The 72,089-nt window shown below is 37.6% G+C and overlaps 1 protein-coding gene across 3 annotated transcripts; it reads right to left on the bottom strand.

The window, feature by feature from the left end:
- Positions 1-28,558: 28,558 nt before the first annotated feature.
- HNRNPR (heterogeneous nuclear ribonucleoprotein R) lies at positions 28,559-60,275 on the bottom strand. 3 transcript variants are annotated; one of them, XM_025856205.2, is made up of 11 exons: positions 60,119-60,271; positions 56,744-56,912; positions 54,350-54,468; positions 53,608-53,715; positions 50,998-51,111; positions 41,392-41,568; positions 39,688-39,823; positions 36,793-36,998; positions 32,235-32,384; positions 29,968-30,089; positions 28,559-29,846 (listed from the first exon to the last, which is right to left on the bottom strand). In XM_025856205.2, exons 2-11 carry the CDS (start codon positions 56,898-56,900, stop codon positions 29,234-29,236), a joined length of 1,902 nt encoding a protein of 633 aa, XP_025711990.1. In that variant the 5' UTR covers positions 56,901-56,912; positions 60,119-60,271; the 3' UTR covers positions 28,559-29,233. The 3 variants fall into 3 exon arrangements, with proteins under 3 accessions (XP_025711990.1, XP_073759295.1, XP_025711993.1); XM_073903194.1 differs by having other exon boundaries at positions 56,744-56,909; XM_025856208.2 differs by lacking the exon at positions 56,744-56,912 and having other exon boundaries at positions 60,119-60,275.
- Between the last annotated feature and the right edge of the window lie 11,814 nt (positions 60,276-72,089).

The raw sequence follows: 72,089 nt of genomic DNA, 5'->3' as shown, positions 1-72,089 counted from the left end.
GGCATGCTCCTGCATTTCCTATCTCAGTAGAGCTATGACCTATCAGATCAGATCACTAGACACCTAGTAGTCACACCTGAGGCCCCCTCACCTCAAATTCCTGCCTTTACCTAATCAAATAAGCCCAAAGGGGAAAGAAAATTCTCATTCTTCTTGTCAGTTCAGATGAGCAAACTTAAGAGGGCCTGAGGTACACTTAGAACGCATCTCAGTGTAGATATTAAGCAGCCTCTAGATCTTAGAAAAATGTCTGCCAACCCAGTTGGTCAAAAATGTTATACACATATTAAACATTTACCTTTAGGTCAAAATACTTTTGGAGAACTCACTGTAGAATATAAAGATGTACTGGGGGCATCATTAACAGACATTTCTAAATTTGCATGTCAAGGGCCAACTTTAGAAACTTGTTTTAATAGAACAGCAAATATCCTCAAATGCATCTCAAGTTGTGGCAACCAGCCCCCAAGATGGCCCCAGTGATTCTCACCTCCTGGTACTCTTGCCTTTCTGTAGTCCCTTCCCACACTGAATGGGGTTGACCTGTGCGATCAATGGGATATTATGAAAGTGAAGGAGGCTTGCTTGGTACATTATTCACTCCAGCGGGGGGGGGGGTGCTAGCTCTGCAGGTCATGAGAACACTCAATCAGTCCAGTGAAGAGGTCCACTTGACTGGGAACTGAGATCTTATGCCAATAACCAGCACTAACTGCCAGGCATGTGTGAGCAAGCCACACTGGAAGCAAAATCTTCAACCCATCAAGCCTTCAGGTGATTGCAACCTCCTGAGACCCAGAGCCAGATCACTCAGCTAAGCCACTCTTGGATTCTTGACCCAGTGTAACTGTATGAAATAGTAAAGTTTGTTTTGAACTAAGTTTGGCACTTATATAAGGAATGGAGAAAACCCTACAGCACAAGCGTTATTACTTGAGCAAATGATGGTAAAATACTCTGAATGTAATAACTGTGGGAAAGTCTTGAATGTTTTCTCAATTTTTAAGAAACATGAGAATTCATTCTGGAGAGCCAGTCCTATTGAATGTCATCAGTATTAGAAAGTCTTCCATTTTCCCACATCCCTTAAACTTGTCAGAGCTCCTGCTGCAAGTTAACTTATGAATATAAAGAATGAGGAAATGCTTTTAATGGTGTCTCTTACATTAGGAAAATTCTCCCTGGATGCAAAACCAATGAGGACATTAATTCTGAAAAATTTTTCAGTGATTCCTGTCTTTACTGACAAGCAAGAACTCATACTGGAGGGAAATCCTAGGAATGTAATAAATAGGAGGATGCTTCAGCTTCAGCTCTGCACTGCATGGCCACAAAATCATTTATATACTGGCATCAAAAAGCATAAATGTTAGGAATATGGGATTACCTTTATCAATACCTCTTCCTTAGATCAGGCCACTAGCTCATTAATTTTAGGTTTAAGTATAAATAAACATTGATGTCTATAGCTATCCCCTAAAATTAACCTGAAATTACATTTCAATAAACAAACAAGCTGCTAAATTTTGGGGGTAGTCTGCAATGCAGCAATACACAAAGAGCCCCCAAGACATAAGAAAACCTATTCAATATAATTCATGATCTACTGGAACGGAGAGAGCAATCAGACTCTTGGTTGTGAACAGCCAAGAGGTTGAAGTATCTGCCAAAGGAACTTTTTTAAGTACCCCATTAATCAATCTTTGTGGGACAATCTCCAATATGGGGTGTAGAAGTTGGATCCTAGGTAATTTATTTATTTTTTCTTAAAAAGTGAGGACCAGACCAAGTTACCCTGCATCTCCACTTAAGCCATCAATTTATGATCATAGTTGAGAGCCACACAGCCACTAAAGGAAAAGAACCCCAAACCCAGACTGCTACTGTCTCCCCTTACTACTAGCCACATACTCAAACTTTTAGACCACTTCTTCAAAGCAGAAGGCAGTAAATAATGTTTTTTTTTTTACATCTGTATTTCCTACTCCTTTCACTTCAGGCACCAGAGTCAAGCTAAACAGAACTAGTGGCCAATCTCAAGAATTATACCTTTCTACAACTACTACTGAAATCTTAACATGATATTTTTATACAGATCACATTGTATTACACCTGAAATCTCCTACTTGATCAATAATTATGAGAGCAGAAGTGTTGTTTTGTTCCTTTATAGTATACCCGAGGCTTAGCACAGCACATGGTTGGGCACATGGCAGATGTTCAGTAAGACAGCTGGTACACAGGCCACTACTGATGACCTCAATAGTTTAGTACCTTCTGCTGTAGCATCTTAGGATACACCTTTCTCACACACCTCTTTCTAAAATCCTGGCTTACTTCAAGTGTCATCTCCAAGAAATCTTTTCTAATTTCTACCATCTCCAAAATCACTCTACTCCATCTGCACTCCTACAGATCTTCAAACTATCCGTGCCTCCCTTTCTGGCATTGTACTTGCCTTTTTTCCCATCTAGTCCTACCTATCAAACTGCAAACCGAAGCCCAGAATCCAGATTTCTCACAATATGTCAAATCTTAGTTGTGTGAATAAAGGTACTGCATTTGGGGAGCTCAACTGGAAGGGAATGTACACACCCTCGCATTCTGTTCATTCATCTCTTTTCCCCCAAATGAAGAGCCACCCAGAAATTTTGTAGATCATCATCAAAGATCTTTATAAATATTCTGGCAACTGTATGGCCATTTTCAACTTAGAGCTGTCTTTAAACTAAAAATGAATATTCTCTTCCCTCTTAAGAGATCAGATGTACCAATTTACATGAAGAGTTCAAAGGCTAGACGAGTAAGCCCAGGTGCAGTGAGACTGATGTCCGAAGAAACGAGGCAGTGAGGCACCAAGGCCTCGTGAAAGCCAAAACACCTTCTTTGCTGCTGGCCAGACATTACCAGTACAACTAAGTTCATGTCCCTAACTGTTTACTTGATAGATGCCCAAACGTGACCTAGAGCTTGCAATTCAGCATCACCTGGAAGCTTACCAGAAATAGACTCTCCAATGGTACAGTCACTTTAGAAAACAGTTTAGCACTTCCTCAAAATTTTAAAGTTAACTTATGACTGAGATCTGTACAACACCGTGCTGAAGTTAACAATACTGCAGTGTGCACTTAAAAATGAAGAGAGTTGGAGCACCTGGTTAGCTGGGTCAGTAAAGTATGCCGACTCTTGATCTCAGGCTTGTGAGTTAAGCCCCACGCTGGGAGTGGAGATTACTTGAAAAAATAAAATAAAATCTTAAAAAAATTTAAGAGGGTAAATCTCGTAAGTGTTCTTACCATAATTCTTAAGTTACCATATGACCCAACAATTCCACTCCTAAGGTCTATTCCTTATAGAAACAAAAACACATGTCCACACAAAATCTTACACACAAATGTTCACAGCAGCAGGGTTCATGATAGCCAAAAGGTAGGAATAACCCAAATGTCCATCAACTGATGAATACACAAAATGTGGTATGTCCATGCAATGGAAAATTATTCAGCCATAAAAGGAATTAAAGACCTGATACGTTGTTACTGGGATGAACCCTAAATATATACTCAATGAAAGAAGCCAGTTACAGAAGTCCACGTTAACATAGGATTCCTTTTATGTGAAATGTAAATAGAGACAGAAAGTAGATCAGTGGTTGCCAGAGATTTTGGCAGCAGATGTGGTGGTGAACAGGGGTAGCTGCTAATGGGTATAGGATCTCTATTTTGGCATGAAGAAAATGTCCTGAAATTAAGACAGTGGTGATAGTTTGCATAACTGCATGCTTTAAGAAAAACAGAAACAAAAAACCCCACCAAATTGTACATTTTTTAAGGAGTGAATTTTGTATGAATTTTATTTCAATAAAACTGGTTTTTGAAAAAAGAAATGCAGATTCTCAGGCTGACCCCAGACCTACCGAATCAAAATCTGCATATTAACAGTATTTACAGGTGATTCACAAACACATTGGGATTGAGAAGCACTGATTTAGAATACGATCAAATTTGTTTCTCCGACTAATCATGGAATAGTTAACTTGATTTCACCAGGATAGATTTTTCTTGTCAAATTGCTTCAGATATTCAACCACTGTTCACATTCATTTTATAACATCTGGTTTCTCCTCTATAAATTTGCCAAGTTTAAGTACTGGGTGGCACTTGCATTGAGCTAAGAGCAAAACCTTGGCATATAGATTTCTTAACTCTCATCAGGACTGGGTATACAGTAGCTCTTACTTTAATTAAACCACCGATTTTGAAATGGGTGGCAATAACATACAGCAGGTGACCAAAGGAGATACACAGCCAAATGGGAAATGAGACCAAAAAAACACTCACTTCAGAAAACACTTTATTCAAGGTCAAATCAGGTTTACAGGAGTATAAAAACAACAGGGGGTAGAGGTGCAGAAGCTTCAAATAAACTGTGCATACAACAGGACGTAAATTACCTACCTGGGGTTCTCAGAGCAGTTTTCTACTTCTGCACTGGAGCCTAATCTCTTTTTTAAAGAATCCTAGGAAAAGTCTCAGCAGTCATATTTTCTCATGATTTAGCAGCTAGAGAAAATGTCCACATTCCAAAAAGAAAGGGGTAAACCCGAGGGAAAACAGGTATTGAATATAAAATAAAACTGAGATAAGCTCTGCTTCTCTGTTCCAGTTCTTTCAATTTTGTGTGTGCACACACTCTGTTGAGGGAGGGGGAAATGCTATTAGAACTTTCCTTTTCAAAAATTTCATGAAGAATTTGGAATGTCTTGGGGTACCTGCCTGCCTCAGTTGGTAGAGCATGCGACTTTTGATCTCAAGGTCATGAGTCTGAGCCCCATGTTGGGTGTAGAGATTACTTAAAAAACAAACAAAAAACAAAACAAAAACCCTGGAATGTTCTATGGGTACTCACAGCCAGCTACTGCATATAAATATCACACCCCAATTAAGAGTGCAAGTTCTGCAATCTGCCAGTATGGGTTCAAATATTGGGTCCTAGATCATAGTTGTGCCAACTTAGACAAGTTAATTAACTTCTCTGCCTTAATGATTTAGAAAATGGGCTTTAGCAGCATTTATCTCATAGGATAGTTGTGAGGATTTAAAAAAATGTATGTGAAGAGCTTAAGAGCAGTCCTTAACACATATGAAGTGTTTTTGCAAATCTCTCTCATACACACACACACACACACACACACACACACACACACACACACACACTCAAGTGCAGGCATGCATAGGATCTTTCAAATACAATCTGTCATATCCAGATTCACAAGCTAGAGTGGACTAGTGAGGATGGGGAAATGGACTGTTGATGGGGAAATGAAATTAGCCTCATTCTGTTAGATTTTTATTTCCTAAACTAGAATTCCATCTCTATCGTATCAGTAAAAAATGAGCTTCTAAAGACATGAACTGTGTAGTCCCTTTTGTATGAACTAGTCCCTTTTGTATTCCAGGGTCTGGCACAATGCCAGACACATAGGTGTGTAATGAATGTGAAATAATTTAATCCTAGTAATTTAAAAAATTACCTACAAAACCAATATAGGCGAATGTTAATGGAGACCTATAAAAACCCATAATTTCACTCTTACTTCACTGCATACGATGCAAATGTAGTTTTCATAGTAACTCTGAAGTACTTAAAATGTTTTCTATAGATACAGTAAGGGATAAAATTAAAACTATGGTACAACAATTCAAGAAGGAATGTGAGCACAGAACAACAAAAAGCACTCTGTACATTTCAATGCCAAGTTCCAGCTTCACTGCTGAGAAGCAGGGGAAAAGCTCCATGTTGGCTGAACAACCCCTCCATCTCCACAATACTGAGAACCAAACCAAGCGGGAGCAAGACTTTCTGAAGCTCGGAATTAAGAAGCTGTCTGTGTTCACTAATATGAAACAATTAGTTTAAAAATACCTAAAGGAATCTTTCTTCAAAACAGACATCTCACTTACCTTTTCAGAATATTTCCTAAAAACATTAAAGGAGATGTAAGGCTTAGCTGGTAATTTCCATGAACTCAGTTCTTTTCCTCTGACTGCAGTGGCGTTGACACGACAAAGCAGGTTTGGGAATGCTAGAAATGAATTCCTACTTCCCTTTGCATTCTTCAGGTTCATTTTCCCCCACATTTCTGCACTGGTTGGCTTCCATTTCAGCATCAGCCACGAAATCTTGAAGGTCAGACACAGTAAACAGGGAAGGACATAAAATTAAGTGATTCGGGCGTAGTTTTGAGTCTCACAACTTCAACAGGGATGAGTCATACCTTATAGTATGTAGAAATGAATTACATGTTCTATTTCTTAATGAAATTCAGCTTAGTCAAGCTAAAAGGAATTAGTTTTCAACAGCCTAAAATTTTGTTTGTTCCTTTAATAAATGTTGAGTGAAAAAAGATGTAACTCCCAAGAAGGGGTGCCTGGCTGGCTCAGTCAGTAAAGCATGCGAGTCTTGATCTCGGGGTCATGGGTTCAAGTACATGTTGGGCACAGAGCATACTTTAAAAACATGAATAAAAAAACCCTAATTCCCATGCAGACCAAATACAAGTTGATCATTTTAGTACGAGTCCGTGTCCTTGATTTATTTTGTAGTATAAATGTAAAGGAAAAACAGTTCTAACAATAGGAATAAAACATAATGCCAAATTGTTCTAAGTGATTTTCTAATTTGCCAGTCAAATTTGAAATTGATATTTACATGCCACTTAAATCAGAAAAAAGGTGAACTTTTTCTATCATTAGTACAAGCTTTAAATTAAAAGGCTTATTCCATTCAATTGCTTTCTTAGTTATAGGAAATTAGCATTAAAATCAACTAGGTAAGAGGAGAAGTTTTGAATAATTCATGTGGAATTAACTAACAACCAAGAAATGTCTTTATGCTTTGCAAAATCATAAACTGAAAATTAAAACTTTCTACGCAAGTAGTTCGCAATCAATTTTATTTGCTTCCTATAAATCATTAAATATGTTTGCTTTACTCACACACTGTCACTTCAACCCCAGAATGACAGAACTAGGTCACTAGTTTGGAAATGGAAACGAGAATAGCTAGATTAGGGGAACTCAGGCCAACAAAACTTGCTTTTAGGGGAATGGAAGAGAAAGCCATCAATATGCCATAGGAGTTTGAGCATTCTGACCATATATCAGGCAGTTATTCTTGCTGAATGGTCCTGGATTCCATATGACACATTCTTCCTCAATGTACTCATTCCATCACTGGCTCAGCAGTCGACACTGGAGACCATTTAAAAACGTGCACTTTGCAATAACCATTATCTATCTTAGCAGCTAGAAAGGTAAAACAAAAGTTAGCATATAAAACTACCTTTGGGGACTAGGGCAGAATACTAATTCACGAATGATAAACATAATAAGCAATTTTTTAAAAAAGAAGTATAATGAACACATCTGGTCCTGAAGAGTCAGGTTTGTTTTTAAGGAAAACAAACAAACCTCAAAATGTCTGTTTATCAGACATGATCAAAGTGCCCTCCTTTCCTGACCACAACTTCCACTTTTGGACTGGCATTCCAGAAGCGTAAGGAATATAAAATGGTTAGGGGTTCACTAGACAGGAAGGAAAGCCAGTTAATTTGCTCATGCTGTCCTATTAAACATTGGATTTGATAGGCTTTCTATCCCAGAAAAATCCATGCATGAAAATCAGACATGGCAACAGGTGCTCCTGATGTCAGATTCTGGTAGAAAAGCACAAGAGGGACTCATGTTTTCACTTTATAAAGAGAAACAAAAAGCAAAAATTAGTTTCAGGAAAAAAAAAAAGGAATCACCATTTCAAATAACCTGCGAAATTAAGTAAAAACAGTTTGAGAACAAGCTATGTTAATGCTTGGCTTAATGCTTCTTAGTTTGCAGTTAAAAAAATATTCAAAGGGAAGACATTCACATGTTAAAAGTTTCTGAAGGAAGACTGTTCAAAGCTATTCAACAGTGGCAAAGCACCAGTGTTAAACTCTCTGGAAATAAGAAAAAATAAAATACTGCTGTTTGCTATAGGGCTAAGATGCACACTGGATTAGATCAGCTAAACCAACAGACGGGAGTCAACAATAGACCTCTGCTCTTAGATATCCTGGTTTCTAGTATTTTGTTATTGTTGTAATAGCCAACAATTCTTAAGTTTCAAGGTTTGTATTTTGAAACTGATCATTCTTCAGTCTTTACGAATTTTCATGGTAAATCTTACCTTCAAGGTCAGTCGTAAATCCTACCCTACTAAACACTTCTGTATTTAAAATCCTCTACTATAACCTAATATACTTAATCAGAGCCTGACTGACCTCTCAACTGTCCCTATAGACTCAAAAGGTGGTTGGGGGTGGGGAGGGAAGACTGAGAAATGTAATTATACCTGTTTCATTCTACTGGTTTTACAGAATAAATCTCGTGATCTGCAGGAGTATTTTTTATTTCTCTTCATGCCTGGTTTATAGAAGTTGACACTGGATAGGAGAAAAAATATAAGTCCTCGTGCCAAGTTTTCACAGGTATTATCATCATTCATTTGAAGTTAAGTGCAAGAATATCAGCTAGCCCTCATAAAAAGATGCATATAATGTCACTTCAAATTACCTTGAGCTATTCGTATTTGTGTTGTCCTCTATCATGTAAATAATCAAGAATCATGTAACAGCCTTATTTCTCTGGCCTGCCACAAATCTAGCTACACTTTAAAGTGTTTGCTTTGAATGGTTCTTTGAAATATTAATCTCAAAATATAAAATGAATAACATTATTTATTTAAACCCAACATTCAGTGTCCCTACCTGAGGTGGGCTCAATAACCTTTCAAAAAAATAAATAAATAACACTTGACTTACATGTATTTTAAGTACAGCTGCTGGCTTTGTCCCAACACTTCCACTTATTTCTCTTGACTTGGTTCTCAATTCAGGCTCACCGCCAAAGAGAAAAATGTAATCTGCAGGCTAAGTTTTGTTGACACTGAGGCAAAACAGCCACCCAGTCTAAAAGAGCCAATCTCTCCCAGTTTGGGGATGCTCTGACCTTAACAGTAAACAAAGTATCACGTAAAACTGTGCCCACAAAATGGGAGATCTCTGTAGCCTTAGCTCATGAAAATGCATTTTAAAAGATTATGCTCAAGTGTTAAGATTATTTTAGTTGTGAAATGTTAACTGTATCAGGAGAATAAGGAGCCAGAAAAAAGGAATCTTGAGCATAATTTCTTTTTCTGTATATACTTTCCTGACAATCTAAAAACCATCAGAATATCCTTCATGAAGCCTTATCCGATCTGTTAGCGGATGATGGTGAAGGTGATCAGACTCGTTATAGATGTTTTCCTTTGGAGAGGCTGTTGCCCTTGGACTGAATGCCACTAGAAGCATTTCTGCTACCTGGGTACAGATTATCTGCTGCAAATCTGTGCCTCCAGGCTGGCTTCCCATTCTTCCCCAACTGCACACTTAGGGAAGGAAACACTCATTTCATGTTAGTTCTAAGTAAACCATACAGAAAGCAAAATCAGACTACAAATTATTTGATACTTATTTGCATCACCCCCTACCTCCCTAATGCTGACTTCACTCCATTCCCTGCAACCTCTTTGGTTTTTTTTTTGAGAAAAATATTTTCCTTGCATAATTATCTTCTAACATCTGTGGGCTTTTCCCCTCCACTTTCTTTGAAAGACATTGAGCTAAGCTCCTGGAAATTTCAGGGAAAAAAAATCAGTGTTGGAACTAGAGGCCTATCTATAGTAAAAGCAAACATTACTTTTCACGTACATCATCCAAAGAGTTAAATTAGAGGCTGCAGTTTATGGGATTAGCACTCTTCCCTTTCTTCTTGCCTTTGGTTCTGAGAATCTTAGAAATCAAGGTCACTGGCAGATTGTAAGGGACAAGGTGAATAGAGGCTACTTTTGGGAGTGACCCTTCCCCCTAAGGTGGAAATGTAGAAGCAGGGACAGAAGCTGCTGCAGTTTCATGAGCCAAAGGCTATAGACTTCTAGCCCAAACTTCAAAGGAAAAGAAATCCTAAATGTATGACTATCTTTTAATCGTTGACAAGTCAGTTATTGCACTGCCTCTTTCATGGAAACACTAACATACTAACACATAGCTCCATTTTTCAAGCCCTCATTTTCCAATTAAATTGAATCTTCAGGTAACTTCAAAAAACAGTGCTAAAGCAAAGATGCAGTTAGAAAATCTGGATTCGAATGAATTTTGCCAACAATTGTTATGTAACCTGGAATGTCACTTTTAGAAATAAAAGGACATAGTATTTCCAAATGTCAATAGCCACACTTGCATTATGAACACTGTTTCTCCTTGCTTTATGAAATAGGCTAATTCTGAAACATCCACTGAACATAAAATTTTTACATACCAGGTGGATTTCATACTGATGACAAACTACCTTCAAAGATGCCTTAACAATCTTTGATTGCTCTCCACTAGTTTTTGTCTTGTTTTGAAGTAAATTCTTCAATGGACTAATGGTTCTACCAGATACTATCAGGTGAATTTCCCAATTTGACTTCGCTAAATCAGATTACTATAAATGAGATGTAGAACATGGTGTATTTTTTATGCATAGTCTTATTCTAAATTTTTTCTAGATTGCCATCAGCCTTGTTCCTAAAAGATTTGATTATCAAGACAAAGTAGGAAAAGAGAGAATATATATTATGCATACGCGGAAACTCATTTTCTCTCTGACTCTGCAGAAGAACCTAGTCCTTTTCAGTCATTCACTACAAAGTTCTACAAATAAATGGAGTTTAAGCAAACCTCAGGTAACTCCAAGTGAAAAAAACACTGCAGGTATCTAGTTTTCAAAGAACATCTGACAGAAAAATTAGTGTGTTAAAATTTTTGGTGTCACTAAATTAACTTTAAAATTTTTAAATTTGGCATATCTTGGTATTAAAACAAAGGATGCTTTAAAACAACTTTATGAAGCCACTTCCAAGGCTTTTTTGGTCTTCTACAACTTCTAGTCCTAGAAAAGAACTTACAAGGATATGCAGGACTCACCTTGGCATAGCTGGCTCAGAAATGTGAGATACGGTATGGGATTTATAATCCAATGAGGGTTCTGGGGATGTAAGAGAGCATTTGGGACAAAGCAGCAGTAAGGCCTGATTCCGATAAATCTAAAATGTGTTTTAATGTTTGCTATTCATTTTGTAAGTAACTGAAGTCCTGCATAAAATTTCACACAAAGGGGAAATACTTCCAAGTGGTAACTATTTCCTAATGTAACACGAGACCACCTTTCTTGACCTTAAGGATTAAGAAAATTGATGTTATGTTTATAAAAACGAATCAAAATACCCATAATCATTTTGGCAAAATCTATACCACTTAAATTGTTTTGTAAATAATTTTCATATTGAATATGGCAGGTATGCAACTAAAGGAGATTTCAAAACCCTAATTTGTAGAAAATGTTCCATATTATACTTTTTACCTATGTCCTTCTTCAAGTCTGAGTGCTCCAATACATGCTAGTGAAAAAAAAGATCAAAATTAGCATTAGCACAAGGATTTTCAGGTAACACTACAAATAGAATCACCAGGGGAAAAAAGGCCAAAATAATGGAAACTCAAGTATGTGACTAAATGAGAAATCCTTGAGACATACAAAATCAAACTGTATTACTTACCAAACCTCTACATCATCTCCTGATAAATATCCAGGAAAAAATGTGGGAGATCTAAAATGTATCATACACGGGCAAAGAGAACACTTTAATAGCCCTCCCCCTAAATAACATAATTCAAAATGAAAAATTTTAAGACAAGACCAAGTCAATTAAGCATAATTACTTTGAAGTCTTTTATAAAATCTCTAAACTTATAAATTCCCAGTTTTCTGAGGATGCTAAAATCCTTTGAAAAAGAATAAAAGCAAAACAAAACAAAAATCACTTAAATAATGGGGGGGGGAATCCAACACAGAACATGGGGTAGAGGGAAGTTGAGGTGAAGAAAGAGAGAAACACCAAACTTAAAATAGAAATAAAACAAAACAGGAGCTCTCTACAATACTCTGGCATTCTAGTTTTGAACAAACCAGTTACTGGGTATCTGAATCATGGCTCTACTACAAAATGTTCAGGCATCCCGGTGTCCTCATCTCTGAAGTTGTGAAGATTAAAGCAGACCACCCAAAAACACTTGGCATAAGTACTTGACATGCAGTAGACACTCAACAAATGCTATTAGCACTAAGCACATATTCATACCTAAGTATTTTTTATTGGCTATTATTTTTAATTTTGCAAGAGCAAAAGCAGGGATCTCCCTGACTGGCTGGAATTTGAGTCCAGATTTTAAGAATTTATCTAATGATACCTAACTTTCAGAACTGCTTTAGGTAAATTCTTTAAAATGCTGTCTTGACATAGAAGTAACAGACCTACATAGACGGTATCACTCCTCTTCTTGCTTGACACCAATTACTGCTATTGATATCAGAAGATGGTAGACAGTGTGCCCTTACATATACAGTGTGTCTGCATGCTAAATGATGAACTGAATGTTCAAGATTGCTCTAGGGATAATCAAAGCGACCAGGCTATACTTGCAAGTACAGAATCAACTTCTTTCCTCCGAAGCTTCTGTATATATACAGAAGCATACATGAATCAATCACAAAATGTGGAAAAGGAAATATTCTATGATGCTGAGGGCAGGGTAAGAGAAGCACACAACAGCAAATTAATTTCTACAAATTTAAACCTTATATTCTAGAATAAACCTTTTGCTCTTTTAAGCCTGTCATTCAACCTCCCCCCACAATAAATCTAACATAAGAAAAGCTTTTGTCTCTAGCTCTAAAGAGCTAAATAAATATGTAGAGAAAGATAAAAATGAAAGGAAGTGTAATTCTCCTACTTGCTTTATCACAAACTAGCTGCACAACCCTGGCTAAGCCTGTTTTCCCATTGGTAAAAGAGGGATACTACTGATACTAACTTAGGAGTTACTGCGAATATTAAATGGAAAGCACCTAGGTTCGTGTGTCTGGTACACAGGAACTCAATGAATGGGAGCTATTCCTTGACTAATGTGAGGGGTGTTGGATTAGGTATCAAGTTGTTGGAATATCAAGAAGCCTTTCTTTTGCACCTTCCCCAGGAAGAGACAGCTGGAGCACAGATGTCATAAGGAGGCAAGTCTAACGGATTTTATCTAAAGTAGTTTATCACCATGACTAGAGAAAAAAACTCTTATAAAAACAATCTCACCTGTAGTTTGGATGACTACTGCAATAACATCACAGTACGTTTACTTTCAGAAAACACAAAAGCATGTGAAAATCTGTGTACTCACCTGTGCAATTTTTAGGCCAGGACTGGCCAACTAGGTTGTTTTTCTGTTTGGTCTATGTACTCTACCAGAGCAGGCAATCCCCTTTGACTCACTAGGTTCACTTCAAAACCTGACAGCAAACTCTCATATCCAAATGATTAATTCTGACCCTTCTGCATTTTCTTGCATATTGTTACCCACAGCACCTAGATAACAAGGTTCAATTCAATGTTGTCAAACTGTCATTTAATTAATTCTTAAATGCTCCTTGGAGTTCTGGTTGGAGTCTAGAAATCATTTAGTATATGGCAATTTTGATAGTTCTACCATGTATTCCTGTTATTTCATGAATGATACCCATTTCAATCCAAGTCTCTTAAAATGGAATAATCTCCAAAATGATTGCTAGGACTAAATTTAAGTGAGGTGGACAAAGGCAGTATAACTTTCCTTAAGCTAACAGTAAAGGTTTAAGTAGAATCACAGTCAGATTAGGAAAGGAATAAAAGGTCTGAAAGGGAAGACAAGAAATATATGAAAGGCCTCAAATTTCAAGATTTTAGATTTGTTACCATGATGTAATGGGGATGCTGGCATTTGTGAAAATTATGGCAATTGTACAGGACAAAGAGAGAAGTGGGAGAGACTGAGTAGGACAATTAGGAAGACGTGAAACAATATAGGACCTGACTTTTAAATCACAGAGCAATGCTTCCTCACCTTTACGTCTTGGACTTGGGGGTCTGTCAAGCAGACTCAACATGAATTTTTCTTCCCTTAATAGAACAGTAGCTCCAAAAGGGGAGAAGACTATCTTACACCCACTGCTGTATTTTTAGGACCTAGAATATTATCTAACATAAAGGTGGCTCTCCCAAATTACCATCTAGATCTGAATGTAAATGCTGTTGTAATTAGTAAAACATAATTCATTTATGAGGTACTGCTGAATTCCTAGAATGTTTTAACTCAAGTTTTCCAATTACCTGAAGTATTACAGTATAACTGTTAGTTGTTAGTATTGGTCTGACACCTTTTCCTACATTGGTTCCAAGTCATTCTCTTAGAAGATTAAGAACTGCCACCCTAGGATAGTAGATTAATGACTAGAGAAATTAAGGAAAAAACATCATAGAAGAATAAGCATGACTTGATTAACAGAAAATCTAATATAAGGAACCATTATGATTGCAACCTGTAAGATCAAGAGGTGCTGCCCGAACACATTAATTCTTCTATGGCTAGGTCTATAAAGCTTTGCTCCCTGTGCCGATGCTCCACCTTTATCCCCAGTGCCAGTACAGGGCAGGAACATATGTACTCATTAAGCATCTATTGAATGAACACAAACTGGTAATTATTTTTCAACATTATCAAGTTTCATGTGATTTGGAGGTACATATGAGAGTGAAAGATTGGGGTGAGAGATATAAAATCCAGTAGTCCTAACAGTGGTTCAAGTTCCTAAAGATGGACAAAAGACACAGGAAGGGGACATTACAGGGGACAAGGAAATTCACGGAAGTGTGGATCCAAACCAAGCCAGCAAAAGCCAGAGAAGTTTTGAGGTCTGTCACAAAAATAACAAGATCAAGGACAGTGATGGCAAGAAAAAAGGCAACTGAAATGACATGAAGGTCACTACTGCCATCCTGGTTTGTACTGAAAAGCAACGAAAATGATCTGTGATTACAAATCTTCTAGGCAGAACATAGGTGGATGGAGCCCCAAAGCAACCAAGGGCGCTTTAGTTCATTAGATGTCTATTTGGAAAGAAGTTGGTCTTGGTGCTAAGTTTAACTAGAGCCAGCATGACTTTGATGACTACCTTCCATGTCATTAAATAAATCCCAGTTCTGAGATATTGCTACACATACATACTACACATATATACTACACATACATATGTAGGCTGTTACTATTAAAGAACAGATTTTTCCAAAGTTAACAGGCAATCAATCAGGATGCCACTGAACTTTGCTTAGGTATACTGACAGGCTTCTTTCTCCAGGAATCAAAGTGAGAGGAAAACTATCAGGACATAAGTTCTGGTTCTGCTCTAGCTTTATTCTATAACCCTAGCGTAGGCAAATCCTGTGAGTTATGAAGTGAAATGGAAACAACAATGCCCCAGTTCTAAAACGTACACACACAAATGGAAGAACAACTGCAAGTAATCAGAAAGGTGTTAAAAAAAAAAAAAAAGGATAATCAACACTACACAAAGCCATGGTTATGTATGCACCCAGCATACTTCATGACCTTCTGGTAGCCACTTCAAAGACATAAAAGAAAGCCAGGGAAGGTACAAAACAGGGCAACTAAGAAGTGTTTACAAAAATAAAGTGGCTTTTACCTTCAAAGAGTAAGAACTCCAATCTGGAAAGAAAGTTAAGACAATAAAATTGAATTCCATGTAAAATCATAATGATTGCAGATAAAAAAACCAACAAGACTGGCTCCATTTTATTAAAAGTAATTTAAAACAAATCCTGAACACTCTAACTAGGAGATGTTTAAAACTGGTAAAAGGAAATTTCAAATCACAAGATGTTTGTGGCTTTTGTCACAAGAAAAAAGAGCAGTTTGAAAAATCATACACAGGTTTAAGAAGCATTGTTCGATTAATGGATGCTACACAGTTAGCATTTATTTCCAAAGGGAAGTTTCACAGCTATTCAGTGGCAATCAGTAGTTTTACTATCACAATACAAAGTAATTCTTATGCTCTTATTCCTAAAACTAGTTTTTGGCCCCATCTTTAGTTCTGAGCTGGGGAAACCACCAGTCTAACAAACTAGTTAGCAGTATCCCATTTATTCTATATTCCAAAGAAGCCTAATGACATTTACCTGTAAGACAACAAACAGCAAGTAAAATCCAGAAGGTAGTACAGAGTGGTGGTTAAAATATAAGCTCTGCTATCAGCCCCATCTGGGTCCAATACCAGATTGACTACTTCTGCTTAGGCGGTCTTAGACCGAACTATCTCTGGACCTCCGTTTCCACACTTACACTTTAAATTCAAATAACTTAAAACAATGACAGCCCACTGGAAATATTCAGTATTAGCTCTTCTGTCAAGTTTCTTTTTGACTGAAATTATGAGACATGTTAACTTCAGTTTTCTTTTGCTGAAGTTCCAGCTGGCAGCTACAGGTCTCAGAGAACTTTGTGAAAAGGAAAAGGTTCATGAGTGAAAAATAAGAGGCTGAAAGCTATAAAGGCTGGTAAGCCGGTGGGTTAAACCATATAGTCTTACGAGACATGGAGTCCGGAGTCTTTTTTGAAAAGGAGCCATCATATCTTTTTTCAAGCACCTCAGCAGTCGCTCCTGTCAAATGTACTGAAGTATAATACTGTGACAAAAATGTATTATCAGACACTAGATTCATCAGTTTCAAAAGACAATAATGAAGTATGAAAACAGCTTGACCTCATAAGGAACTTTATGAGTTACAGGAAATGGAGAAAAGTTATTTTTAGTAAATCTATTCCATTTGCACGAAGCAGTATCTGTATGTCTGTTTATCTTCAGGGAGGGAAGAAATGTTTCAAAGAACTGCTCATTAGTTCAACCATGAGATTTCTCATTTAAAGGTTTAAAGTTTTCAGTGATGGAAAAATAAAAATATAAGGAAACCTACCTTCACATTTGTTCTTTCAAATTCAGAAACAGTCACCTCATCTTTATATATTTATATGTTCTTTAATTAAAAATTGACTGTATAGGTTAAAATTCTTAAAATCAAGTTACTTTGACCATATCCAGTGGGCACTGTATTTTTAGTTAGCTAAACAAACAAAAAAAATGATGACACAATTTACAAACTTTTCTGCTCTCCAGGAATAACAAATCACACACACTATTCACGTATTCCAGTTATGAGCTGAAATAGGAGCACAAAATAGCTTTTAAGTTTTCAGTGGTGTTTCTGGAAGATTTGTTTTGATGACTGTCACTACGATTTATAAATCTACTATTGCCTTCTGTAATCTAATCTGAATTCTTTGAAGATAATGATCACGGATTACTAATACTATAGTCCTAACTCTGAACACACAGAACACTCAATGGTTGTGAAATGAATGGATCATGAATCAACTATCAATGTATAAACTAAACATTTTTAATAAATGGCTGACTTTTAGCCAATTATCTAGATCTGGTCAATGATGTACAAGATTGATCCATTTAATATCCCTTCTTAAGCATTAACAGCTTGATGGAGATGTTACTGTATATTCTGAAAAGAAAAACAAGTTAATTACTTTTATATCATCTTTCAAGGGCAAAATCCAGAATGGAAAATTTTGGTAGTTCCTACTATTATTGAGAGCTCACACTATGGAGAAATAAACTAGCAGCTATTGTACAAATTTTTGCAATCTTCCTTTTAAGGTGAAAAACATGTTACATTAATAAGATTAAAGTTAATTTTCAACACCAGAAGACATAATGACGCCTTAATTTGGGTTTGCTATCTCATTAGAATTATTTTAAGTTTTTTTCAAATGTTTATTGACTGAACAAGATCACATATATTATATACTGAGAATTTATGTTCCGTGTTCATCTGGTAGACTACAGTTACTCAAACTTCTTTCTTCAAGGCTACTACATCCATCTACAGACACTTAAATATATTCTGCCCTAGACAAAATCTTTGGGTAAATTTTAAGAAGCACATAATTATCGTTGCTTTGACCTATTGTCCAGATTAAAATAAAACCACTAAAATTAATACATAAATGTTTTTAAAAAGCAATTAACACTGACTTTTCAGACATTGGCCAGATTATTAATGTAATATAAGGAAACCTACCTTCACATTTGTTCTTTCAAATTCAGAAAGTCACCTCATCTTATATATTTATATGTTCTTTAATTAAAAATTGACTGTATAGGTTAAAATTCTTTCCTTTAAATTTTTTATTATGTTAATCACCATACATTAGTTTTTGATGTGTATAGGTTAAAATTCTTAAAATCAAGTTACTTTGACCATATCCAGTGGGCACTATATTTTTAGTTAGCTAAACAAACAAAAAAAAAGATGACACAATTTACAAACTTTTCTGCTCTCCAGGAATAACTGAAATCATACACACTATTCATGTATTCCAGTTATGAGCTGAAATAGGAGACAAAATAGCTTTTAACTTTCCAGTGGTGTTTCTGGAAGATTTGTTTTGATGACTATAACTACTATTTATAAATCTATTATTGCCTCCTGTAATCTAATCTGAATTCTTGGAAGATAATGATCACGGATTACTAATATTACTAATATTACTAATAACCTCCCTCTGGCAGACATTTAGTCTACACCAAACAAAACTAACCTTGTAAAAATTTTGTTAAGGAGAACTAGTTTTCTTAGAACCAGGCCAACTGATCAGTTATAAACTCAAAGAAATGACTTGAGAACTTAGGCATAGTAAATGAGCTTTTAGGCTCCCCCCCAATATAGTGTCACATGACTATCATGGTGACCCTTAAATTCAGGACTGATGAATAGAGAATCCCTGATTCTATTCTGAAATACCCATTACTTTAAGCAATGGCTCAAATTACACAGAATTCTACAAGCAAGATATTAAAGATTAAGAATTAATAGGCTTAACAAAACTACCAGTATCTACGGACCTATGTATTTTCTATATGGCTCAGATTTTCATGAAAGAGAACAGCAGAAAAGAAAATACCTGGAATAATCTAAAGCCATCATTAATTTACCGAGAAAAATGTTCTAAGGCCACTTTTCTTTCTGTATCCAGGGAGAGAACATTTTCGTTAAAGAGTGTACAAGTAGATTCTTCATACCACCATACTGGCTATTTTTATGCATAATTTTGTATTCTTGTGCATGCATGCACACACACACAGGTCAGGTAAGTGAAGTTGTTTAACCAACTCTTTCACTAAGTCCTTGAAAAATGGAGAAGGGCTGAAATCAAATATTAGATGATGGCTTAATATACCAATACTTTAAAAATGCTTAAATGCTAGTACAGATATGGGGGTGTCTGGCTGGCTCAGTCAGTAGAGCATGTGACTCTTGATCTCAGGGTCGTGAGTTCAAGCCCCACACTGGGCGTGGAGCCTATGAAAGAAAGGAAAAGGGAAAAGGAAAGGAAAGGAAGGAAAAAGAAAGGAAGAAAGAAGGAAAGAAATAGTGCAGACAGAACTCAAGAATAAAAATAAATTTGGATTTTGTGAATAAAATATGTTGAAGTGAAATTTAAAAATTTTAAGTCATTTGGAAAGTGGCACCCCTTTCTAAATCAAGTATAATCTTGCCTAGCTGAAAACTGGCTTTCTCAGAGAGCAACATTCAATGATATTTTGGCCTAAATTTTTATATATGAATGAAGGATGAGAAAACAAATGATGACTGAACTATCAACGTAACACATACATAAAAAGACACTTCAACAATCCACTTTAATCTAGGACAAAATCATTTTAAATTCAAACCAGGGTGCCTTTATTTTAGGCTTAACGGGCTTTAAACATAAACTTTCTTGTAAAAGTAAAAAGTTTAAAGTAAACATAAAATTTAACATTTAATTCTGAACTCACATTATCAGGCCTATTTCTAACCGAGTAGTTAAGTGTACACTTGGAGTCAGGAAGAAAAGGGTTTGAATCCTGGCTTTGCCACTTCACAGATAGGTGAACCACCTGCTATATATAAGAAATTATATAATCTCGATCTCTGAATTCCTCATAAGTAAAGCAGGGACAATACCACCTACCTTAAAGGGTTGTTGCTTACATAATAATACACAATGTAAGGCAATTCTTTAGCACACTGCCTGGTACATAATACACCATGGTATTACTAACCTACCATTAAAAAAAGCTTGGCTAAGGAAAGGAAACAGCAGAGTATTTGTTTTCCATACTTCATCTGTTTTTATTTTTCAAAATAAAGTTTTAGAGTTGAAAATCAGATATTCTGCTACATTTATCAGGGACTACCTATATCCTCTAGCCCCTCTATATAAAAATTTATACATATACCTGCCATTTCTATTCTCCATGGAGCATTTCCCATTTGTTGATCTTAATCCATAGAAGTTGTTTTTAAAGTCACCTTTAGTGATTTTCTTCCTTAATCTGCTTTAGCTTTTCACCACCCACTCAAGGTTTACTTTGATCTAATTAGTGAATGTTAACCATGGTTTTTCTTTCAGAGTTCGAGATTTCAAGAAAAATAAAACCACACAGGTATTTTTTAGTAACCTATCAACTTTCCTTTTCTGAGCTTTCAGAAGTTATTTTATCTTCCATGACTCTTGTAACCTGCTTTCTGATCTAATTCTTAAATAAACATGCCATGACATTTCCTCAGCAACTTGATCTTTTTTGCTTTTTCCTTCCTGTTGCTATTTTCCACCGATTTCCTAAAACTTTAATATTAAAGCCTCTTTTTCTAAACTCATTTCATTTTCTTGAAGATGATACTCCTAACCTTTCTTTTGGATCCTGAAAACTATTAGTATTTGTGGTGGCCTTTGCCTAAGTTTTTAATCTCCAACTAGACCAACCAGATCCCGCAAACCACTGCACACATCTATTGCTGATACCTTTTCTACTAAGGTCTACTCTGAATTCCCCAGGGAGTGTGAGACAATCTATCACTCAAAGTATAGTCAGGGACACTGGCATCACCTAGAAGCATGTTAGAAATGCAAATTTTTGCCCCACCTCAAATCCACTGAATTATAATCTGCATTTTTAAAAAATCCCCAAGGATTTCTACCAACACTGAAGTTTGAAAAATACTGTCAAATGATGAATTATGACCTAAACAGGTTTTAACTAGAAAATTAAAATAATCATCAGAAGGTCTTTCAAAATTATTTTGACAAATGCAACTAATGGTCTCATTTACCTTTTTTTTCACATTTTGGAAAGTCAAACAGAAATGACATTACAACTAACAAACTTGTATTACTCTTCATTATTTAAAAAGAATTTTTAATAACAATATTAATTACTGGTTGTATTTAGACAGATCAAATTTCTCCACACCAACTCTACATAAATACAATTACTCTGGTAAGGTTCTACTTCTTAACAGGAAGCATGGAAAGTTTCAATATGACCAGCCAATGCTAAACATGGACCACCTAACCAAAAATATTTATTGCCAAAAGTATACCGAAGTTGCTCTGACCATACCAATTCAGCAAAAATTATAAACCTCTTTATAATAGGTTCAAATGAAAACAATATTTTGATCAATATAAAGCACAAAAATTTCAATAGTGATTTAGCAGCTAAAAACAGTAATGGCTTTTTTAAAACATATGAACTGCTGTTTGATCTACTTAAAAACCTAGACAACCGATACTTGAGTTTTAAAGGATTCTTAGCTGAAGTACTGAAAGTATAGGCATGCCTTTGTCTCCAAATTCTATTAAAAAGTGCTTGATACAGTATATAAGTTCTTCAATAATGTAGTATTTTCATATTTAAGGAAATATTTTCCCTTTTACATTATCTGAAAACGGAGGTTGAGCTCCTGCCCCCACTCCCAATGTTACTATCCTTGCCAATACTGATCCTCACCCTTTACCCTTGTGGAAAATAATTTTAAAGTGATCAAACCTCATGTTATTTTAAAGGCATGACTTGAGATGTACAATTTTATGACTAATTTAACCTCCTGCTCTCTTAATAAATGGATAGCTGGGCCTAAAAATCACCCTTTGGGAATTTTAAGTAAATAGTTGAATAAAACACTACTCTTGCTTATTAATCTTTTTTGCATATTAGTTTTTGAGGAAATGCCTATACATGATCTTGAGTTCAGCCTCAAATTTCAAGTCTCAGTAAAAAGAAATGTGATTTTTTTTCATAGCTATAGGCAGAAAATATTCTATGTGAATATAATACACTCCACTGAAAATATCTAATAAAATCTAATTGTTTCTAAAAACAAACTAAATAAATTCAGAGCTTCAGGTAGAGCCAAAAGATACCAATAAAGCCTAAGCTTAAAACGATCATCAAAAGCAACCTTCTCTTATTTTCGGAAAAAACACACCATAAATCAGTAAGCTGCCCCACCCCATCCCCAGCTCTGTCAACACCTAAGGGGCCCAAGTTCAGATATTTTTTCGGTTAGAACATTCCTTCTTGTCTCTGTGAATGATCTGTTGATTTTGGACAAAAGGAAAACAACAAATAAAAATCTTTCTGGAAAATACTAACCCAGAGGAATTATTTTGTCTACTCCTTATCTTAAAACAGTAGGGAAAAAAAAACCCCAAAATAGTAGGGTAATCCCTTTTTCTTCCCAATAAGCTCACATTTATTTAATAGTCTTCATTCAAAAGAGACAAGGCAGACTATATTGCTATTCCTTCTGAAGAGTTTCTTACTCAATTTGTTTATAGATCATTAGGTCCCTATCACATTCCTCCTAGATCTTTTTTGCTATTAATGGTACAGTTTACAGACAAATGAGCAAATTTCTTCAGGTAAATTTCCATTCTGAGTTGCAGAACTTCTACCTCTTTGATAAAGAACTAAGTACACCCTCAAGGGAAAGAACTCACAAGAAAAAGTATTGTATTAGAGCTCTCCTCAGGAGAATGGGATCAATAATGAAAACAGAAACGCTTATAGTTTTAAGAAATCACTCTCAATATGGTACTTCTTGTATACTGGAGACATTTCCCAATGATACATCTAAACCCTCCAACACAGCCTTCCTCAAATATTCCCCTCACCACTTCTTCACTTGCTGGCATTTATGTCAAGGAGTCAAGAACACGGGGAATAAAATGCCTACTGAAAGCACTGTACAAGTGTTTCCCTTTGCCCACCTCTGCATGTTTTCTAGGATCATTTCCAAATGGATATGCCACAATTTCATCAGAAAAACTTTACTGGCAACCTTTTATGCCAAAAGCCAACATTCCCATCTTAAACCTGAAGACCCAGCTTTAACCCCCAGTAAAGCTACTTCCTGACACTTTAATAAACCCCCTCAAGTTCAGCTCTTTTATTTTTACTCCTTCCCACTCCTTCACTGTCTTCCTTCAAATCGGTACCCGATACCTAGTACTGAATTTGAAGACAGGAACTCCATTTGACCACAAAAGTCTCAATTACAGAACTACTGAATCTGTTTTGCACAATTGAAACCATCACACCCCACCCAAAATCACCAACACAACATTTTGAACATGTTAGATTTTATTAAAAATATTTAACATTGTACAAATATTCCAATACAGTTATGGTACCTGAACACTGTACCAAAAGCACGATTTTTATTAAACTGCCGATTAAGTGGTCTTGCAAATGTACCTACTTTAATATTCTCATATTACTGTATGCATATAGCAATGTTAATGTTCACAGGAGCTTTCAGCTCAATTATAGAAATAGTCTTACAACATAGTACTAAAAATCTAGGTAGGATTTGTTAAAGTACAATTCTACCTATGTTCCTGAACAGGCTAGAGAAGTTCCTTTTGTCCAACCATTATAAATGAGAAATCAAGAAAAGCAATGTTCATGGGATCCTGACAAAATTACCACATAAAATGAAAGCCCCTGTTTGTATTTGAGGAATTTAAGCTGTCCCCCCACCCCGCAATGTCTCCCTTCCTGATCCCATGAAATGCATTTTGTTGTTAGTATATCAAAGCCAGTAACTAGACTTTGTGCTGCAAAGATGAACCCATAAGAATTACTTGAGTGTTCCTACTGCTTACTATCAAGCTTTCCAAAGAGCACATTATTAGTGCAATCTTCATAATCTTTTCTATCACTGGTACAGCATAAAATGTGTCAGAAGAGAAACAAGTACCTCAACAAAATGATGCAATCACTGCAATTCTTAAAGTATAATTTCATTGTAACGACTTACAAGTAGTCTACAACAAGCTTACAGACAAGATTTCAGGATACTGACTAGCACGTTTAACACCTAAGAGATTCTTCCTAGACTGATACGTTCAACCAACAAAGGAGGTATAAGAATATTTAGGAGGTTCTTCAGGCATGAATACTCACAATTACTTTTAATCAGTGATTAAGTCATATTACAATTATTTTTTTATATGTTATGGTCAGAAATGCTCAGTTATTAAATTTAATTTCCTTGATTTATACTTTACTATTACGGAATCCTCTACTGTGAGAGATTTTCTTTTAAAATATCATCTAAAAATTGACTGATTCAACCAATACCCACTAATCCCAACAGCTGTCCTGGGTTTCAAACAAAACACAAGTTGTTGATAGATTTATGGTTTTGCTATGTTCAAGGTTCTAATATCAAATGTATTTTTAAAACAAGTCCTCTCCTGTTTGTGAAATTGCTCTTTTAAGTTCCATTTTACACTGTTAAAATTTTTTGGAAGATTTAAAAAATAATTTCTCCTAGTGTTTAAATCCTCCATCCTATCAACACCTTCTAGTTTTACTATCAGCGTGCAATAAACATCTCTTAAGATGCATTATGTGCTAATCTACCCAATAAAAATGCAAACATAAAGATGTTAGAGGGATTGAAACCACAGTAAAATAAAGCAAATTTATTGTCTAAAAGACTTTAGAATCTATCTTGTAAAGTGTCTACTTCAATCACCTAAAATATACCGAGTATTTTATTACTTCATACTTGCAGACCTTTCCTGCTAAACTATAATTTGAGAATAAAAAGTATGAAGTAGTTATTATATGTTCCTATTAAGAACTAAATTATTTAATATTAAAGTCTTGTCTACAAGGCCAACATAAATGCCCACTTATAAAATATGGGCATTCTCCCACACTTAATGCCCCACTACTGATAAAAAAAAAAATAGGAAAAAAAAATTTCTTACCAACAATTCCACTGGTTATCGTCCCCAGCGAACCCCACCTAGCAAGTCGACATCATGACATGTCAGGTCAGGGCAGCCTCAACCTCGCTTCCCTGATAGTCAGGTGATAAAAGGAAGGAGTTAAAACAGGAAAAGTACACTTGCAGATTTCTGGATAACATCTGAAAATGGTTAAAAAACAAAAACAAAACAAAACAAAAAACCCAGAGCTTCTGGTAACCTCTAAATAAAAAATACGTAAGTATATATATTTAAAAAGAAAAAAACTATTCTAGAAAGATTAACAGTAACTATTTCCAATTAAGTATTTATTATTAATTACTGACCAATACATTAAATATGCAGTATTTTTAAGGCTTGGTGTTTGCATTTCAAAATTCAGAACTAATTCACAAACTTCTAGTGCAAAAGTAAACATGCTTGGTTAGTGGATTTGTCATTCTGAATTCTCTAATCAGTCACCCAATTCACGGGCTTACTGAGAACTAAGTTAACAGAAGCTCCCATTCTTAGAGAAACATAAACACACTTATAAATCCAGTGCACTCTTTCTATAAGGCTTTTTCTTAGCTGCTCACTTAAGAGATGCTACACAATAAGGGACAACACTAACATTATCATTTCTTCCACATACTTCGCTGGTTTTAAGAATACCAGATAATTCAGTGTAACAAAATTCTCTTTGGAAAAATCGAAACTGCAAATTTTAACATATGTAGAAGTCTTTGTAACTGACAAATAATAGCCTTATAGCAAGTATTTACTGGAAGGGTTTTGGATTTTACAAATAATACACAATTAATAAAACGTAGGTATGATTATCCAAATGGGCAGGAGGCAAATGATGTAATGAGTTTCCAGAATATTATGTGGCTTTATGCTAGGAATGGAATTTTATGTCCCTTCTTTTGGAATTTAAAATAGAATTTATTTTGATGCATGCTGATCTTTTTAAAAAGAGGGTTCACCTCCTAAGTCAGATTCCAAATGAGAGAAAAATTGTCTACTAACAGAAAGCATTGGGCTTTCTTATGCAGAATAACCCTAGTAACTAAGAAAACTGAAAAACAATTATGCTGAACTCTGCTTAAAAAAACTAACTACAGAACCATAGTAACTCAATTTCCATATCAATTGATCAAATAAACTTGATTTATTAGAAATCTGGCAACTTATTAGAAGTTTTTTGCTTTTAAAAAATTAAAACACCGTCATTTAAATACATACATTTAAGCAACTGCTATAAATGAGTGATCAAATAAAAATTAGCATTCCATTATGGGAAAGGGGTGTACTTAGGTCAGTCTTAGGAGGGTTCCTACAAAGAAGAGGTTGGCCTCAATATAATGTAAATATATTTCCCAACACACATTACTGTAGCAGGCTCATAAGTAAAAGCAAATGAATTAGGTTGGGGAACAAAAAAGATGGCATAAGAGCAGGAAATGAAATTTCCCAGAACTCATTAAAAAAAATTCATTAAAATAAAACAGCTAATGAAAATCTAAAATAAAGACATCCTGAATGCACATTTTTCAGGTTTATGTATTAGACTGTTAGATTTATTTCTGTGAAAAGTTAAGCTCTGAATCTCTTTTCTCTGAATGCTGCTACAGCAAGAGTTTACAAGGTATCAACAAGGGAGAAAGCTCTAAAGTGAGACAATGTTCAAAAAGTTGTGTTTTTCTGTGAAATAAAATAGCTACAAAAAAACCTATAAAGCAATATTAGAGGGCCATCTCTTAGACATATTTTAATAGGTGAGAGTAAAATATTATTTGCAATTAAAGGAAAGGATTTTGATGTGGAACCAAAGTTTTAGTCTTACGTTTTTGCTAGGGTTTATATTTTAGGATGGGTAGGGGAAGCACAATCAGTTACTTTTTCAGAATCACTTCTTTATCCATTCCTAATTTTCTCCATTAACTTTGTATCTGGTAACATCTAATTTTAAGAAATACAAATAAATCAAATTTTACTTGTAGATGCTTTCTTCTTTCCAAGAAAAATCAGGATTTTATTTAAGTCTAAGTAAGGCTTATAGTTATAGTAACTACAAATTGTATTTTCAAAGTTTAAAAGCAGCATTTAAAGAATGTTTGGTGTCTTTACTTACATACATGGGCATAAGAAAAACAACTGGATCTAAGCTTTACCAAATAGATACCCATGTTAATTTGGAACTACTATACAACAGACTATATAATTCCTTTTTGAGTTTCCAAAACACAAGAGGAATATTAATAAGGCCTGTTAACTTACTGAACTATATAATAAAGTGTACTTTTAAAGAGAAATGAAATATAGACTTTCATCAGTAAATATTAATTTTCTTACTTGAAATCAAAAGACAAGCCATGAAACCCAAAATATGATCTAAGCACGCTCATAAGGAATTAACTGGCTTATGATCCTGAGATCTCCTACTGCTGTCATAAAAGACACCAAACAGGAACAAAACACAAAATAATGGTGTGCCCATTTTAATTATTCCCTAAGTGGCTTATTTTTATAATTTAAAAACATTTTAGACCCACCTAGGAGTAAAACGGAAGGGAAAATTTTATGGTAATTTGAATGTGATCCAGACTTTTCTGCATTGTAAAGTTTGGATTCTTTTGTTCCTCTTATTCGCAAGCAAAACTGTCATTACAATAATTCAGAATTTCTAAAGGAAACAGGGAAATAGACGTTATAACTCGGCCAACAAAAACTTTAGCCAGGAGGGCAGTAAAAAAATAAAAGGTATTAACAGAAAGTTAGAAGTATAACTAGTGGACATTTTTAAGCCTCTCTTATAAGGCATGAGTGCTTCTCAAAGCAAATTTATGTAGCAATAGGAAATTATATTCCTAAACCAGTAACTGAAGTGGTAGCCATGATCACGTATACTACAACGGAAGTTTAGTCCGCAGTGCAATTGACGCCACAGTATTAACGTTTTTTCCTGTTATACATTCACTTATCCAGCAAATAAGGTCTTCAGTCAACAAATTATCCTTTATAGAAAGAATGTGGGTCAAAAATAAATTGCAGTCTGCTTCCCCAACCCCATTTTATTTAACGCAAATTATCCAATGCCTGCAAGAATGTTCAAAAGCCTTTGAACCTGTTTTTATAAAAATAAAGGACAAATTTTCAAAATCAGAAGAGACTATGAGAGAACACCAATCAATAAAGTGCTATTTGGAATAAATACTAGAATTTAGACTAATCCTCAGTCTGATAGCCACAATACATATTGGAATAGACAAGAAATTTTGCATGAATTTGATCACTCACATAGGCAGTTATAATTTGAAAACAATATTCCTTGCAAAGGATTACGAATAAAATAATGTTTTAGGACACAATTGAATTTGAAATAGGTAATGTTTTGAATAGATTTTTTAGTTTTATTGAAATCTTACATGAACAAGAAATTGGAAATACAATCACATCAAAGAACAAATTGTCACGGCTTTGACGTTTAAGCCAAACAAATTTTGTAGGGCAGATTTCAAAAAGGTGTGAAGTTATAACAATTTAAAAACACAGTTAACCTACTTCTAGGAATGCAAAACATACAATCATAGGTTATTTTCAATACAAGAAAACTTAAATTTGTTTGCTTTAATTTCTTAAAACTACTAAGACAAAGCACTAGCTTGTATTTTTATTTACAGCATACTCCATACTCCTGTGTAATCTATCCCAAATCCAAAAAAATGAAACTGTCCAAAACCAAAGGTTCTGCAAAATCATGATTTAACAGTGTGCTCAGCTTGTTTTTGAAGCTAAAATGAAGCCTGAAACGATAAAAGCATTGTAACCCCCAGAATAAGGGAACTCTGCAAGCCCAATAATGTCCAAGAGCATTTATGAAAAGAGGAAAAAAAAAATAAAAAGACTTGAGTATATATACAATAGTGATTTCTTCAGCCCAATACAAATGGCAGCAAACTGCTACTTAAAGATGAAACAGTTAAGCCAATTTTTTTTTTGAAGAATGTAGATCTAGAGCCAATCGGATCTTGCCAATATCATTTTCAAGCCCTCACTTGTCTATTTCCACTGTTGCCCATAAGTATCCTGATAAAATTCCTGGTTGTCATTATTGTAACCATAGTTACCAGAATAGTCACCACCTTGCTGAAGCGGCTGCTGAGCGATGGGTTGGGAACCCCAGTTCTGTTGGTTGTTGGTCTGACGGCGCTTGGAATCAGGCTGGTTGTACCCATCTGCCTTTCTCTTGCCTCCTACATTGCCCCCACGATTGCCCCGAGATCCACGGGAACCACGGCCTCTCTGCTGTTGTGCAGGACCCCCTCTGCCACCCCTAGAGCCTCTTGGTGGTCCCAAAGGTGCCCCCCTCTGTGAATAGCCAGCTCTACCTCTTGGAGGTGGTGCTCCCCGCCCCCTTGGTGGTGGTGGAGCACCTCGCCCTCCCCTTCCTCCTCCTCTTCCTCTTACTGCATAGCCATCATCATAGCCGTAGTAGGGATCTTCATAGCCTCCACGATAGTCGTGATAATCATAACCATAGTAATCATCATAGTAATCTTCATAGCCATAGTAATCTGGAGGGTAGCCATATCCACCTCTCCCCCCACCACGACCCCGACCTCTAATTGGAGGTGGCATACGAGGAGGAGGGTGATAGTAATAATCTTCATACCTAGCGATGGAGGGAAGGGAGAAAAGAAAAAACAAATTAGCTTACTTCAAGACTATTAAGTTGATCTCTATTTCCAACTTATTCTTTGTTCAGAGATGTATTTACTAAAATGTAGACTCACGCAGTGCTTCTGGAAGCCTGTCTAGCAGCTTGGCGCTCTTTCCTTTTCTTGTCTGGTGGCTTGGCTAAGACTATTTCAATTTCTTCCCCTTCTATTTCCTTGCCATTCATTTCATCCATGGCCTATACAAAATTACAAAAATAAATTTATTTTGCAAGTAAAAATAATACTTTAAAACATAATTACATAGACATACCTGTGCCAATTAATAAAAAATTTACTTCACAACTATTTTAATTGGCAAAAGAATCTAGCCACGAAGAAAAAAATACAAAGTACTTATTTCCCTCAATCTTACCTTCTTACATGTAAATTATATTGAAAACAAAACTGATGTCCTACTCTTATATTTAAAAAAATAAATGGGCTTCCAGAGCTGCCTATCACTGCTCCTTAATCCCGAATAACTAACCTCTCAAGGTTGAGCCATACCAAAGAAGCAAATCCCCATCTGGGAAAAGTGCCGTAATTAACACAAACTTTTCAGGACTCAAATTTTAAAATAAAAACATGACATTCAACATGTGAATCTGAAACTGCTCTTCCATAAAAATCTTAAAGATCTGAAAGACAAATGAGGTTACTGAATGAGGTTATCAGTTAAACTGAACAAGAACCAAAAAATGCCTAGGTTTCCTCCACAACACTTCACCTAAACATACTTCACCTGAACAGTTAAGAGCAGAGCCCGGAACTGGCGTGGACTGATGAAGACTTGAGTATTCACCTGGAAAGCAGTAATCAAAAGCATCCTATGCTCTAGTCCTTTATCTATGTTGTTCCACCTAACAGCCTCTGCCATACATCCAAGTTCAAGTAACTCAGTAACAAAATACCTCACCTCCTTGCCACAGCCTTTCTGCTTCCCTACCCAAACGCTCTTCTATCTGGACAAACAGAATAAAATGCTCTATCCATAAAGAACATTCAGAGATTTACAAGCATCTAGACAAAGATTAAATCAGTCCTCCTCTACATACTAACTGCTCCCCTTTACCACATTAGCTTTTGGCTACTTCACCTAAAGCAACTAAGTAAGTCCACAGAAGTTCCCCAGTTGCTGATATATTTTGTAATTTCAGAGACTTCTTTGGCAAACCACCCTACCAGTTTTTATACTTCTTTTCAATTAGAGACAACCAGTTATTTAATAACAACTGAATGAAAAGTATTTAGAAGGTATCAATTAGTAATAACAACTGAATGAAAAGTATTTAGAAGGTATCAATTAGTTATCCGTGTTTCATACCACTGGCAATTTCAGAAACCAAGCATTAAATTCTGCACTAAGCTGTGAATTTTGTAAGCAATGCTGTCTCACTAATTAGCTTTCATCGAAAAGCAAACCAATAAATTCTAACTAGTCCAAAGATTCTATGAGGCACACTTTAAAGCAAATATCCTGGGCAGGAAACAGAAACTGCTCGAATTAGAGGGGGCGCCACTCCAACAGACCAATGCAGAAAAAGGACCAGGCCTGAGTCATTGAGGATCTTGAACCTACCTCCCCAAATAAAAAACTTTTGTTAGTATTTTGTCTTCTCTCCCCCACTGGGAAAGGTAAGAGCAACAAGAAACGACAAATTTTACCCATGAAAGATGCTGCTGATCCATTATCAGCAGAAAACAGCACAGGTATTCAGGTTTTACCCTCTAGCCACCACACGAAAATACTTTTTCCACACCTTTCATTACTATCATCAAATCGACTATTATATGCAAGAAACAGATCTCTAACAACTACTGAAACCAGCAACACAGTTAATACTATTGGAATTCTGCAATGACTGAAGAAAGGCAAATCTATGAAGGACTAACCACTCTCTCAGAACCCATCTGCTGAATTCGATATGCTGTACTGTGTGTGAAGTCACGTACACTACTCTGGGTCTTTCACAGGTCCACCAACTAAGGTAAACAAAGTAGTTACAATACGATTCATTACCTCTTTACCATTTACAGCAGCTAATTACTATACCTTGTAATATTTCCAGGGCATCATGCTATCAAATCTTAGGCTTACAAAAAATACAGAGATTAAAAATAACTTGCCTGAAATCACAAACCCAGTTAGTAATAATCAGGCTTTGAAATATGAAATCTTACCTGTTACACTACTACCACTTCACAGATTATTAAAAGAAAGTTCCAGAGTTCGGGAAAAGCTGAAAACCAATTTTATTTCAGTTTTTAAAGTCATCTTATGTGTTTAGTGAGTTTCAACAACAAAATTCAAATATCAAGAAGCAAAATTTCAAAATCTCTACCTTAACAGCTGCTCCTCTGTCTTCAAAATGAACAAATGCATAATCTTTCAACTTCTTCACTCGCTCGAGTTTTCCAAATTCAGAAAATGACTTTTCCAGTATTTCTTCTGTCACTGTAGTAGCCAAGTTTCTCACAAATAAAACTTTCACCTAATACAACAAATACACAAAATTGGCAATGGCTACTTAATTTTAGCTGAAGTCTTATGTTAAGGTATTTCTTCCTATCCTCACAGCAGGCTTTCCTTCTCAAAAACATTAAATAATAAAGGTGCATCACAGAAAGTATAAAAATTGACAAGAAAATTATTCTGTCAGTTACCAATTTATATAGATTATTGGTTCCTTCTCCTGCCCTGTCATTAAAGTAACTAACACTGGGGTGGCCTGGGTGGCTCAGCCGGTTAAGTATCTGCTTTCGGCTCAGGTCATGATCCCAAGGTGCTGGGACTGAGCCCCACATATGGGTCTCTGCACAGTGGGGAGCCCGCTTCTCCCTCTCTCTCTGCTGCTTTCCCTGCCTGTGCTCTCTGTCAAATAAATAAATAAAATCTTTAAAAATAAATTCTAAAAAAAATAAATAAGAAAGTACCTAACACTGAATAGAACCTTCAAGGAACCAACAGGAAATTACTAAGTTAATTCACAAATTTAACAGGTCCCTAAGTACCAACTGAAACAACATGTTTTGGGGTTTTGCTCCCCCCCCCCCGAACTAAGTTAATTCTAAAGTTCGTATGAAAAAAATAAACAAGAATAGTCAGGAAAAAAATTAACAAAATTCAGAGACTAGCCCTACCAGATATAACAAACTATAATGTTTAAATCACTGAAACAGTATAGTGTTCACTTGGATAAAAATAAAAGTTGGGGGGGGGTGCCTGGCTGGCTTAGTCAGAGGGGCATGTGACTCTTGATCTCAGGGTTGTGAGTGCGAGCCCCACATTGGGTGTAAAGATTACTTAAAAATAAAATCTTAAAAAAAAAAGTTGGATTCATACCTCAGACTATATACCAGGATAAATTCCAAATAGATCAAAAATTTTAAAAGGGGTGGACAGGGGTAGAGATAGGGAGAGACAGAAAAATATTAAAAGAAAATAAAGGTGGGGCGCCTAGATGGCTCAGTTGGTTAAGCATCTGCCTTTGGCACAGGCCCTGATTGGGATTGAGCCCACGTCCGGCTCTCTGCTCTGCTTCTCCCTCTCCCTCTGCCTGCTGCTCTCCCTCCTTGTGCTCTTTTTCTGTCAAACAAATAAATAAAATCTTAAAAAAAAAAGAAAGAAAATAAAGATAATTCCTTTACATAACACTGCTCCAAGGAAGGCTTTGTGATTTAAAATCTATTATATAAAAGAGTGATAAAATTCAACTACTAAAAATAAATGGCTTTCACATGGCAAAAAGTGCCAGAAGTGGAGCCAAAAGACAAATGACTTCTATCACAAAGAGTTAATCTCTATTTTTTTAATATCAGAGCTCCAGAAAATAAGAAAAAGCTTAATGGAAAACTGAATAGAAAGATATGCAAAATTCAAGAATACCAGGCTCATACAAAGAAACACAAATGGTCCTTCAACATATTAAAAACTTAAACCCAAATCATTATGGCTTTGAGATATATCATTTACCTAACTGGCAAAATCCAAAAATATGATCATACACTACTTTGACAAGGATGAGGAAAGTAGGCCTCTTGTATTTTGCTGGTGGGAGGGTAAATCGGTACAGGGGGAATATGGCAATATCTTAATAATTACAGATGCATGTACTTTGTGGCCCACAATTCTATCTCTGAGAATCTATCCTACAGATATATCTGCACTTTTATCAACTGACAAGATACAAGCTAATTCACCACAGTATTGTAGTAATAAAAGATCAGAAACAACCCAGTGCCCCACCAGTTGAATATAGTATAGTAGATCTACACAAGGGAATATTATATAGCCATAAAAATGAGGAAGTGCTCTAAGCGGATATGAAGAGACTGCCAAGATAAACTGTTGGTAAGACACTTTCCCCTTTTTTACATCTCTGAAATAGGGATCCAACTTACAGTCAATGTGACATGCAAGCACTGTGTCATAATTTAATTGGCAACATTAAATAATTTCTTAGTGGTACACGTAATAATGGTATACTACCTTAGAGCTAATGAACTAGGACAGTGAATAAAGAAAATATAAATTAGTGAATGCAGTAGGTTACCTGTAACCGTCATGTAAAAAGTCGGGAAAGTAAGAATAAATACTCATATTTGCCTGTTATGTGGTCTACTAAAACTGGGTGTGTACTGGGTCCAAGGGAATGCAGTAGATGGAGCTAGGTACAAGTGGGACTTCTTTGTCTATACCTTTCTACGTATTTTTGATTTTTGAACTAAGGAACTGTATTACCTACTCAAAGAAAAAAATTAACACATCCACTGAATAAATTGTTACCTCAGATAAAGGGGTGTATTTGGGGGAAGGTATTGATTCAAGAGGGGGAAATCTAACACTGTCCACCTCCACCTTCTTTATCTTTCCAGTATTGTCAGAGAGGTCAAACTCTGTTATACAGGCCTCGGTTGGTTTACTGTTTTTTTAAACTCAACACAGATCTTTTTTTCTTTTTTGAGATGAAACCAAAACACACTACATAAAAATTACTCAACAGGAAAAAGTCCCTTTAAGAAAGATACATGTATGCTCTTAGATTTTGGCTGATTATAAAACTGACCCAACTTGGCAAAAAATCTTCAATGGATTACAACACTGATAATGTTAACAGCAGAATGGTAGAACACCCACCCTCCAATTCAGAAAATAATAAAGGAATCAGTATTAGTCAATCAAATTTATTCAATCAGTATTACTCAAGTTTACAAAGGCCTCCTTTTCATTCTGAAAGTTGCTTATGATCTAGGTATAGTTCTTAGAATAAAATGTTGAGGTTTTCTAATCCTATAAAAGTTTAGGATGCAGGGGCACCTGGGTGGCTCAGCTGGTTAGGCAGCTGCCTTCAGCTCAGGTCATGATTCTGGAGTCCCGGGATCAAGTCCCACATCGGGCTCCCCCGCTCAGTGGGGAGTCTGCTTCTCCCTCTGACCCTCCCCCTCTCATGCTCTCTCTGTCTCCCATTCTCTCTCTCAGATAAATAAAATCTTAAAAAAAAAAAAAAAGTTTAGGATGCATTTCAATCTGAAAGGTTACAAGAGGTATGTGAAAAGTGTCGAAACAAATCACCAGCTATACTACACTTTAGATTTTCTGGGAATTTTATTTGCCACTTATAATGTGTAATATATTTATACTGCTATTTTAAACATGTTTTTACAGAAAAAGCAATACAAACTTTATTCAGTTTCCACAAGGCAGTTCGAAATTTTAAGGGTTCTTAACAGATTTACCCAACTCCAACAGAGGACATTCAAGTTCAATAGGTTTGCCCAAAGTCACAATTGTATTAGAAGAAACAAATGGAATTAAAATCAAGTTAGTAAAAAATAAAAATAAAAAAAATCAGAGCTATTTAAATTCCCAGTCCCTTTCCTTAACACAAATCTATTCAAGGAATATGAGAAAAAGACACTAAGCAGCACATCTGAGAACCTCTCTGGTTCATTCTCAGTGATCTTCTCTAAACCGAAGATGTCTCTGCCTACAAAACTTGATCACACTGGTATAAACTGGGGCTCTCCTCCAAACTAATTAGAGTGAAGACTACCTGCTCAGAACCTGGAATAAAAAGCTTCAGAGAAAGACTTCTCAGTCTAGGAGAATCCAACAACCAATTTATGGTCATCACAGAGTTGCTGCCTCACCAAGAAGAGAAGAGACATACCAAAATACTCAAAAATTCACTAAAAACAGCAGAGATGCAACTCTGATCAGTCCCTTCAATTCCGGGAATCACCCAAAGGAAAGCCTAACAATCAGGACTCATGGCACCATTATTTACCAGGCAGAGATCAAGGCATTGCAAACATAAGGCTTAGGAGGAAAGTGAGGGCCTGCCACAGGACCTGCCACGCATATTTTGCCAATATCACATAACAGCAAACATGATAACCCTTTGCCTTTTTTCATGGAGACGATAGTCTAAGGGAACTTAATAATGAATTTAAAAAAGAAACAAAAAAGAAAAATCAGTTATAAATCTAAATAAATTATCAATGGCTATGTAATAAAAGTCATAGTATGGTCAATGAAGATTACAATTCATAATCTCCAAAAAACATTACTTCTGTCTTTATTCAACAAGACCCTGTCTTTTTTTTAAACCTCTATATCCCTCCTACTGCCTAGCACTAAACAAATTCTCAGTGTATGTGGAAATACTTAAGGAATTTCATTTCAGTTCCTTTTGCATATTTAATCTCCAGGAAAAGGGATGATTAATAGAAATTTCTAGATACCAAGACAGACTACTAAGTTTGGTATTAAAGCAGATCCTAGAATTAAGATCAAGAGCTATAATCTGTATTTATCATAAAACTTTTAAAAGTTGAGCTTTACTCTGAGTATGAAATTTAAATAATAATCTCACCCCCATCCCAAGCAACTGCATTTACCTTAGCCATGACTTCTGGATCTGGTTCTTCCACAGGGTCAGCCCATTCAACTGTAACTACATTTCCCCATACTTTTACTTTTCCACTCATCAGCCGGCGTCTGGCTTGTGCTGCTGACTTGTGATCCTCATATTCAAGGAAGCAGAACCCCCGATTCTTCTTTTTGTCATCGGGTTGATGATAGAGAATAACGTCCACCAAACCCTCTGTTAAACCAACAGCCAGATATATAAGCCAAAAGCATCCACCACACATCTAGCGATTAGGCAGACCTAAATCCATTTGCCAAAGAGCAAAAAATATTGAAGAAGCCTCAAAATGATTCCCTAATTACCTAGTAGACAATTAAATCAGCATTGTTAGATATGGATTGTGAAACAATATTTTATGTTTCTTTTTAATTTTTTCGGGGTCCTGAGGGTACAGCCATAAACAACAGGTCCAGTTACTGTATTCTGATGTATAGCATTCTACCATGTTTTAGAGTGTTTGATACAACATGACCTTGTAATTTATAAAAACACTACCAAGGAATTTAAAAATCAAATCATTAATATAAATTGAAAAGAACTTACATTCAACCAAATAATCATGACCAAAAATCATCCTTGGATCTAACTTAAAAGTTACTGTTTTTACCAAGAATGAAAATGATTGCTGGGGCATCTGGGTGGCTCAGTTGGTTAAGCGTCTGCCTTCAGCTCAGGCCATGGTCCCGAGGTCCTGGGATCAAGCTCCACGTCAGCAGAGTCTGCTTCTCTCTCTCCCCCTTCCTCTGCCTCTCCCTCTGCCCCCACCCCCAGCTCATGCTGAATCTCTCATGCTGAATCTCTCATGCTCTCGCTCTCAAATAAATAAATAAATAAAATCTTTAAAAAAAAGAAAATGACTGCTAAATATTGGTGTCCCCCTGTTTTTGGTCCTGTGTTCTCATCTTCCCACATATGTCCTTTCTAGGTAGTATCAGCTAGGTTGTATTTTTAAAAGCTATCTATATCCTTAAGAATGCTTACATTTTATTTCTAGTCCAGACTTAAAGACATTTCAAATTTAGCATGTCCAAAATTGCAGTTACCGCTCCCCAAATCTGTCTTATCTACTTCCCTATCTAATAAATAGTACCATCTCCTGGTTCTCAAGCCAGAAACTGAAGACTCATTCTTGATTTCTTCCTTTACTTTCTTTCCTTTATTCCCCTACCCAATTCAGAGCCCATCTACTTCCTTCCACCTTCACAGCTATTACCCTAGTCCAATCTTCCATCCAAACTACTGTGATAGCCTCAACTGACTGATTAGCTTCTACTCTGAAGCCCTTCTAAACCATTATCCATATGGCAGTAGAGATAATATTCTGTAAACATGAAACAGATGTTACTCCCTGCTTGAGATCTCTAAATACTGTCTCATTCTACAAAAATTAAATCTAAACTCCTTACAAGTCACAAAAGCCTTGCCTACTTCATCTAATTTTACAGTGTTTTAACAATACTGGCCTTTTCTCAGTTCCTGTAATACACCAAGTTCTTTCTTGCCTCAGAGACTTAGCATGTGTTGCTCTCTTGGAATGCACATCCCTCTGCTCTTTGTTATGCTACATCCTCCTCATTCTTCAGGTCTTGCTTGAAATGTCATCTTATCAGAAAAGCCTTCCATAACCATCAAAAGCGGGATAATAGCTATTCTCTAGCTAGTATCCTTTATTTCCCTCTTCTCAGTGCTCACCACAATGTGTAAATATTTCTTTAATTTTTTTGTCTTATCTCCTTTTCCAGAATGTAAGCCCTACAAGGGCAGAAAATAGATCTTATTCACCACTGTATCCCAGCACATAACACAATGCCACCACTTTAATAGGCACTGGATAAACACCTGCTGAAGGAATGAATAAATGGGTAAGAAGCGAGAAAGGAGCTGACAGGTAATAAAGTGATGAGGTCAAAGAACTGCACCATCTGGAGCCTGTGACCAACACAACTGTGATGGATAGTGGCAGTGGTTACAAAGTAGAACGCTAGAAATCAAGATTTTGGAGTGGGTAGAATTCCTGGCAGCAAGATCCAGAATGTCATCTGGATGTGGGGGAGCTGAAGTAAAGAACTGGAGATGAGGTGGTCATAAAACTAGGAGGCTAGGGGATTGGACAGTCATCCATGTACATACATGTTAAAGGTACGACAAATAAGTCAATTTAGGGCAGAAGAGAAAGACTATGAGCCAAAAGCAATCTTCAATTAATGAAAGACTGAATACAGAAGAGCAATAGATGACAGCATCAAGGAAGGAGAAAGGACAGTTTATCTGGAGGACAAAAACATGGCTTTTATGAGGGGAAGTAATGGTCTAAATCAGTGTTTTTTAGACCATAGCTAGAATGAGTGTTTCTCTACCCACATTTAAAAAAAATGAAATGGTACAGGAAAGATCACACTAAATCATGTAAAATAAGTGAAAGTACAGTTCTGTTAATTTTGTTTCAGTTATAAATGTATATAGACCTGTGATGTAAAATGTACTTCTCAATCAACTCCATGGATTTAGAATTGGAAATTTCGAAAAATTTGATTTAGACAAGGCAACAGGGAGGAGGAGGAGAAAAATGCTCATCCTCTTGGCCCGAAAGCACACTGAATGCTGGCGAGCCTTCACTGGAGGGCTACAAGGCAAAGACTCCGGCAAAAGCTAAGGATCAATTAAGGCACAAATGTAAGGGGACATTCCAAGAAATTAAGGATATAAGGGAACATGCTTAGACCAAACCACTGTAAAGCAGAAAGGAGGCAATTTAGACACTGAAGATTTAAATTTTTAGATTAATATACACTTCCTTTGGTACTTATAAATAGTACCACATATTTCCCAAAACTAACTTCTACTAAATACATTTTTGTTTTACCTGTGACTTTACTGAATTCTTCCAGAATGTTTTCCTTGGTCTTATTCTTCGGAATTGATCCAACAAAAAGCCTGTTGTTTGCCACAGAAATGCACACTCCAAGGTGTTTACCAGGGCGAATTTCATAGCTGTCACACTGCAAGGAAGAAAAGAACCAGATACCCCACAACCATCCCAAACTCAGGACAACTGATCTCAACCTAAAAAATTCAACAATATAAGGTCAAACACTTCCTGCTTCACAAACTCACCAAGTTCCCTCATGCTTACCATTATAAAAATGTGTATTTTAAAACTTGTTACAGTCTCTCATCTTAGTTTGGTTTTGTTAACTTTCACTGCTCTTCTGGATATAAATGATTCAGTTATTCACTTTATTTTTAAAAATACCTTATGCCATATTTCAATGTTATGTATCTGAAAAATTTTCCAGAGAATTTCAGAAAAAGTACCCAAGACTGATCATTCAGGATTCTTGGAAATAAAATTAGATACACATAAGCCAAAAGCAAAATAACAATAAAGAGTTAACAACTATGTATAATCAATAAAAAGAAATTCAGAAGAATTTCACATTCTATACAAAACACAGTATTCTGAATGTATACATGAAAAGTTTTAAACTGCACAAACACAATACCTTCAAAATTATATGAAATGATAGGAAATAAAAAAGGCTTTATTTAAATCACTATGGTGATAGTTTCCTTGATAAACCTTAGCTTGTTAGATTTTCACATTACTTACCCATTACCTTACTAAAAGATACGTGATTATTAAAAAATAAAAATCTCCATACATTGCCAAAAATGAGAAAATAAAGCTTTGAAAATTTCTCCGTAAAAACAAGTTGGAAGGAAAAGTTCTTAATAAAAACTAAAATCTGGGTCAAGCTAGAAGTGGAACTAATTTAGAAGTGATTCATGAAACCCAAAGCCCTGGTGAAAGAGATACACATTCTAGAAGGACTGGAACTAGACAAAGTAAGGCTTTTAAATGTCTGGAAAGAGTATGCAAAAACAACGACATGGTTATTTTAAGTTACTGAGATGGTTGTACCAACACAGGCATGAAAATATTTCTCATTTGCAGGACTCTGTTACGACTACTACTACTAGTAGTAGCAGTACTATTGTACTACTAAGTACAAAGGGTAAAAGGAAATTACTAGATTACAGAAGATGGGCTATAAAATAGTAAAAAAGGAGAGAAAGACTGAAGGCAGAGAAGACTGAAGGGCCTGAAAACAAAATATAGAAAAGAACAGGCATATACTTAGAAAATAAACTGAATGATTAGGTGGTGACAAAAATAAGAGAGTCTCAATCATTTCCTGAATTGTGTCCTAAAAGTCACTGTCACCCCGTTATGTTCCCCAGAATCCATCCCAGCCTTCATTACACTTTTAAGAATCTTGTCCTAAAGTTTAACAGTAACAATTCATATCTTTTTTGCCTAAAATCCAGAGAACTGCAGAAGGCAAATATTCAAATGAAACTTTAGCCACTAACCAAATAGTTCTTGGGTATTTTCATTCTTTTTTACTTGTATAATCAGAAAAAATAGAGCAAAGGTCACATTATCAATTTTACCAACATCTAACCATGCAAAGAAAAAAACTAAAGAAAATGAAACAATGTTAACTGCAAACATTTTTAATTGAGGTGATTTGCCACCAGACCGTGGCATTTGTTTATCACATACCAGTTTAACAGCCTCCTGTGCAGCTTCCTTTCCACAAAAGGTGATAAATGCATACCCTCTGTTCTGACCAGACAGTGGATCCATCATAAGACGTAGATCCCAAATGGGACCAGCCTTTTCAAAAAGGGGTACCAACTCATCCTCATATAAATCTCTTGGTATTTTACCTACAAAGACCTGAAATAAAATCTCTGTATTAGAACCACAATGTAAGCATTTTAGAGCCATAAAGCCTAACAACCTTTCTTCTAAGGGGCTAGGGGCACAAAGATAAGGAGGAATGAGGACAATTTGAATCTTTAGGAGTTAACCCTAATGTTTATTATAATGACCTTAGGGTCATTAACATAGAACAATATTCTATACTGAAAAATGGACAATGATTAATAAAAGTGTGCAAAATCTGTACAAACAACTCTAAATTTTTATTTTTATAGTTTCACAAAAACAGAATAAAGGATACATGTATGTATCTTTGGGAAATATGATATCTGCATTTTTATAAAAACAATAATTAAATAAAGACTGTAGTGGTCTTCCTCAAGTTTTCTCGATTCTAGGGGTGCCTGGGTGGCACAATCAGTTAAGTGTCTGACTCCTGCTTTTGGCTCAGGTCATGATCTCAGGGTCGTGAGACTGAACCCTGTGGCGGGCTCCACGCTCAGCATGGAGCATGCTTAAGTTTCTCTCGCCCTCTGCCCCGCATGGTTCTCACTCTCTTCCTCAAATATATAAATCTTAAAAAAAGTAATTACTAAAAAAAATTATGTAATAAGGATTAAATTATAATATACAATAAATTAAAATTAAACAATCAAAAACCTTCTCAGTAGTTAATATCAGACCATAATTTCTTCAAGCTTCCACCACCTCGGCAACATTAAAGACAATCTTTTACGTTAAAACATTTGCAATCCACATGCAGTCTTTTATTTAAAGATTTATTTATTTGAGAGGGAGAGAATCTCAAGCAGACTCCCCACTGAGTAGCGAGCCAGACACAGGGCTCGATCTCACGACCCTCAGATCATGACCTGAGCCAAAACCAAGAATCAGACACTTAACTGACGGAGCCACCCAGGCGCCCCCACATGCAGCCTTAAAGATTAAGTCAGTGTCTGCATTTGAGATGAATTTTTTTTTTTTTAATTTTATTTGTCAGAGAGAGAGAGAGAGAGAGCGTGCTAAAGCAGGAGGAGCAGCAGGCAGAGGGAGAAGCAGGCTCCCCGCCAAGCAAGGAGCCCAATGCAGGGCTCGATCCCAGGACCTTGGGATCATGACCTGAGCTGAAGGCAGATGCTTAACGACTGAGCCACCCAGGCGTCCCTAGAGATAATTTTTCTAGTGAAACTCATCTACATCATTTCATATTCTGAAAAATGACCTGATTAGTGAAACACCAATCCAAAAGATGCCCAAATTATTACTGGATATTGCTTCTGACGTTAAATTAAGCTCTATAACTGTGCTAAGACAATCCTTTTCAAAATAATTAGATTTACCTTCACTGCTGTCTGGTAAAACTCCTTTTGAATCCCTAGCATAATTTTCACATAACAGCTATTCAATCCTTCTGTCTCTAGTCTCCAATCCTCATTCACTAAGTCATTCCAAGGAGATCATGTATGAAAGTCAGTGGTTTCCTCATATTCTTTCCTCTCAGCCTTAAAAACATTCTCAGAATCTATTTCTATTTCTTTATACCGCAGAAAAAGAGATTTATTTCCTTTCCAGGGTTAACTCCTTAACCGTAATAACAAAGCCCATTTCTTCACACCACCTTCTCCTGGAAATAACTGCAAGCTTTTATTTCTTCAACTCTATTTTGCTAAGTACATCCTTCCAAACACGCCACATCTCCCATAACAAAACAAAACGCAAACAAGAAATATTTACCCATTTATCTTTCCTTTCACTTTCAAATGCTTTGAACACATGGCCATGTCTTTTATTTCACTCATGCAGTTATTCAACCCATCTACCATATCCTTAGTACCATACAGCTACAAAGTATAAGACATCTAAGGCATCATCTGTGCAATATTCCTACAGAACCATATTTCTAACAAAAACTCATTCTGGAGAACCCCTGGCCATCTATGCTCTCTCTTTAACTACAACACTGGCTTCTTCCTCTAACACTAAGCTGCATACCCAAATGTCACTAATGGACTTCAAATGACTAAATTCGTCTTTTTTCCCTCAGTCCCATCTTGCCTTCTCGGTAAGCAATAACATTGGTGATGCTGCCTCCTAAAAATTCTCTTCCCTTCAATTTTTACAATCCTCCACTAGCCTGGTCTTTTTACCTTTAATTATATCCCTATCCTTTCCATGGTGATTCTCCTACTCACCTAATAACAGTCTGCATGTTTCCCAAAGTTATGGCTCTATCTCATCTTCCCTGTATTTCCTTCATTTCCAAAGATCATATCCATTCCCCAAGTCTATATCTATTTAGTCATCTCTCACATCTCCATCCTAAAACCTAATTTTATAATTCCAACTTCATTTGGAAGCATTTCCTCTTGGCTGTCCTAATTTTACTTCAAATCATCAATAAATAGCAATGTCATTTATTTGTTTTTTCATTATAGATGTATATATAGATATGAATGACTGTGTATGTGAATAGTACTAAGAGTGATTTATCAATGCATGAAAAAACTGTTATACTTTTATTCTTTTTCTTTAATTATATTTCCTAAATATTCTACCATAGATATAATAGATTTGTAACAAATGTTTTTTTCCAAAAATCAAAATAAGTAAAACCCACCCTTGTCAACCACTTCCTTTGATTTTCCTCATTTTGCTGCTCCCTCCACCCCCCAAGATTACCAAGGAAATAATACTTTCATAAACTTAAATCTCAGCTATTCTGAATCCCTCCCATTCCTATCCATACCCAATTAATCTTCTAAGTACCAGCGTGAAGTTGTTCCAATAAATAATACCTAGCCCACATAGCAACTGACTTCCAACCTACTCATAGAACTTGTCCAAACTTTTCATGAGACATGGAATTCCATATACCTTGAACTCATATGCCATGTATTTTTCTAAGTTCTAGAGATAACAGTGAATACCACAAACTAAGGTCTAAGGATTCATGAGGCTTATATACTATTGATAGAGACAAAAGTTAAAAAAAAATTAAATACAATTTCAAGAGGTATTAAAGGCTAAGAAAAATAAAAGGAAAGGGAATAAATGATGAGGAAGAGGTTGTATTTTAATTAGAGGGGTCTCCCTAAAGAGGTAAATTTGAACTGAGACCTAAGGTAGAAAATTAAGTAAAAATCTAGAGCATTCCAAGGTAAAGAACTACGAAAAGAGGGGAGTACACTTGAGGTATCTGATGAACAGCAAACAGGACAGTGACTGGAAGAAAGACCCACATAGGAGACAGTGTTGGGAGAGAGAACAGGGGCCAGATTAAGTTAAGCCATGTTGGGAGTTCGCATTTTATTCCAAATGTGTTGGGAAAATATCAGAGGGTTCTGAGCAGACAAGTGACTAGGTATGACATGTTCTAAAGGGCTGGCAACTAGGTAGAAGATGGACTGTATGGAGAAACAGGCTGCCCAGTCAGGTTCACAAGACAAACTAGGCAAGGGAAGATGGCATCATGGAGTAATGGGTTGATAGCTTGAAGGTAGGGAGAATGTGAAAAATAGTTAAATTTTAAGTTATATTGGGTTCAGATCTACATTTTAGTTACTTTGAGCAACTGAATTAGTGAGTTTCAGTATCTTCATCTGGGAATAACATCATCCAAAGGGTTCAATGTCCATGTGAGCAAAGAGCCCAAATCTTGTTCCTCATTTTATTCCCAACTTGAACACACTGCCTAAAACATAACAGCTGCTCATCTTTGATGAATGTTCAAAAGATCACCTACCTCATGCTGTTAACGTACACATGAGATCCCATCCCTTATCTTCCACTCAAGGACACATGGTCCAGCAACAATTTGATCATCAGCACACAAGTGATTATAATTTCTCACTTAAAAAAATGTTTTTAAGGGATCCCTGGATGGCTCTGTCAGTTGGGCACTGGACTTAAAATTTATTTAAGATCTTATTTATTTATTTATTTGACAGAAAGACACAGAGAGAGAGGGAACACAAGCAGAGGGAGTGGGAGAGGGAGAAGCAGCAGGCTTCCCGCTGAGCAGAAACCCAGATGCAAGGCTGGATCCCAGGACCCTGGGATCATGACCTAAGCCGAAGACAGAGCTTAATGACTGAGCCACCCAGGCACCCCTGGACTTAAAATTTAAATGAAAACAAAAATATATCTTGACTATGACACACCTTCCAGTTATTACCCCATTTCTCTACTCTTTTTAGCAAAATTGCTCAAAAGAGCTGTATGTACTTGCTATCTCAAATCCCTTGCCTCCCACTCTCTTGAATCCTCTCCAAATATGGCTTTCACCACCATTCTTGTCAAAGTCACTGATGACATCCATGTTGCCAGAATCAAATGTCAATTCACGGTCCTTGTCGTATTGGAAAGTTTGTTGTAACCGACCACCTTCCTTCTGTGAAAACTCTGTATTCACTGGACTTCTAGGATACCACATCCCTGATTTTTCTCTTACCTCACTGGTTCTTTCTGCTCAGTTCCCTTTGCTAGTTCCTTCTCATCTCCCCAATCTGTAAATGTAGAGGGCTGCAGGGATCAGATTTTAGACCTTTAGTCTATCTACACACACTTCCTTGGTGATCACATCCAAAACTCATGGTTTTTAAATACCAAGTAGATGCTTATGCCTCCCACATTTATAATCTCCAGCCAAAACTCTTCCCTGAACTCCAGGCTTATAGAAGTAACTGCTCATTCAACAGCTCCACTTAGAGGTCTAAGAGACATCTAACTCTTAACATGTCCAGAACTGAATTACGATCTTTCAATCCTGCTAATCTGCTCTTCTCTACAGCATTCTTCATTTCAATAAATGGCAACTCCATCCTTCTAGCTGCTCTGGTCATAAGCCTCGAAGTCATCCTTGGCTCCTTCCTCTCATACCCCCATATCCAACTCATCAATAAATCCTGTTAGATCTGCCTTCAAAATATCCAGAATCTGACCACTTCTCACCAGCCTCAGCTTATCAATCCTATAAATGTACATTCATAACAGGGCACAGCGCTAAAAAAAACTATGAATAAAAGATGTCCTGAGACAATATACAAGGATAATTGGTATTCATTTTGAAATGTATTTTTTGGTGTGGCTAAGCTCTCTGGCCCAGTCGGACAGTGTTTTTGTATTTAAGGGTATTTGTATTTGAACATTTAAAAACTGTTCTGGGAAGCAAATTCTGCTTCATACTACCTCCATTAACATAATGCAATGGTACTTCATAATTACATTATTCACTATCCCTATTTCTTTCATACCCATTACAAAAACACATTAAGCAAAGAGCACATAAAGTGGCACTGTGAAAATACATCTGACACACAGCTAAGTGAGGAAGCTAAGTGCCAGGTTATTACACTACTTATGTAACACTTGTGCCCATATTTTTAGAACAGACAGGTTTGCCTCATTAAGCAAACCTAACGTGAAAAACCTGTATTTTCAGAAAAAGTAATTTAATGATTGATTAATCACTTCACATACAGGATTCGTAAGAGCCAAGTTCCTTGTATACTCCAAAGTAGCATCTGAATGTTAGAAGTCCAACTACAGATTTTCCATAAGAATACTGTTTTACTTTAGAAGAAACATCAACAAATCTGTGGTCAACAAAGTCGCCAATATGATAATCACTGGGATCCAAGAAGAAACAGGCTAAAAATACTGATTTACTGAGAAGCAGGAGATGGCTTCATTTCAAGATCAGTTTAACACAGGACACAAAAGTAACTTAAAAAGGCTAAAAATAAACAGGATTCAAAACTAAGCACAATTCCTTTAAAAGTTTCTAAGCTCAATTTTTAATTAACTAAAATGAAATAAAAATGTTTTCCTTTTAGTAACTTGTTGGTCGCTGAGCCATTCTTGCTCCATATGAACTGTTTAGAGTAAGCACGCAGGCATATATGCAGGTAAGCCTCCCCACCCCCGCCCCTATTAGAACAAACAGAATCTAATGAATACCATAACAACCAGTTCTTTCTTTACTCACTAAGCATCAAGGCTTGAAAAAAGTTTTGGCTGTCTACTATCTAACCATCAAATACTTCAACAGTAATAGAGAAAGTCCTCTGAGGCTCTGGAAGGAAGAGAGTTAACAGGCAGTGCAATGTAGTTTTTTGAGTATCTACTAGGGCTCTTCCATTATCCAGCTCCTATTTGCTACTTTGCAAACACAGCACCTTTTCCTCATACATAATTCCATTCAGGTACTACTAAGTCATACACTTTTACATCTCTGTTAAATACACCGGTTCTCCAACACTTCCATTAGTTAAAATACCAAAGAATTAAATTTCACTCTACCATTTCCTTTGAATTCCTCTACAAAACACCAATGCTATGCTCTTTAAAAAGATAAGTGCTTATTATAATGGAAACAGATAAAAACAGAGGCTGCTTCCCCAAACAGTTTTACAATGCTAGCGGAAGAATACAAAGACACTATAACCAGACTAAAAGTGAGGGCCCAGACACACTAAAAAATACACTTCAAAATTAATACCTAGCTTTTTTTTTTTAAGCTTTCTTATATATTTCTTATCTCAGGACAATGCTTAGAAACAATGCAAAGGAGTGCTCCTTTATAGGATTAATTTACAGGAGATTTTGCCAAGATGAAACCTCGATCTTCTCATAACTTTAATATTGTCAGACTCAGGCACGGACCCTAATTTCTACATCCTCAATCAAGACCTAAAATTTTTAATGACTGTAGTGAAATATAAAAGAACAAAAACTTAAACCTCACAGCATCAAAAATGACACCAACTAAAACCAATTTATTTATTAAATCAGCAACCCAATATATTAAAAACCTATTTTTCTGATTTTTTAAAAACTAATCTTAGGGGCACCTAGGTGGCTCAGTTGGTCAAGTGTCCCACTCTTGGTTTGGGCTCAGGTCATGATCTCATGGGTCGTGGAGTCGGCTTGAAGATTCTCTCCCTCTGCCCCTCCCCCACATGCTCTCGCTCTAAAATAAATAAATCTTTAAAAAACAAAACAATACTTTAATTTTTAACAAATATAGGCCAAATCTCATGGAATTTAACTTTATGGGAAGAATCCAAACCTTTACACTAAGATTTTGTTGTAACAAACTGCTTGACAGGAGTGGCTTAGGCTCATATAGGGATTTCACGGCAAAGTTATTTGCTGTATGCGATGATATCTAATATATAGGAAAATGCATCTTTCTCCTAAAGACACAATGCAATGTAAGAGAATATGCATATTTTATAATTAGGATACCAACTTTGTTTCTAATTGGATACTCAAAATAGTTTATCCTATTAAATTGTTTAAATGCTTTCAGCGAAACGTTTAGAGTACTAACAAACTCCTTTCTTACCTATATAAAACAAGTCTCCATTAATGAGCTCAATAAAACCAATCTAACGGGCTAAAAAAGTTCATTTTTATAATTATGAAATAGATACAAACAACTAATTTGATACCAGGCTATATTGGGCATTGGAAAGAACATTAACAATATTATACAGACTTAATTTTTACTCCTGAGGATTTTATAACTAAAGAAACAAGACTAAGATAAATGTGGTAACTGATAAATACTAATGAGGATATCACAGGCTGAATGGTATACTACAGATAACTTTTTCAAACATACATATTTCCCTCTTGAATGTGTTTTAGGCTGCCTCTAAATAAGGAAGAAGCAAAAGAGTAATTACATTTATTTATTTTATATGAGGGTTTTAGGTAAGAAAATTTAAAATCATTCAGAAAAAAAATACCTATGACGTAGCAGTTCAAGTAATAATGTTGAACTATATTTCTATATTGTTTAAAAGTTAGTAAAATGTAAATGTAGATTTGAAAGGTTCACAATCTAAGCAGAACATTAAAAATGAAGGACGGCTTGAGGCACCTGGCTGGCTCAGTCAGTACAGTGCAACTCCTGATCTCAGGGTTGGTATAGAGATTACTTAAAAATAAAAAATCTTTTTTTTTTAACTATTTTATTTATTTATTTGGGAGAGAATGAGCAAGTGCACAAGCAGGGGGAGCAGCAGGGAGAGGAAGAGGGAGAAGCAGGCTCCCCGCTGAGCAGGGAGCCCGAAATGGGGCTCAATCCTAGGACCCTGGGACCATGACCTGAGCTGACGGCAGACGCTTAACCGACTGAACCACCCAGGCACCCCATTAATAAATAATCTTAAAAAAAAAAAAGATCAAAATACTACTCACTTGTATACTATGTTTCAATGACATTTGCTCCTATAAAAAACTTAGATGGCTCACAGTCCAACTCTACAATAATTATGGAACATGAAACAATTTATAGTTTTTTTAAAAGACTCAAAACAATAATATGTAGCTGATTTAGGTTATCATGAAAAATAGAAATGCTTAGAGTCCCTTTTAATACCACTAAATATTAAGAAATAGAATATTAACTGTAATAATGCTTGAAGGAAGTTCAGGGAACAAAGACCAATGAATGTAAACTCTATTCTATACAGAGAATACACTGGAATTACTTCTGATATAAATCTAAAAAGTTAGTTAACTGGTGAAGTCTTATTTCACAAACTAGAAATAATAATCTTTTCTTTTGGCTACCTGAAAGACACCAGAAAGAAAAGACCTTGCTGTACACTTATATTTTGGCACACAGTTTTTACCATTTAAAGGATCAGAACTGGTGGGGCACCTGGGTGGTGCAGTGGGTTAAGAGCCCAACTCTTGGTTTCGGCTCAGGTCATAATCTCAGGGTTGTGACATCAAGCCCTCCATCAGGCTCTGCACTAGCATAGGGGTCTGCTTGGGACTTTCCCTCTCTCTACCTACCCTCTCCCATGCGTGCATGTGAGCGTGCACTCTCTCTCTCTAAAATAAATAAATCTTAAAAATAAATAAAGGATTAGAATTGTCTAACACAAAGGTATATGAAGAAACCTTTATGAAGGCACAGATGGAGCAGAAATTGCTTCTTTGTTCAATGACAGACCAATGTGCTCAACCTTTTATCTGATTCTACATCCTTTCCCTGTGTGACCCACTCCCATCAATAAATCTCAGCAAATATTGAGTACCCTTTATGTGGTGGGGGGGAAGGTCAAGAAGGGAGGAGGGTCAAGGAGGGAGGACAAGAGCTGTTCAGAATTACTGACATAAAACAAAAACAGAATAAAGCAACTGTTTCTTTTTAGGAACCTCAACCCAAGCATCTAAAATGGTGTGTTGCTGGCTGCATGGTTTTAGCAACCAGTTCCAAGAACTCTACATTCCTTTACAGAGTGTTTGGATATCTACTAGTCACATGGTTCTCCTTGCTTAGGACTATAGTAAAATACAAACGGATATCCAAAGGAAATAATTATAGCTACACTTTAAAAAGAATCAACTACTCTTCCCCATCATAAATAGACAGAATAATTTACAAACTGGAAAGATTTCAGCAAACAGCTGAATAACACTTACTTCTGTTCCAATTCCAGGTTGTACACCAGAGTACACACTGTCTGGTGGAGGACCACCATACTTCCTCTGTCCTGTGGTTACATCCAGAGTATAGCCAGTCCTTTCAAGCAATGCCTAAAGAAAATTATATATCTGTTTATACTTGAATATTATACCACACATCAGTATATTATCTTTTCCAAAAGATACCCCAACATCCTAGGCTATGTATCTTAGGTAAAATAATGTCAAAATTCCCACTGGTATCACTCACACGTGTTGCTCCCACTTCATTTTACTGCTCCTTTCCATACATTTAATGGAAAGAATTGTAGACAAATTAAATCTCTAAGCACACAATTTTTTTGATATGAATGAGAACAGAAAAATGGGGCAGATTATTACAAATGTGACATAAGCTGATCCCAGGCTACATATTCATACTTCTATACTGCAGTAGTCCTCGTTTTGCATTCTCCTCTACTTCAATGAGAGCTTTCCTTAACTTGTTCCCTTTATACAGCAGCTACCTACCTGTGATTCTTTTCAAATAAAATGTTCTCTAATCAGAAGTCCTACCTCCTTCATGCAGCTTCTCTCATTCACTATTCCTCACATCTTCCTGTGACTTTCTATTATAGTCAAGCAATTTAACCTTTATTTTGTTTAATCCTTTTGTTTTGTACTTCTGCTAGATCATAAGCTCTATAAGAACCAGACCATTTCTCATACAACACAAACTCAAAATACTTGGCAATTACCAAATGAGTATACTCAGGTTTCAAAAAACAAAACCTTACGTTTCCTGACTACCAACCTTCTTCACAACGTTGTATTAGGCATTAAAGAGGGATTGTAGAAAAGAAGGAAATGTTCTTGCCCTTAAGGGTTTGTATTTATATGACAGAACAACAGCACAGACACAATGGAAAAAAAGAAATGTGATCTCCCTAGAAAGGGGAGAATTTTACACTTCATGTTTTAAAAATTAGATGGTCCCCAACTTGCGATGACTCAACTTACGATTTTTCGACTTCAGGATGGCATGATAGTGGTACGCATTCAGTAGAAACCACACTTCAAATTTTGATTTTTGATCTTTTCCAGAGCTAGCAATATACAGGACAATACTCTTGTGATGCTGGGCTGCATCAGGGACGCTCAGCTCCCAGCCAACCACTCAATCACAAGGGTAAACAACCAATACACTCACAACCATTCTGCATCCATACCAATCACTGTTTCTCACTGTCAGTACAGAACTCTATAAATTACACGAGACATCCAACACTTCTCTACAAAACGTGCTTTGTGTTAGAGGTGATTTTACCCATCTATAGGCTAATATACGTCTTCTAAGCACATTTAAGGTAGACTAGGCTATAATGTTTGGCAGGTTAAGTGTCATTAGGTATACTTTCGACTAAGGATATTTTCATCCATGTCCAGATAAACCCATCCTAAGCTGATGAAGATCTATACACAATGTCAAAACAACAAGAGATTTTAGACATCAAGTTTAGTGGCTTTCAAAAGTATCACTGGAGGAACCCTGGGATTCCAGAGTTACCTTAGGGTCTCTATTTTTCTACCTTTGACTCAAAAAGAGCTGCTCTAATTTTAAGCACAGAAATACATGTAATATATAATATACATACAAAAAATGTATTTATTACATATTTAAACATTACTTGTCTAATATGTAAAATACACGTATCACACATACAATATATACCTTATCAAAAGCAAATACCCACTTCTGGGGAAATAACACAGGCCTATTCAATACATACTAGTAAGTTTACGTCAAAGGGAATTTTCATGTATTTTAAAAATGTAAGACTAGGTTATGCCATTTTACAGATGAGGGAAAAAGGTACAAAAAGGAGCTCTATGTAAACTATTATATGACAGAAACTACAAGTTCTATTTCCTGTCTAAAACAAAACTGTACAAACAACTTCATTAAATATTTCAATTTGAGAAATCTATCACTGTGGCAAAACGTCAATATCCCCTTAACTAAGGAATGAGGTTCACTAGTCTTTCACCAAAAGCCCTATATTTATCTTGCAGAGTAGTTTATCTAAACAATAATAATAGTAATTGGTGCTAGTTACATAGTTCTTGCCACATTCCAGGCATTATTCTAAGCACTTAACATATCTTAATTCCTTTAATCCTCATAACTCTATGGGAATAGGTACTATTACTATGCCCAGTTTACAAATAATGAAACTGAGATAAACAAAAATTCAGGAGTAAAGCAGTTATAAAACACCTCTTCACCAAAAAAAAAAAAAGAGAGAGAAAGTGCTTATTTAGAAAGAAACCAAACCAAGAGACATGACTGAGTCAATCTGAAAAGCTATTATCAGAAGTATCAATAAACATGTATCATTCACAGCCGGAGCAAGTAATGAGGCAAGGGTCTGAATTAGGGTTTTTCACCAAACATACAACTGTTTGCCCCCCAAATTCTTGTGTAATTTACCTTAAATTATCTCATTTCTAAACACTAGCTAAAAAAAAAAGTGGAACAATGAAAACTGTTTCTAGGAAATATGAAAAGAAACATTCAATCTCATCATTAAACTTATTACCATTACAAAGACCCTAGTCAAGTTTTACCTTGATCTTTGCTTCATCAGGCCCCTTTGTGGACTCTTGCACCTTGCTCCCTTGTTTCTCCCTTTGCCTGTAGGTCTTCATAACTCCACATAAAAATGCACTCTTGTTCTAGAACAGACAAGTAATTCAATGAAAAGGAATCACCAGGAATCATTGAAGGGTCAAATACGTAATTAATTTACAATTTCAAAAGACCAGAATTTTAACAAAATATTTACTCATTTATTCACTCAACAAATATTTGCTGAGTGGTTACTATGTGCCAGAGACTGGAGCAGACCGCAATAAGACAGCCAAGACCTCAGGGATCTTACCTTCCACACGGGCAAAACAGTCTTCCATTTGTTGATACTCAAATGCATCTGGACTATCTTTGCCAGACATTCCAAAACTATTCCTCCTACCTACATTATTTTCCTCCAAGATAATAAAACAGGATCAGATAACCCAAAAATGTTTAAAATCTGAGTAACCTAAACCCATAAAAGCCTAGTAATAACAATCAGCAAACTCTGACTCTGATTTTAAATTTTTAAAGTAACTTACTGCAAAGAAGTGGGGAGAGATTTTACTTTACAGTTGTGTTTCTGAGAACTCTGCCATAAAAGGTCCCTTTTTTTTTTTTTTAAACAGAAGCAGAGGTAGTCACAAAAAAATACCACTTCTCTTCAGGAAAAAAAGTAATGGTAAAGTAATTTCTGATCATCAGTTGTTCAAAGGCATTTCTAGTAAATGGCCTTACCTGAACATGTGATAAGTCACTTTCCTTGAACTGCTGTAGTACAGACAGAGCTCCTTCTTCATTAAATTCCCTGAGAGCATCAATTGCTCTTTCATCAAGATCGACATAAGCTACCAATCCTAAAAATTAAATTGAGAAGGGGTAATGTTATTGCAACAAAAGGGATAACCTAAACTGTGCTATCAATGTTTAATCAAGAATTGTTATATTCAGTACTATTACTAACAAACTACATTTTCATTTAATATGCATATAGGCAGCTATACAAATACTACACAAAGAGGTCAAGAGTACAAATATGAAAATAAAAAATAAAATGTCAAACATGAATTTCAATCCCTATAAACATGAATTGCAATCCCCACATCCCACAAAAACCCCACAAAAATCCTAGCCCCACTTCCCCTCCCCTCCTTAAGGCTTGGAAATTAAATCTGATGTACACAGTGTACTACAGATTAAGCATTAATATAACAAATTCTGATTTACATTAGAGTGGTAAGCATACACTGTATTCCCCAAGGATCAATCTTCAAATTATATGGACTGTTGTAGTTGTTGCTAACCACAAAAGAGGTGGGAGAAAAAATAAAAAGAAACCATTTTTACTAAATAATTCTTTCCACTCTCCAAAAGGTATCAAAGGCTTTTCCTCCTTAGCACCAAAGAGAAAATGAAATGCATTTGTTTATCTGAGCATCTACTTTGCTGCAATCAGAATGTGGAAAGGCATAATTTTAAACTCTTCTACGAATGCAAGTGCAGCTTGATTAATCAATTCTGAAAGTCATATTTTAAGGCATTTTTTTTGTTCTTCTGATGTGTCAAGCTGAGGTTTAAAAGATGCTGTGGCATTCACAACACTGTCAATAATGACTATTTTTTTCAAATGGCATTAAGGCCTTTATTTTGGACTTACAAGTAAACTATACAGAAAATATTTGCACTGCATTTTATCCATACAGTATATTAACTGCACACAGAACATCTACTCAGTTTGAAATGTAATTTCTTAAGTCTGTTAAGTTGGTGTTGTATTTCTCACTCTATAAGGAATATATTTCAGAATTGATCCAATGTAAAATGGAAATATTTGGCAGATTAAAACCCCAAGTCCATATGAACTAACATCAAAAGTGACTCCATTTTGATAAAGCAAAAAAGAACTTTATTCCATACAGTAAATATATTTACGTAATGCCATTTGTAAAGTTACTTTAAGAAAATGTTGCCATGTTTATTTTAAAAGCTCAAAATGAGCATGACTAAATATTTGGAGTTTCCTTACTTCAAAATTCCATTACCACCACCCAAAGCCACAACTCAGGACACCCATCGATCCATTCTGTCAATCCAACCCTACACCCAAACCATCAGCCTCTTATCAATAACAAAACACTCTACAAGAGAGCATCTCTGAGCAAATCACTGCCAATTCTCTATGGCAGAATGTCACAGAAAGTTCCCGAGGACTGATTTTCAAATGGAACCATCACCCAGGAGTCATTTTTAGGAAGTCATTTTAACGTCTAAAATTATCCTAAGCGTCTCAGGTTTGGAAAAAAAAAAATTTAAGGACAAAAAAACAGATATTTGTTACTACAGTACTTAAGACACATTTGTGAGACAATTCAAATCTCTCTCCCAGAATCTGGATAGGCACACAAAACACAGAGGAAGAAAGTTTCCATCTATGGCCCCAAAGGGGGAGGACACATTTATTTATGAACAACACTCCCTAAGGGTAAATATTTCTCTCCCTCTTTAAAACTTCAAACCGCTTACAACCAACCATATTAAGATATTCAAATTTGCTTAAGCACTTATCCATGGGACTTATAGATTTTTTTAAAAAGCAGCTGTTACAAACCGAACACTTCCAGATTACTGAGAGATGTGGATTTTTGTCTATTAGAAACTAGACACGCCACAAACTCTCAAGGAGTCTGACATTTATTATCATTTCAGACAATACAGTCTAACCAGTCCTCTTATTATGCCACCTAATCAGACCTAAGCTAATTTAACAATCACTTTAAGAAGCTAAAAGTAGAAAAGTAAAAGCAAAATGATGACTGATTTAGATTAAGAAAAAAACGTAAAATTTGGTATGCTGAAACATACATTTTAATTGGTGGTAAATCTAAGACAAATTGATGTACTGTTCTGAAACAACTAAGACTGCATATTCAACACTAAGAAGGCTTCAAAATAATGAAATAAGAATATCAAAGTCAAACCCAATATGCCCTCAATGAAGGGAAAGTAACAAACATTCAGCTCTACATAGATCAGAAACAATAAGTATTATTTAACCTTAAAAAAATCTATAAAATTCAAAGTGGTTTGCCCTCACTTTCATAACCAGTCAGAAACAAGAAATGCATATTATACCTGTCTGAAATATTTCATCAAGTCTTTCTGCCACCTTCTGTGGGAGGCCTGCCTCTATCAGTGTCTTGTAGTGTTCTGTGTGAGTTACACTGGAAGTATCCATTGGTTCTTCCTCTTCTTTTAACTGTACCGCATTACCATTCACCTGATTAGCCATTTTATTATGCTGCTGGAAAAAATTCAGGAGCTATATTACATTAAGCCAGAAATAACTAGTTTGTAGGACAATGCATGATTTATCTAAACTAATTTGTATACATGCTGCTAATAAACTCTATCAAAATAATATTATATGCCTTTTGTGATGTATCTGACCTAAATTTGCAACAATAATCCTGTAAAACCATAGGAAATGTACATGGAAGCATTAGATCTTTAAGGAACTTCATGTACACAGGGTTAAAAAAAGGCTTGAATTTACTGAAGGTAGAACTGCTGATTAACAAAAGCAGCTGTTGTGTCCTGACAAGCATATCAACAAATCACCACAAAATCCTAAAAAGCCCATCAGCTCTCAATTCTTACACAGTTTTTAAAAGTTTGATTTAGAAACAGAATGAACACCCACAGACCACTTAATCAAGGTTTAAGGACTTTCAAATTTTCCTAGTTCTGCTTCAAATCTAGGATAGGTGTGAGATAAATGCACTGCTGTCTCTAGTTCAACATGCTGGTGGTTTGGGTTTTCTCCGCCTCACTTAAAAAAAAAAACAAAAACACAACTTGACATTAATTTTTGTTCTAAAATTAATTTGCTATTCCCATTCACAGATTTAAAAGAAAAAATGACCAAGTTTAAAAGCTAAACGATTGTTTTAAGTCCACGTAAAATAAGTGAGCTACAATTGAGGGTGCGTCTTTAAAAAAAAAAAAATCATGAGTACATATTGAATTTTTCATATCAGTAAAATAAAGCTGCAAAAACATATCGAAGAATAGACAGCTAACTTCTTCCAAATAATTTCAACAAACATTACCTAATGAGGGTAAACTTAGGTCAGATGTCCCAGATTAACCTACCCAAATTATTTTGTATGTTCAACCTTTATTGTAACACTGAAATGGACCAACTCCCTGAAGAGAGAAATTAGATAATAAAACCATACAAGGCCAGTCTCTATACTGCCTCAAAAGACAGGGAATTAAAGTGCACTTGTCTGTGGTGAATGTGATGAAGATAATAAGCAGAATAAAGACACTGCAACAAATACTGAAATAGAGGACATGAAGGTGGATCTCAAGAAGAAGCCTACTTTTCTTGATGAACCTCAAGGTACCTAGTTAGCTATGAAGAAAATACAAGCTTCCGAAAAAGCACTAAAACCCGCAAGATAACCACGCTTCCAGATTGCTTACAACCACTGTGCAAATGCACCAGGTGCAGTTTTCTGACCTAAAACAACTTCTTTTCATTTCAAAGTCCACTGATATTTGGTTGAAGTTAATGAAAAAGCGAGGAAGACCAAGGGGAACGAGGTAATAGAGAGTAGGAAGAGAGGAAAATGCAGAAAGGGTTATTCTGAAAATAAGATAAGTATCAGGACTTCTTATGATTACAAAACACTAAGACTTGATAGCCCACCAAGGTCTACACAGACGCAGACTCTCAAACTTTGGGTGGAGAAATGTTTCTCAAGGCAAGCCTCAAATTCTGATGAATTGGCAAAAACGAAAACATTCAAAACTGGCACACTTTTCATCAAGAAACTACTTACAGTGTAAGATGAATACGTTTACTGATTAATACAACCTATTTCTATAAAGATGCACTCTAAAGTCCAAAATCTCTATAGTTCTGTTTTCCCACACTCCCCCACCCCCAAATACAACCATAAGATCATCAGAACTCAAAAGTTCTCAGTATCACAAGACCCTTGACAGTATTGCACCTGGGAATACTATTAGTCACAGAAAGAAAGCAAATTTTTAACAGGAAAGTTCAATGAACATCTGCTAAGGTGGTATTTTTTTTTTAAGTATGTGTAAAGCAAAAAGACAAGTTGTGTATTAAGCACAAGATAGAAATATTTATGACTACCATTTCATTGCAAAGGCTCTCCTACAAGTTGATTCTGAAATTGGTTGATATTGTCAAAAAGTTTGTAAACTTTAACAAAAAAAAAAGTAAAATAATTAGATTCCAGAAAATAAAACCTTTCAGATCAAGGAAAACCTCTCTCTTCGAGACAAATACAATGTGCTCATTTTAAAAACAGTCTTTTATGTCATATGAGACCGTTTAAAACTTGTGTCAATTCAACACAATGCCACACAGCCAAACCATATTTCTGGATGCAGCAAATATACTGTGACTGGAGTCATTTGATCTAAGCATTTTTGCAAAAAGTAGACATTTAAATAAGATTTTAAAGGGCTGCTGGGAGACTTGGGAAGTCACCACTAGCCCCTCCCTGACTTTTTCTGAACATCCCTGTGCAAATTCTTCATATTAAGAGACGGGCTTTAAAAGAACCAACGAAATGAAAACTAACGGGTATCTCATGAGTTAGGAGTGTCAAAGCCCTTATCCTACGACTGACTCATGAGACATAAATTCAGCCTCTTGAGGACAGCAAAAATCTCAAACAGGTCAGTGTGAAAGGACTGAACCTTTCAAGAACCCCTTGGCCTTAAGTTTTTACATTTTGGCAACACGGTTACTACCGTATAAGAAAAAGAATCGCCTTTCCAATTTAGTGCGCCTAAGACATTCTTAGAATTATGTATCTCAGGCGCCGCTTGAAGCCTAAGTTTCTTGGCCTCTAGTAGTCATTTTTTCCTTCAAATCTCGGCTCACAGCATGCAGAGTGGGGGAGGGGAGGGAGGCTTCCTACACAAATCGGCCCTCGGGCTCCAGCTCGCACAAAAGTTTTCTCCCGGCTCAGGTAACCCCGGGTTTGCATCCCGCCCTCTGCCCACCCCACCCCCTCATGCCCGTCCCGTTCAGCAACACATCGCACTCGTGGCTAGGCCGGCCGAGACAAGAGCGAAGCGGCTCCAGAGGAGAGAAGCGAAGGGGGCCGCGGGCGTCTGAGGCCGCGGGCCGGGCCGGCCGCGTGGATCAGCGGGCGGAGGCGGGAAAAACACGGCAGTCCCCGGCAGGCCGTGGGGACGGTGCCCCGCGGGCAGGACCGCGGACCGAGGGCTGGAGGGGCGGGGGGAGGATGAGCAAGGGCGAGGAGGCGCCTCGGCGGGGCTAGGCCCTCCGCTGCGCGGCCGGACGAGGCCGAAGCCGCCCCCAGCCCATCCCCACCCCCACCCTGGGGCCTCGGAGCGAAAACGAAACTGGGGCCAAGGCGCCGAGCCCGGGCTGGGTCCGGTCGGGTTGGATCGGGGCTCCCGGCCCCTCCCCCCACGGGCCGGCGCGAGACTCACCAGGGCAGAGCTGGGGCCGCCGGCCGGGCCCGTGAGAATCAGCGCGAGGCGCTTTGAAAACGACTAGAAATGGCGCGCGCGCCACCCCCTCCCCCCCTCATGGACAGAGACGCGATCCCGGCAGCACGCGGGGTTTCCCGGAACTGCTTCCAGGGACTCCGAGCGGCCGGGCAATCACCTCGCGCGGCGGCCTGAAAGGCGGCTCGGGCATCCAATAGTAGCGAAAAGAAGCGGCTCACGCTGGACGACAAGGGAGCCAATCGATGAAGCCGTCGGCTGAGCCAATAAGGGAACTCAGCGCCGCCGGCTAGGGTGCCTCCGGGGCGGGGGCAGGAACACAAAGGGGTCTGTGGTGGAGCCCCGCGTAGACGCGAGGCTGCGGGGCACCAGGCCTTGAGTGACCGAGGCTCTTCGCTCCTCGTCCGCCGCCCATACGGGACCGAAAAGCTAGGCCTCACGCCGCGTGGGCGCCTCCGGAACCCCGCCCCCCACGATCTGCACCGGCCTCGCTCCTGCGCGGCCCTCCCGCCCCTTCGCCGGCGCCGCGGCGTCCCTAATCCCCTCTCGCGCCGGCGTCGCCGCCGCCGCCGCAGGCGCTCGCCCCAGACACGCCCACCGCCACGCGGTCGGGCCTCCTTCTGGATCATCTTTTGGGTTCGGGTTAGAACACGATTTAAGAATGATTTGGCTGGCCGTCTGGATGGAGCATTTCACGGAGAAAGTCATCTCTCGGAGAGATCGGAAAACTGCCCCCTGGCTCCCTGCTACACATCACTGGGGCAGCTCAGAACGTGAGGGAAATCGCTAAAGTTGGCACCATTCAAGAGCACTGTTAACTCAAATGCTAGAGCAGGGACCTTTTCCCACAGAGTTTGAAGCTACTTTTTATGAAGAAGTAAGGCAGATCTATGCATCTGCGAAGCCAAAAGAGCCGTGCAGGGAAAAGGGCTAAGTCCCAAAGGAGGCGAATTCCTGTTACTCCTAAACCCATTTTTCACCCTCCACCCTTATTGGTTTGTTTCCTGTCCTTGCCTTAGTCCAGACTTCTCTCCTCCCACAATCTTCCCAACTCACTTCTGTAGAGCCCGCTCTTCCCTACCCCAACATCCAATGCCCTACCCCTCTTAGGGACTGGAGAAAGTCAAGCAGTGGTCTACAGGAGTTCCAGATAACACTGGAGGATCATTTAAGTTTCCCAGAACCTATCAGCCCAAAATTAATTATTAAAAAGGTACTATGGGGGTGCCTGCATGGCGCAGTTGGTTAGGCATCTTGGTTTTGGCTCAGGTGGTGATCTCGGTGGTGGGATAGAACCCTGCCTTGGGGCTCTGAGCTCAGCGGGGAGTCTGCTTGAGATGCTCTCTCTTACTCTCCCTCTGCTCCTCCTGTTCCTGCTCTCGCTCTCTCTGAAATAAATAAATGAATCCTTAAAAAGAATACAACCTACTCTGTGCCCAGTACTGAGCTGAATGTCTCAGTGGATCCAAGTTTTGTATCGCAGGTTGTGAAACTTACACAAATGCTGGGCTCTTTTCGAGAAGTAATATACAATGATAAATACAAATTGAGAAACAGAATCTTAGAAGGGCATGGTAAAAGTGAGAGACCTCAAGCCTTAAACTTTATTAGCCTCTAGCTCAAGGGTTCTTAACACTTTTAGTGCTATTTGGTAAGGGCTATGGATCTCTTCTAGATTTTAAAATAAAATAAATAGCATTACAAAAGAAACTTTATATTGAAATACAACTAGAAATATATATATAATTTTTGGCAGAGAGAACAAGCAGGGAGAGGCAGGGAGAGGGAGAAGCAGCCCCCCCCCAGGGGCAGGGAGCCCGACGTGGGGCTTGATACCAGGACCCCTTGGTTAACAACCTGAGCCACCCAGGCGCCCCAGGAAATATATATATATATATTTAAAGATTTTATTTATTTATTTAAGAGAGAGATTTAGAGAACGAGTGGGAGGAGGGGCAGAGGGAGAAGCAGGCTCCCCACTGAGCAGGGAGCCAGAGGTGGGACTTGATCCCAGGACCCTGACATCATGACCAGAGCCAAAGGCAGAGGCTTAACTGACTCAGCCACCCCGGCACCCAGGCACCCTAGGAAATATATTTTAAGAACAAATTTGTGATATAAATCTGTTTTTCTTTATGAAGACATTAAATATCAAGATCTTGCAGCAGGTCAAATAACTACTGAAAGTTTAAAGCGGTGATGAGAAGATATTCAAGAAGTCCATGATAACTATAATGTGATATGAAAATGCCTTTGATTTCTATTGGTGACAGAGTGAAAAGTACTGCTAATTCTACTGTGGTTTGTTGCTTGCATTCACAATGGGAGAAAATGCTAGGTTTCAATTGGACATTTCCTGAAAATAAAGATGTTAGTCGGCAGGTGGGTGCCTCAGTGCCTCAGTTAAGCCTCTGACTTTGTCTCAGGTCATGATCTTGGGGTCCTGGAATCGAGCCCTGCCTCAGGCTCCTGGCTCAGCAGAGAGTCTGCTTCTCCCTCTCCCTCTGCCCCTCCCCCTGCTTATGTGCATGAACTCTCTCTCTCTCAAATATATAAATAAAATCTTAAAAAAAATGTTGCTTTTTTCCATCCAACTTGAAGGACCATGTACTTTCATCCGGACACTCTTTTAAATCCACTGACCACAGGATTAGAAACCCTGGGCTGGATATCATAATTAAAGTGATTCCATCACCCAATAGTTTCTGGGAAAACATTTCAAGTATTTTGGCCATATACTCCTCAGAAGTATACTCCACCTTTTCAAACCATTTATCATGATTTTTTATATTATGGAAAATATGGTCATTGGAGCTTTGCGTTTCCAAAAAAAATTTGTGTGTGAATTTGATATTCCACAAATATGTATCATGTGCCCTCTGCAGACAAATCACTGTGTTAAAAGTAGGGAATAGGGGCGCCCGGGTGGCTCAGTTGTTAAGCATCTGCCTTCGGCTCAGGTCATGATTCCGGGGTCCTGGGATCAAGCCCCGCATCAAGCCCCGCATCAGGCTCCCTGCTCCACAGGGAGCCTGCTTCTCCCTCTCCCACTCCCCCTGCTTGTGTTCCCTCTCTCGCTGTGTCTCTCTCTGTCAAAATCAATCAATCAATCAATCAATCAATCTAAAAAAAAAGTAGGGAATATAAAATGAATGAAAGAGTCTCTGTCCTCTAAGAGTTTACATTCAAGCTAACAACTCAAGCAAATATATAAATAAACATAATAAAAATGAGCTGTTAGGGGGCACCTGGGTGGCTCTGTTGGTTAAGCGACTGCCTTTGGCTCAGGTCATGATCCTGGAGTCCCGGGATCGAGTCTCACATCAGGCTCCCTGCTCAGCAGGGAGTCTGCTTCTCCCTCTGACCCTCCCCCCTCTTGTGCTCTCTCTCATTCTCTCTCTCATTCTCTCTCTCTCAAATAAATAAATAAAATCTTTAAAAAAAAAGAGCTTTTAGGGAGCATTCCAGCTATATCTCTAATCTTTTGAGATTAGGTAACAGTGCAGCCAGGACATTTTACAATTCTTACCTGTCCCAGACCAAACCTGGGGTCTGAGCTGATATGTTAATGAACATGCTTCTGCTCTTTAAAAACAATTACAGGGCAGCAGAATATTCAAATTGAAGCTTTGACTTTTACTACTCACAACCTGAAGTTAGCAGAGAATTTTTAATATTATCAACCCTTCTTACTGGATCCATAGATCAGTCTTCATCATGCTTTTCCCTTTTATAACATTTAGTCTATCCTTCAGACTTCGAACATGATGACAGTTCAACCTCTTCAAAGTGCCTTCACTTGCCACTAACAAGGACAACCTATCCCAGCCACAGTTCAAAGTCACAGGCAGGGGAAAAGAATAGAAAGAAACAATATAGAAAGGAAGAAAGAGGAGAGAAAAATGGAAAACAAATACCACATGAAGCATGTTGTGGAAAGGATATTGCCAACCAACCCTTGCTAACATTAGATGCCATGAGTCCTCTACTCAGCTTTACTTGAAAACTTCAAACTTCATTTTCTTCATCAGACTTTAAATTTTTTTATTATTTTAAGGTGCTTTCTAACACTGTGGTGCTCCAATCAAACTGACCAGAGATGAAGGCTGTTTTTCATTTACACTTCCTAGGATTAGGCTTCTTTCAAAAAAGAATGTGCCAGGGGTACCTGGGTTGGTCAGTCGGTTAAGCATCCGACTCTTGATTTTGGCTCAGGTCAGGATCTCAGGGTCATGAGATTGAGCCCTGCTCTCTAAAATAAATAAATCAATCTTTAAAAAAAAGAGAGAGAGGGGCGCCTGGGTGGCTCAGTCGTTAAGCGTCTGCCTTCGGGCTCAGTCATGATCCCGGGGTCCTGGGATCAAGCCCCGCATTGGGCTCCCTGCTCGGCAGGAAGCCTGCTTCTCCCTCTCCCACTCCCCCTGCTTGTGTTTCCTCTCTCGCTGTGTCTCTCTCTGTCAAATAAATAAAATCTTTAAAAATAAGATAAAATAAATAATAAACGGGGGGGCACCTGAGTGGCTCAGTTGGTTAAGCGTCTGCCTTCGGCTCAGATCATGATCTCAGGGTGCTGGGATTGAGTCCTGTATCAGGCTCCCTGCTCAGCGGGAAGCCTGCTTCTCCCTCTGCCTGCATCTCTCAGTGCTCATGCTCTCTCTCTGTCTCTCTCAAATAAATAAATAAAATCTTTTTAAAAAATAAAATAAAAAAGAGAAGAAAATAATGCATCATATGGCTGACTTACAATAGCTTTAGTCAATTTACCCCAAGACCTTCTTTCATGCCTCCTTTATCATTATTTTTGTAGCATTTTTTTTCTTTTGAAGATTATCCTTGCACTGGCCTGTTGAAGTCTCTTCTAATTCTCAAATTCATCAAAGCCACTTTAAAATGGAAAGCTTATCTCCATCTTAGCACCAAGACGTTTTACTGTGAGTTGAGCTCCTACTGTATATTGGGTGTTTTACATACACTGCAAACACTACTATCCTTAAATGAAACCTTAAAGATAAGTAATATTTTCCCACTTCATTGAGGAAACAAGTCTCAGAGAGGTTAAAACATTTGCTCAAAGCCACACAGCTGAAACCAAGACTAAAACACAGCTCCATGTGACTACAAAAGCTACCTCGCCAAGCTACTTTTCAATTAAAGTCTCAGCATGGACAGGTTCTTCGCTTGTAGAGGTACATATTTTTACCAGTCAAAAAATCATCAGTGTCAATCTGATAAGTCAGAAGATACTATTTAGAGTCCCAAGCAAATCATAACATAAGATAATGACATTTCCCTTATGTGTTTTGCACACTGGCTTCACAATGCAATTGGAACTTGTTCTGAGAAATGACAGTATCTAAGAACACACCTGTGGCCTCACAAGGTCTCAACATTGGGAACCAACAGTCCTTTGGGTAGGTTTGTTAGAAAAGAAAATGACTCATGAAGATTATACCTATATGGACTTCATAATACTAGTTAACATTTGTTAAGCACTTACCAGGTTATCTCATTAAGTGCTTGTAGTATGCGAGGCCAGTACCAAAATGTATCCTCTTCCTTTTGCAGATGAAAAACTAAGGCTCATGCTAGTGCTGAGACCCAAACTCTGATGTAATGCCAAATTCTAGTCTCTCTCTTTTTTTAAGTAGGCTCCATACCCAGCGTGAGCCATGTGGGGCTTGAGCTCACGACCCTGAGATCAAGACCTGAGCTGAGATCAAGAGTCAGACGCTTAATTGACTGAGCCACCCAGGCACCCCCAAATTCTAGTCTCTTAATCATTATGCTACACAGTCAGAAGAGACAAATCAAAACCAATAAAGTTAAACCTCTGTCTTTTTAAGCCTTCATATTCCCAAACCTTATGTTGGAAGTCTCTGAGTTTGAAGTTCTTTTTGTCCTTATTACTTTTTTTCATAGGTTCTCTCTTCTCCTTGGGTTCTGTGGAGGGAATATGGAAAAATTGAAAAAAGTGAACTCTCCTTTCTAATCCCCCAGTCAAACCCAAAAAAGCAAGAATCAATTTTCAAGTCTAATTAGGATTATTAGATCCAATTTAAGAGCAATGAACACTTGGTCTCATAGAAGAATTTAACAGACTCAGCAACAAGATTCCCTGGCAATTCACCACCAGAAACTTCATGCAATCTACCCATTGACACTGAACTCTGTAGCCATTTTTTAAATTTTTTTTAAAGATTTTATTTATTTGAGAGAGAGAATGAGAGAGAGCATGAGAGAAAGGAGGATCAGAGGGAGAAGCAGACTCCCCGCTGAGTAGGGAGCCCGATGTGGGACTCGATCCCAGGACTCCAGGATCATGACCTGAGCTGAAGGCAGTCGCCTAACCAACTGAGCCACCCAGGCGCCCCTCCCCGTAGCCATTTAGAGAAAGAGGCACAGGCAGCAGCAGCACCTGCCTCCCAAAGTCCAGAAATCAAATTCTACGAGGCTGTTGAACATAACATTTGAGTTCTAATTATTTTGAGGCTTCCCTATAGGCAGACAGAAGAGCTCTATCTGCAAATCTTTTATGGAAGTGTTACTATAAGCTTTTAACCCAAATCAGGGGACTTCAAAGAATTCTAAGAATTATTACCCATATTCAAATATACAAGTTAAATACACTGTTAGCCAAATCAGATTCAACAGGGATTGTGAATCCTGCTCCTTCAGTGTAACTTACTTATGTCTTGCTTTTAAAACCTGATAAAACAGTAAGAATTGATTATAAATAGACTACATGTATATAACTAAATTTTCATTACCCTTAAATTGAAATATCCATTAGAAGGCAAAAACTCTCTATCATTAATAATAAAAAGCCTGTAATACCTTCCACTCACAGTTTTTCCATCTACAAAGAGTTTCAAACACAGTATTTCACTAGACATCCTTGCTGTCTGGACATCTTGAAATGTGCCCCATCTTTGGCCCTGTGACTCTCCTCTCCTGATTTTCTGGGTTCTGTAATACTTCCTTCTAGGTCCCCTCCCCTGGCCATCATTATCTACTGGTGTTCCCAGGATTCCATCCTTGATGCTGTTCTCATGCTTTATGAGGGGCTGCCCATTCACATGCATGGCTTACACTACCATCTCCATGCTAGCTCTTCCCATTTCTTTATCTACAGCCCCGCTTTTGGTCCTGGGCTCTGGACTTGTATTTTCAACTACTTGCTGGGCATATGAATATATATATATATATATGTAAGTTTGGATGTAATAGGTTCTTCAAACTCAACACCTAGTCTCTAAAGATGATTTTTATCTCCCACCTTTTGCCCCCTTCCTCAATGAGCTCCACCCCGACCAACCTGGTGGTTGTTCCTCCAGTATGCCAATCACAGCCTCACTACCTTACATTTGCTCTTCAGTAAATGATGTATTTAGAATATTTTCCCCAGATATCCTGATGACTCATTCAGGACTCTGCTCTAATGTCACCTCTTTAGAGGGGGCTTTCCTTGACCACTCTCTCTAAAATAGTAGCCTCCTGGGGCGCCTGGGTGGCTCAGTCATTAAGCGTCTGCCTTCGGCTCAGGTCGTGATCCTAGGGTCCTGGGATCGAGCCCTGCATTAGGCTGTCTGCTCCGTGGGAAGCCTACTTCTCCCTCTCCTGCTCCCCCTGCTTGTGTTTCCTCTCTCGCTGTGTCTCTGTCAAATAAATAAATAAAATCTTTAAAAAAATAAAATAGTAGACTCCTTCACTCTCTTTCCCTTACTTCTGTTTTTCTTGTTATCACCTGATGTTATATATGTTTTTGTTTATTGTCCATCTCCCCCCCACCACCACCAGAATATAAGTTCTGCAAGGGCAGAGTCTTCATCTCATTCAGTTTTATGCCAGGTACATAAACTGGCGCTCAGCAAATTTTTCTTAAATGACTTAATTTGTAATCTCGATACCCATCCCAGACTCCTCCTCTTTTGTGTGTTCTGGCTCCATTTATAGCATACTCATCCATTCAACAAATTACTTACCTCAGAAATCTGGATTTCATAGGTTCTGACTCCTCACAAGTCACTCATGGAAATAAAATTTTTTAAGTAACCTCTACATCCAACGTGGGTCCCGAACTCACAACCCCAAGATCAAGAGTTGTATGCTCTACTGACTGAGCCAGCCAGGTGCCCCCCAACTTTTTAAAAAAATTTTATTTATTTTAGTAATGTCTACACCCAATGTGGGGCTCAAACTCATGACCTGGAGCTCAAGAGTCACATGCTCTTCCTACTCAGCCAGCCAGATGCCCTGGAAATTTTTGATAGCACATCTGGAGCCAGGACTGGAAAAGAGTACAGAGGCCTGCCCCCTTCTTTTCCCATTCTGTCTCTGTCCCATTCTAGGAGGGCCCTAATGTCCACGTGTGTGAGGCTACCCAACCTGCAGGTATAAGTCTATCCTCCCAAACCTGGGCCTAGGGGTATACACATGAAGGTTGATTTGCCCTCAAGAAAACAACCTGGGGAAGAAGCTTGGAAGTGGGCTGTTTGGGCAAAGAATTCCAAGGTCCTAGATACTTGGGAGTCTGTGAACTAAAGAAGTGGGGAGGGGTATGAGCTCTAGATGGGCATGTCCCCTTAGCCCCATGAGGAAATGTACAAGTGGAGGAGATCCAGATCAGGCCCTTTAAAAGAGCAGGGCTCAGGCAGGTGGCCCTGTTGCCCTGGTCTAATGGCAGTACTACCTAGGCTAAAAGCCAGACTCCACTAGAGTGGATGTAACTAAACAAGAATGAAGTCCAGAAAGCATGCTTCTGCCTTCCCTTGCTAAAAACCAAAGATTTAAGTGCTATGATTCAAGAGCTGTCAATGTGGAGATCCAGAGAAGGAAACCTTGGTTAAAAATCCTATCAGAGGGTGCCTGGGTGGCTCAGTTGGTTAAGCGACTGCCTTCAGCTCAGGTCATGATCCTGGAGTCCCGGGATCGAGTCCCGCATCGGGCTCCCTGCTCAGCAGGGAGTCTGCTTCTCCCTCTGACCCTCTTCCTTCTCGTGCTTTCTATCTCTCATTCTCTCTCTCAAATAAATAAATAAAATCTTTAAAAAAAAATCCTATCAGAAAATGAACATCAAAATTTAAAACTGGTTCTTTGAAAGACACTATTAAGAGAATGAAAAGACAAGCCAAAGACTGGGAGAAATATTTGCAAATCATATGTCTGATAAAGGACTTGTATCCAAAACATATAAAGAATTCTCAAAACTCAATAAAAGCAAATGTTGGCAAAACTTTCATTAGAGTCTCAAAGGGATCTGGATTCTCCCTGTAAAAAATTAATCACCATTGGTTTATGTGTTCTGCTTGGAGAATTCAGAGGTTGACCAAATACCGAACTTAGAGCAGGGAGCTTAAAATCCTACTCATGCTCCCTGTATTGACAGCCTGCCATGCAACACAACTCCAAAGTTGCCATAAAGAGTCTATTCCTAGATAACCCTCCAAAGATGACAATGTCTCATTAAACACAGGAACCATCAGGGCTGGGTGTCTTTATGATCCCAGCTTTATCTGGGGGAGGGGAGAGGAGTCGTCTTAGATGGGTCACATCACCTTGGGGAGCCTTCACCCTCTTGCACAAGGCCCCACCAGCTATGCAATGACAGAATTTCTACAGTTCTTTCGTGAGTAGCTTGTGTGATGACAATTCAGAACTGAAGCCACTGGCCTTGCTGAGAGGAAGTTTACACATATTCTCCTCTCATTTATCCAACAAATATCTGTTGCCTGGCTACTCTATACCTGAAGTCAAACATTTGCTAGTGGCTGAAGATACAATGGTGAGCAAGACACAATGACTTCTTCAAGGGTAACAAAGTTTAATGGAGGAGACAAAAAAGTAAACAGGCAATGATGAAACAGGGATAAAAGGGCTTTGATTGGAATAAACCCATTGAACACTGACAAGGAACATCTGATCCAGTCTTGTGGGATCGGGAAAGGGTTCCTAGAACAAGTGAGGTACATGACCTGAAGAATGAGGAGTTGGCCAGAAGAGTGGAGAGAAAGAGATGCAGCTTGGACAGTGAAGATAGTGCAGAGAACTGAAACTGAGGGCAGCGGAGGACAGCAGAGGCCAGAGCAAGGATGACCTCCTCAAAAATTACACCAAAGGAGTTTCACTGTATGCCACTGGCAGGGGGAGGCATGAGAAGGTTTTACACAGAACAGTGGCAAGAAAGGATTTGCCCTTCAGAAAGATCTAGCTCTAGCAAGGCAGAATTAGACCTAAGGGGGTTGAAAATAGCAAAGAGACTGGTGGCGCCTGGGTGGCTCAGTCAATTAAATGTCTGACTCTTGACCTTGGCTCAGGTCATGATCTCAGGGTTGTGAGACTGAGCCTTGAGTCGGGCTCTGAGCTGGGCATGGAGCCTGCTTAAGCTTCTCTCTCTCCCTCTCTTAAAAAAAAAAAAAAGAAAAGGGCTCCTGGGTGGCTCAGTCGGTTGAACATCTGCTTTCAGCCCAGGTCATGATCCCAGGGTCCTGGGATCGAGTCCTGAGTTGGGCTCCCTGCTTACTGGGGAGTTTGCTTCTCCCTCTGCCCTTCCCACTGCTTGTGTGTGCTCTCTCTCTCTGTCTTGCAAAAATAAATAAATAAATAAATAAATAAATCTTTTAAAAAAATGAAAACTCATTAGGAGGTGGTTTCGGTAAGCAAGATGTGGGGTGTCTAGCTGGCTCAGAGGAGCTTGCAACTCTTGATCTTGGGGTTGTGAGTTTGAGCCCCAAGTTGGGTGTAAAGATTACTTAAAAATAAAAGATTTAGGGGCACCTGGGTGGCTCAGTTGGTTAAGCGCCAACTCGGTTTCAGCTCAGGTCATGATCTCAGGGTCTTGGGATGGAGCCTGCATTGGGCTCTGCGCTCAGCAGCAGTCTGCTTCAGGATTCTCTCTCGCTCTGCTCCACCCCCAGCTTGCTCACTCTGTCTCTCTTAAATAAATCTTTAAAAACAAAATAAAATCTTTTTTAAAAAAAGATTATTTATTTATTTGAGAGAGCAGAGTGAGAGAGAGAGTACAAGCTGGGGGGAGGAACAAGAGAAGCAGATTCCCCACTGAGCAGGGAGGCCGACATGGGGCTGGACCACAGGACCCCGGGACCATGACCCGAGCTGAAGGCAGATGCCCAACTGACTGAGCCACCCAGGCACCCCCCCAAATAAAATCTTTGAAAGTATTTGCAATGACAGATGGAGCTAGAGTGTATTAATGCTAAGTGAAATAAGTCAGAGAAAGATAAATACCGTATGATCCATGATCTCACTCATATGTGGAATTTAAGACAGAAAACAGATGAACATGTGGGAAGGGGGAAAAGAAAAAAAAGGAGAGAGGGAAACAAGCCATAGGAGACTCTTAAGGATAGCAAACAGACAAGGTTGTTGGAGGGAGGTGGGTGGGGGATGGGTTAAATGGGGGATGGATATTAAGGAGGGCATTTGTTGCGATGAGCACTGGGGGTTGTATGTAAGTGATGAATCACTGAATTCTACCCCAGAAACCAATATTGTACTGTATGTTAACTAAAGAAAATTTAAAAGACACTGCAAGCAAGGTGTGGCCTGGTGATGGTCTGAATAACTGCAGCTAATATTTCGAGCCCATTATCTCACTTATATCTTTGCAACTCTATGAGGTAGATATAATTACCCCCATTTTATGGATGGGAAATCCAAAGGAACAGGAAAATTAATTAACTTGCCCAGGGTCACATGGTAAGTGGTGAGAGAGCAAGTAGAGAAAGCTAGGTTGGTCATGTCTAAATGACTATTCCAATAGGATTTATTGGTTTGGGGAGGGTGCCAAAAGGAGCAGGAGCTGGTGAGTATGATAAGCACGTTTCTAGCTTGGATAACTAGGCAGTGACTGAGTTAAGAAATACAGGAGGGGTACCTGGATGGTTCAGTCAGTTAAGCATTCTACTCTTAGTTTCAGCTCAGGTTGTGATCTCAA

Source organism: Callorhinus ursinus, unplaced genomic scaffold, assembly GCF_003265705.2.
Source record: "Callorhinus ursinus isolate GAN/ISIS: 27379988/994484 unplaced genomic scaffold, GSC_fseal_2.0 scaffold18, whole genome shotgun sequence".
In the NCBI taxonomy this organism is placed as follows: Eukaryota; Metazoa; Chordata; class Mammalia; order Carnivora; family Otariidae; genus Callorhinus; species Callorhinus ursinus.
This window is presented reverse-complemented; position numbering and strand designations above follow the sequence as displayed.

Bases quoted from the DNA above. Each gene is read 5' to 3' on its own strand.
- HNRNPR (XM_025856205.2), bottom strand. From the start codon at position 56,900: ATGGCTAATCAGGTGAATGGTAATGCGGTACAGTTAAAAGAAGAGGAA. The intron at 53,716-54,349 runs GTAAGGCCATTT...TGTCTGTTCTAG, and splicing joins GTGACTTATCACATGTTCAG to AACAAGAGTGCATTTTTATG. The intron at 29,847-29,967 runs GTGAGTCTACAT...CTCCATCGCTAG, and splicing joins CAGGCTTCCAGAAGCACTGC to GTATGAAGATTATTACTATC.